Below are 72,089 nucleotides of genomic sequence, written 5' to 3'. Positions count from 1 at the left end.
TAAGTGATTGACAGAAAATGGGAAGATATATCTTGCGATAACCTCAAAATTCTCGACAAGATCTGTATGTCTATACTAACTTATAAAATTGCAGCTGCCACTTATCCACAATTAATGTCATTGCTGATTTAACGAGATTTAACTTGAGTTGTATCATCAGGATCCAGATCTGATGGCAGACCCACCACTTTTCGACCCAGACAGGAGGATGTCAGCTGTCAGCACTGCTAGTGTATTCAGCTGGATTAAGAGATCTTGCTGTTGAGCTATTAAAAAACCAAGCGTGTTCTTCCTTGCATGTGAGCATGCTTCACCTGTACTATCAGCTGGAAACAATCCATCATGTTATCCAGGAGTGGCTTGTTAATCTGGAAAAAACTTGGAGCTACGGGACCTGCACCGCGGTCTCTGTCGCCAAGCACCCTGCATTCTGGGAGTACTCACCTGTTCAGCTGAGTCAAAAGTTAGCCATGTAGATCTTGCTGATTAAATTTCAATGACCTTCTGTTCACCACCCTGTGTTATCCTACTATCCATCAACGAGAAAAATGAAATAAATGATAATATTTAATGGTAAAAACTAAACCCAGCGTTGTGATGCATTTCCAGAAACAAGGGTACATCTCACAGAGCAAGTATGGTACCATTCTCCAGTAATGACTTGGTTCTGATATCATAGTCTATTCCATGCATAGTGTAGAGTTATATGATAGCCCATTGTTGACGTGTGGTAGTTTATTTAAAAATAATAATTTGCGTATCAGACTTCAAATGTTCAGTTTGGTGTTAAGGACATATTTTTCAGCCCATTTCCCCATTGCTGTGTTTGGTGTAAATATCTCAATAAGCCTTACAGTTACCTTTCAGTCACTGACAGAATTATTGTGTGTTGTTGCTGAAATCTCAGCTGCGAAGTCCACGATACAAATCTCTGCGACTGGGTGAAAACTTGGGCATGCTTCCGCAGCGGGAGGAGTAGGCTGGTCTGAGAACATTAACTTGTTTAAAGCCTGATACAGGTAGTTGTGAGGAAAATTCACATTTGAAAAAAATAAAATAAAATAAAAAATATATCAATATGTAAGGCTTTCAGATTTTCTTTGTATTGTAATTGATACGTTAGACCAAAAAATTTGATTTTCCTCATGTTTTCTGCATTTTTATGTAGGGCAAATAAAAATATATCCATTTGTATGTTCTAAACTGTATGTTCCAAAAAATACTGACTTTGTTGAAGAGGTAGAGGTCTCAAAAGAATTTGTATCAAACATGATACGTTTGGAGTTATAAGGTTAGAACGTGCGCATAAAACCAAGGTTTAAATTAATCTTTCAGGGTGAAAGATGTTGGGTTCCATGTAAAACTTTATATATATATTATAGATAAAATGTCTGCTGATGGAGAAAATACTAGCAATAAAAGTGCATTAAAATAAACAAAAACATTGTCGAGCTCCTATTAAGGAAACTGAACGAGCCAAACTGCTCATATATGAGTCAGCCATGATAGGGTTGTATTTCAGTGTGTTACCCACTGGCTACAGGATTTCCACGGGGAATGTCCACGCTAAAATACCCACTCCAGCCACTTTGTACTCGTGGGGTCCGCTGCTGCCGAGTCCATCTGTAACGCAGTAGATAGTCCCATCAAAATGGAGAAGAGTGACATTTCAGCGTGTTGCTTTCTTGTGTTACTTTCACAGAGTGCATGCCCGTATGTGTTTATGTCCATACGAGTGTGCCTGTGAGTGACAAAATTATGCTTGGCCTGCAAACATTGGCAGGGGAAAAAAAAAAATTCTCAGTAAAAGCATGAGTGCCCCTTAGGAGAGAGGAGAAGGAGGCGAAGGACAGAGCTCGACTGTACATTTACAGATGAAAATTTTATGACACTAAATCTAGACAGACTTTTAGTGTCAGTCAGGATTACAGCGGCAGCCCGAATGCTCATGAATTTTTAAACTGGGAGTGAGATCCCTGGCTGCTTGGACCGGGAGCGGATCAGAGAAGGAGCGCGTGAGAAGGGGAACCAGGTTATAGGTAAATAAACAGATCGATACATGCACATGAAAATGAAATCGCTCAGCTTTAAAGTTGACATCCGCCGTCTTAAACTGAAACTTAATGCCGGAGCAGCGGGTCTGAACCCTGGCTCCTGGATGTCAGTGTCTCTTTGTGTCTGCTCAGCTTTCAGTGTAAGAGCTCAGTGTGAAAAGATGAGGAACTTGGGAGCGTTTGTGCTTATAAGCTGGGGGTTGGGGCTGGCAGAGAGACACGCATCTAATACAGAAACCTTTGCCACAGAATGCTGTGGTGCCATGACAACCATCGCAGCGCTAGTTTTCCTGTTTTTATTCGTTTTTTTGCAACTAAAACTGGGTTAAATGTTGGTCTGCCGTAGAGTTTCATTCCACATGATAATGTAATTACCGTAAAAATATGCTTCACGTAAGTTTTTTTTTTTACACATTAAAAAGCAACCTTGATAAAAGGACAGCACTAGACAAAATATATATTCATATTCTCTATTATTTATGTGATAAATAAAAGCCAGAGAAGTTTACAACAAAACTTTATGTTTTTATGCCAAAAAATGTACAGTTACATTTTTTCTCTTTAAAAAAATGTTTTTGAACTTATTTTCTACATGTATCTTATATGAATATGCACAATGATGTACCCTTGCCCAAGTTTGCACAAGGGCTTTCAAACCATTAGTCCATAACGCTTCCTAAACACTAAGTGAGTAACAATTGAGGAGTAAATAAAACAAAGATAAGTAAATTAATATTAATAAATATGTAGCGGTGTAAGGGCTCTGCTATGAACCATAATATTGGTTTCCATCTTGCTTCAAAACTCTCCAGCTTCATTCGTACTCTTGTGTTCGTCCTTTTTTCACAACCTTTTTAAATGTGTCTCTCCTTTGCGTGATACTGGGAGGTTATGGCATAAACTGTGCATTTAAGACCGCTTTCTTCACCATCAAGACACACAATAAGTATTTACTATCCCTGTTCATGAGGTTCTCTGGTACTATTCCCAGAATGTACGGAATTGAGTCCAAATATGTTTTAATCCACAAGATACTCCGTCGTTTTGTACATGTTTCCAAAACGCTACACTTTTAGGACAATCCTAAAATGTGTGCGTAAAGTCATCCACCGCCCCACAGTTTCTCCAACATAAGTGAGAGGTTTAACCAGATTTGGATGTGATGGATGGTGTGTTAAAATAACACATCTTCACTAGCCAAACTCCCTCCATGCCGGGATGTTGGTTAGTTTATGTCTTGACCTGAATGTTTCCTCCAAGTCATCATCTGTTATTATATTTGTTCTAAACTTTTTTTTTTTTTTTTTTTTTTCAGGAAAGCAATAAAAACTATAAAACAAATTTACGTGTTTAGTTTTTGTATGTTTTGGAAAAACCCTGTCCATAAAGTCAGTTTTGCTGAAACTCCTCACTGTTTAACCACAGGTCCTTCCAAATCTGATTCGCAACGCCTGGGCTTTCCCACATTTTGTTTTATTATAACCTAAATCTAATGCGTATTTTTTTGGGTTATTATAGGTTATATACAAGCATACAGTTATGCATATTTAAAAAATATTGAAGTATAATCATGCGTGATTGTCGAAATTATTGAAAACAAAAATCTGAAAAGGCTTGTGTGCATTAGTATTCAAGCTTTTATGCTGTGTTAATTTTCTGCTGCACAGAGCTCTTTGCATCTAGACCAGAAAATTTGAAAGTTTTTATCTCGTTTGACAAGAGCAATTTGTTCCACATTTGTGTTCTGTTCAAGGTTTGAGACAAGCGGCCTGCAGGTCTTTCTATGGCTTCTATCAATGGCTTTCTTGCCCCTCTCCCATAAAAGCTAGATATGTGCAGCGCGCAACCAAACCTGTCTTGTCAACAGCGTTTCTAACCTGCACTGTGGATTTCTCAGGCTACTCACCATGCCTCCCTAAAACACTTCACCCATGGCCCGACTTTAAGACGGTAACCATTTGGTTAAATAAAAACATCACTTATACCACAAACAGCTAGAAAAACACGCTCATTCTGCTTTCTGCCGTCTCTTGCAGTGGCAGCCGTCCCAAACCAGGTGAGATGACACCGCCGTATCTGTCTCACTGTTGGAATGTCAGGGAGTGCACTGTTGACCCAGGCGGAGCTGCCAATCTGTGTGTACACGTGTGTGTGTGTGTGTGTGTGTGTGAGAGTGAGACTGTGTGTTATTGGAACAACAGGGGTGGGATTTTGGTAGGGATTTAACAGGCTTTGCCCCAATGACGCTCCGTCTGCTGTTTCCTTAGTGGCAGATGAACTCCAGCAGAGTGTGGACAGGTGCAGGGTCTGGATTGCTGCTTTGTCGTCCACTGTCTCTACTGTATTTTATTATTCCTCCGCTCATGCTGGTTTTACTTAGGCTGCTTTTTTTTTTAGCACAAACTGTTCATGCCTCACGTGTTGTGCATTTTCAAAAAGAACGCATAACATTGTTATTATAACATTAAACCTAAAAATAAATCACTCGTTTGCTGTTTCGGATACAGGGAAAGAGAAATACTGAAGGTACAGTGCTATGTAAACGATTCATACCCTTCAGGTCTTTCCAGTTTGTCCTAGTGCATCAACAAACTGAAATGTATATTATGTGGATCGGTCGTGGTGACCTAACACAAAGTAACACATCATTTGGAAGTCGATTCAAAAGGAAGCACAATTAAAATTCTTAAGTGTGCTGTGCAAATATATTAAGCCTCCTTTATTCCCTAAATAGTGCCTTCAGAAGTCATCTAATCTGTACAAAGTCCAGCAGTGAGTAATTTAATCATGCTAAAATTGAAGCTTTTCTGTGATGTGAGGCTTGCTGGAGAGACAAAAACAACGTCATGAAGACCAGAAACTAGAGCAGGCATGTTTGATATAAAGTTATGGAGAAGTTTCAAGCAGGTTTAGGACCTAAAACAATATCTCATGCTTTCAACATCTCAAAAAGTTCTATACTATCCATCTGATGGACATATGAACTTCTGCAAACCTGCAGACCACACATGGCTGTCCACCAAAATTGACAGCCTGGACGAGGAAAGCATTAATCAGAAGCAGCTAAGAGGTACCTCTGAAGAAGCTGCAGACATCCACTGGTCAGGTGGGAGACAATGCTGTGTGACTGAAAACCAACACTGCACATAACCCTTAACACACCATCTACATACAATGAAATGGCATAAGTTGTGCTTGTAATGTGCCAAAAGATAAAAAAGGTTCAAGGGGTGAATACCTTTGCAGGACACTGTAGCTAATAGCTGGTATTGTGTGGAAACTGGCTACGTCTCTGATATTTGAGGCCCTTTTACACTTTGACTAGGCCAGGGCTTTGACCGGACATGTGAAGTCACTTTAGTAATGCTTTTGTACAACAGTTAGTTCATGTAGCTGCCTTTAGTTGTCCTTGCATGAGAAAGGGCATCTGCACTTAACCACATTTACCCTCATCAGTATGCAACGTCAGTATCACAAACGACTGCTTAGACTGAAATATATTGTCAAGGATACTATTCCAAGAGCCATGCATTCACAGTCTGCACACAGACATAGTATTTATCCAAGTGGATGGACTCTCACTGAGCATTTCTTGTTTTGATGATGGCAACCAAGAAAAAAAAAATGGGTTAGGGTGAGCCGAGCAGGATACACTCGCCCCATCCTTTAAATGTGGGGAAAAAGTAGGACACTTTTCTGGGCCGCATTTGGAAGAGCCTGAGAATTTGGAATCATGCGTAAAGTGTTGGGAAAAAAGGGGACGAGTGAGAGAGAGTTAAAACCAACAATGTTCAGTCTTTATTTAAAAAGAAAGCATGTATTAATACCATGTATTTTAAATGAAGATTAATTTAAATTGGACCTGTCAAGGTTGTAACCTTCCTCCTTTCTGTGAAATGCAGTGACGGACTCAAGCCGCCAGGCTTCACTGAACTGAACAGCCTGACTCCACTGGAGGGAACAATTTTAAAGCAGCACTAAGTAACATTTTCACCTATATCGTCATGTAAGTCCATGTGATGGCAATCTAAGTGTTTATGAGATGATTGAGGGGTCTGTCATCTCCCCCTACTGTGGCCGGAAAACCACTCTTTCAATTTTCTATGCACCGACTCGGAAGCGGTCTCTGTTCTCCTTTTCGCGATAAGACGGACAGCTTTATGGCAGCCCAATGTAAGGCCATTGGTGTAGCCACACACTCCTCGCTGCGCTACTCACAGCCGATAATGTACAATACTACCCACCGCTTCAGACATTTAGTCGTGATAGATGTCTTCCAGCTTCTTTGACAGCGACAGGGCGCTATAGCTTTGGAGTGCAGGGCACTGTTTATGACTATATAGGGTGCTATTTCCAAATTGTCCTGTAGGGGGAGCTCTGCTCGGAAATTACTTAGTGCTGCTTTGAGCCTATCTTTATAAATGTGATTACTATTGTCATGCGGATAGTTAAAGAAACAAGTCATTCAAATTCAAAGCTCAAACAAATGCTGATGTAAGCGAGTGAAAGGGCTAACCGCGTGTGAGGCTTTGGATTAATTTTCATCCCAAGCAACAGAGCACCAGGTGACACAACTCTCAGAATTAAGTGGCATCTGCCATGCTGATCTTTAGATAAACTGCCAAGCTGGGTTGGGACCCTTAAAGACGCATGTGCCCCTCTTTGTTTGGCCCTCCTCCTCAGGTATTGTTTTGTCTTTGCAGGGCAGATTTTGGATTAGATTCGAGCGCATATTGTTTTGGTTCGCCGCAAGAATCCCCAATAGATCAAGGTCCTCGCCCCTTGTGGCTTGGCATGAAAGGTCAGATGATGCCCATCACTCACATGTATGCAAATGACTCTTTGTTTATATAGCGTGTCTTGCCTTGTGGATTATATGCATCTCTGTGGCACAGTTGGCACCTCCATGATGTCTCATGGCTGAGCACATTACCTTCTATCTGACATGTGTTCAAGGAGCTGCATGTCTTCACACAGAGCTGCAAACGATGTTGAATCACATGTTCGACCCGTGTGTCGCACAAACGAGAGCATGTGCTGAAGAGGGAGTGTAAAATAATAAAGTGCAGAAATAGCACACGTGTTTCGTAACACAATGTAAAAAAAAAGACAGAGGGCAAGTATGGTGGCTGTGATATTTTTAGAGAAAAGCACTAAAACATGAATTTGTTTCTTTACTTCAGTTTAGAGAAAGCAGTTTAATCTGTGGTGGTCCTTCTTCTCTGCCTCAAAGAGCTTCAGTAACTCTTATCCCAGCAAACCCAAACCAAGACTCTCAACAGCTTGAAGATTAGAACATTATCGGTCAACATTTGCACAAAAATCTCAATTGACCAAATAAAAGTAAAGGAATCTAGATGTCAAATATTGCTGAATTTCAGAACAATCTGTGGTAAAAGTATTAATTCAGATTTTTGAGATCTTAATTGTTTCATTTGTAACAAAATTGTAAAATTACCTTCATCCTGTTCCTGTTGTAATTGTTGTAAAAATTACAGGCCACAAATGCCACAACACCGATTTTGGAAGTTCCAAATAATCAAACCATTCATTGATTTAAGGGAGCAGTTGACCACGCTGCAGGACCTGCTCAATAAATCTCTATCTTCCACCCCTAAGGAGAGACTTGGCTTTCAACCCCTGACTGTCAGAGCTATGATAAGATATAAAGAAAGTATTAATGTTGGTGGATGTGATTTCTGAAACCCTTAATATTGGTTAAAAAGAGCTTGTGTGGGCTACTTTTGTAAGGCTCCGATCTGCAGTTCAGATTTATCTAAAATAACTGGCTTTTATTTTGGCTATTTACACAATTTTCTTTTTGGATGAATTGAAATTTCATGCTCATCCCAAAATATTGATAATAAAAATAAAAAAGATTCTTCCATATGAGGGAAGGAGAGCAGTAATCTTCAGTCACATGTAGACAACTTTCTGATATTGTGGTATATATTGAAAAATTGTGAATATATGCAGGACGCTTAAAAAAATACAGAAAGCTGTTCAAAACACTAAAACGATTATTCAGTCCAAATTTTAATGGGCTTTAAAGTGCCAAAATAAATGGTCCTAATGTGTTATTGTATCCTAAGGTGATAATTTTTAGTGTCTGTCTGACCCTGACAGACCAATACTGGATTGCTGTTCCTTGGCCCTTTAGCCAATTAAAGGTCATACTCTGTGACATCACTTCCATTTGTCTTCTCAAACCCGAGGGCAGGCCATGATCTTTGATGGCTGTAGTTGATGCACTGGTCCTAAATGGGCCAATATTTGGTTCTTCATTTTATTGCTTTTTATCAACAGTTTTATCATTATTCTTTTCTTTGTTGCTACCATTGATGGCACATCACTCAAGCTGACTACAATGGTTAAAAAAATTTACTGCTCAAATGAAACATGAGACTGGTAAAAACAATTAAAAAAATTTACACATCACAATATAATCAGCTAATAGTTTAACTATTACAGTATAAAGGCAGCTCTAACCAAATGGGTTTTTTACCCTGATTGAGGCCTGGTGCACATAATGGAAGTTTGGGAAAACTTTTTATGCGTTATGGCCATTCACACTCAGTTTTGCATCATTAAAAACAATTGTGGAGATTTCTAGAAACTTTGTTTTTGTGGGTGCGTGTATACATGGAAATGGAGTTTTAGGGTTTGGCGCACAGTCTGTGATAAATAATGCAGCACAGATGTCACTTGTATGACACAAATTGTCATAGACTTGGCCAGGCAGTGGAAAACTTTGGTTTTCTCATTGACTGTTTACAATATGTGTCTAATTAATGTTAAACTGGACAAATTCCCTACTCTGAATAAATAAAGGACATTTATTAATTTGTTTCCAACTGATGTTATGTTGGTAACCACACAGCATTTCCCGTCTTTACCTTGGTATTGACAATTCTAAGAAACAGCAAACGTGGAACAGTTTAACCACTTACAGTTGCTTCAGATGCTTTTTGCGTGTTTTGTTTTTACGAACCCAGCTGCTGCAATATGTTGAGGTGCAAAGGAGGAAGAGCTCTTGGAGGTCAAGTGTTTTACACCAACTCTCCCTCCAAATACAGAGGCACAATGCTGCGCAATGTCGCCATTGTTTTGTAGGATTCTGATAGGCTCACTTATGTTTTATGCCTTCTATGCATCTGGCATGTTAAAAACAATGCTCAGTAGTGTATTTGTGCAGGTTTGTGTGGATGAAAATGTTTCTGAAAACACTGACGTGTGTACACTGTTATTTTTAAAAATGATATGGGGGAGATATTTGTTTGTATAAAGACCTGGCTACCAGTGTACAAGGCCAGAAATGAACCCAGGGTTTTCAGCCTTTTAGCAGTTTTCTGGGTATGCAAAGTAGACTTGAACCGAAGACCTGAATGGTCTGAAAGGCTGATATGATGACACCAAACCAATAGAAGTATTTTAAAGTCTATTCTCTGAGAGACAGGAAGCCAGAGTAAGGACTTCAGAACTGGGATGATGTGCTCTAGTTTTAGTCTTAGTGAGGATGTGGGTAGCAGCATTCTTGATCAATTGCAGCTGTCTGAATGACTTTTTAGGCAGACCTGTGGAGACACTCTTACTGTAATCAATTTAACCAAAGATAAACACATCGCTGAGTCTTTCAAGATCCTGCTGGGGCATTTACAAAGGCAGTCTTCTAACCCCTAAAAAACATTTACATTAACAGGGTTAATGTCTTTATGGGCCTCCGAAGGTTCAGATCTGAGTCCATCGTTACACCCAGATTTTGGACCTGATCAGTGGCTTTTACCTGTAAAAACTAAAGCTTTGTGTTGACTCTTGATCATTCGTCCAAAAATAATTGCTTCAATTTTGCTTCTATTAAACTGAAGAAAATTATGATTATTTTTTTAAATGGGCTTGTAAATCTGTAATAGCCAGGTGTCCAGGTTGTTCTTTTTCAAGAGTGGTTTGATAATTACTGTCTTTAAAGCCTAGACCTGACAAAAGGGATGAGTTTAATATTTGAGTCAAATCAGACGATTTGGTAGGGAACATTTTTAAAAGCAAGCTGTAGATAAAATACTGAGAACACAGGAGGGGGAGCCTAATTGATGTATAATTTCCTCCAAGCTTTTGTAGTTGGTTGGGTAGAGTTCTGTCATTTTTCTCCAAATGATTTTTGACTAGACTCAACATTGATACTGGAGTTAATACTGACGTATAATTTCCACGACTTGCCATTTCTGTTACACTTTTCTTTTCCACTGAGCTTCCTACTAATATTCCTGGATACAGTAATTTCATTAGGGACAGCTTCTTAAGCAGTTATTATTTGCTACTTACCCCTCTTGTCGAGGGTGTAAATGACTGCTAAACATCTGGGGCCAACTCCCACTCCCAGACTCTGAGAAGGTTAGTACCTTCAACAGTTCAACATTGCTTAATTCTTCGAATAAGCCTTTTAATTCGCACTCTGTGTACGGGTGCATTTTTGGGTCCTCTGAATTTTTACACTATAACAAGTCTTTGATATTAATTTGTTTCACGTTTTATATTTTGCTTAAATGAATTGTTTGACGTTTTTATTTATTGCTATGCCCCTGCATCCTCTGTATTCCTCAAGGTTTTAGTAAGATGGTTTCTTCCACTTGACAGGAGAAAGCTTAGGGCCAGTGGAAGAAGCTGTTTATTTTTTCCTAGTGTCTTTTGATGGAGATGCCAGAATCTCTGACAAGGTGTGAAAGTGTAATGTGGTGAGACTGACCAGGGAGAAGCCAAATGAGGGAGAAGTAAACTACAAGCTGGTTGACAGTCCCAGGGCTTCCCCGTCACTTTACAGCCATGTTCGGAGTTAGCTCAGCTGTGCAGCACCCTGTGGAGCTGCTCTGCTGACAGCAAATGAGAGAGAGGTGTTGTCACCCCTTTAAACAGGGCGAGAAAGAGGCATTAGTGGCCGTGGAGAAGTGTGCTGACCATTCTCTCCATGACAGGAGAAAGAGCAGATAGGGGGTGATAGGAGCTTTTCCTTCAGGACGTCCTCAGGTGGGAGTGAAAGGAGGAAGAGGTTCGGAAATTACATATTACCCAACCAAGCCCAAGGGTGGTTCACTTTGGGTGAAAGCGTGCAAGACAGCTTTCAGCATGGTGAAGCAATGTGAATAAAGTATGCAAAGGGAACAGTGGAGGGATTTGGGGAATTTCACAAGCTCAAAAAGAAGACACAAAGAGAGAGAGGGGGGGGGGGGTGAAGAGGAATAATAGAAGTAAATCAGTGGCAGAATTTAAAAACACTTGAGAAATGGAAAGAAAGTACATGATTGAAGTTTGGAGGACAGATGCAAGACGGCAATAACATTTAAAGACTAAATGCTAGGAACTGTTTGAAAAAGAATAAAGACTAGAAATGACAATTGAGAGAATCAGAGAAGAGAGGGAGACAAGACAAAGGCATCAAAGAAATGACACGACGAAGATGATTGTACAACAAAATGTGAAAATGGAAAAGACAGTGGATTGACATTGTAAGAATATATTAATAACAAGAGAGGACTATAGATTGAATGACATGTAGACACAAAAGAGACCTTGTTACAGAATTTATAACAAATAATGTGCAGTTAACAGATTTTTACTGATCGCTCAAATATTTCAAAAGGAACCCTTCAGGCTTACTGTAGCTTCCTGTTGACCGGAATCTTTGGGACTGGCCACTGCCGAGGTCAGGTCAGCATCAATCACTGAGGTGTGACCACACAGATCGAGTGGCACTCTTTAGACCATTACAATGGGTCCACAATAGGCTGTGGTAAAACCTCTTCTGTCCTAAATGTGGGGGGTTAGGGTCAGAAAATCTGAATGACCAGTGGTCAAAAGGGATCTCATCTTTATAGGTCTGCTATATAATGGACAGTGGGCAGTGACGTGGGGGGTTGTGGGAACCAACTAAGCGGTTAAAGTGATGATTATCAGGATGGATTTATTGACAATGGGTGGAGTAACATATTTTTTTGTATTCCTTTAGGGAAAAAAATATGCAGCTAAACAGACCACATCTCCTACATCTCCCAGATCATCGCAGATTATTCGGCTGGCGTAAGACAAACAGAGATGGGGGCTTGAAAGTAAGACTTGAGTCGCTTCACAGTTGCAAGGACATTTTCAGACTTGATTTAAACTCAAGCTAAGACTTTAGGCTTGACCTAGTTTGAACCCTGAAGCTTGAGTGTCATCAAAAGTTGTTTTGTAATAATCAGGGCTAATAATTGTAGAACATCTGAGTAAATAATTAATGTAAAGTTTACATTGCTGTGACATCTGCCCCCTTACAGACCTGGCACAATCTAAGCAACTAATTAAGTTGGTGTAAGGGATTTTTGCCATTACCCTCTCTAACAAAGACAGTATTCTTGGATCAGTGGTTCTATGTTCTTTTTGTGTCTCGACTCTGTCTTTTCAAACCCCCAGTCAGTCGTAGCATATGGCCATTCACACTAAGCCTTGTTCTGCTGGAGGTTTCTTGAGTTTTCCTCTCCACTGTCACTCCATGCATGATTGGTTTGAGGGGTTGCTCCAAAGTCTACAACACATGTAAGAACTGTTTCCTCGTGATACATGCTCATTCAATGCTATCTGCTGGGTTTCTTTAGATGGAACACTTTTTAACCAATTCCAGTAATAAACAGAATTTGATTGCATTATTTGTTATCTAGGATCAGTTGGAATGGATGTACTAGGAATCTGTGTGTAGGATTCGATTAAATTTACTTTTTTATTGTAAAGTGCCTTAAGTTGACGTGTCATACGAATCAGTGCTACAGAATTAAACTGAATAGAAAATTCATCCAGATTGAAATTATTTACCAATTATCAGTTACATTAAAAGCCTGATGGCATTTGTTGACATCACAGCCTTTACTGGGTTTAGGGGCCAATTACCTTTTCACATGGAACAGAGTTCTGATAGTCTTCTTTCCTTAAGTTTTAATCTTCATTTGAAAACTGCTTAAATAAAGGCCCATGAGTTGAATGCAGTTTAAAATTGATAATTTCAAATCATAACCTGCAGCATAGTTAGACCTAATGGCATACATCACTGTGAAAATGTAAATTGATTGGATACTGGAGACTTGACTTAGATCTAAAAGTATGAGCTGTACACACGTGTGATGACAAAGACCTTACGTTCAGATGTTTATTGTGTGATATTACATTTTATTTGAGATAACATCGGATTTTTCCACCAACTGCATCATTTCCACTTTTTTACACCACACTTTACGTCAAGCCAAAAACTCCCAAATGTAATTTTTTTCTCTGAATAATCTATTAAGCGTTCTTTTTTTTCCCCAATTCATGCTAGTAAAGGTAATAGGAACTGTTCTGAGCTTCCATAATAGGAATGGATGATTTAAAGTTCTGCACTGCACCGTGGTATCAAGTGATAACTTCTCAGGTCAGACACTTATGGAAAGTGCAAACATTCTGTAGCAACCGAGAACATTGAAGCTTTATTGCTCTGTGACTCTATTCATTTATTTATACCTGGAATCCATAATATTGTTTGCTGTGGTTGACTTTCTACTACACTCTATTTGCCACCCCTGACGGGAACACCAACCGATTTGCAAGTCATGCTATTATTCATCCCTCCAGTGTTTCAGATCTCATAATGGATAAATCGCTCGATAAAACCCCCTTGCTCACTCCCTGGGGGCAGACATTTTGGTCTGTGTCAAGTCTTTGTCTGTGTCCTCCATGTTTTTTGAGCTTTCTTTTGGTGATTCCTGTTTTTTTAAACTCAACATCTTATGTATCTTGAAGACAAAACTTAAAATTGTCTGATCCAATTCTATAATGCTCTAATAAAATATAAAAATGGCCCAGTTTATGATGTTGATCTGATTTGTTTTAATTTTTATTGCATTAAACAGACACTGGTGGATCCTAGAGTTGTTTTGCTGCATTGGAAAATGTGCATCAATATGCTGCTGGTGCTCTCTTTGCTTTGTTTTGTATCGTATCACGTGGCACACTTGTTCCATAATCGTATTCTATCGATTCATGTTATGGTCATTGTGCTTCTATGACCATCTCCTGAGGTGGCCTTAACAAGGATGGGACAAGCCTGACCTCCAGTTTCATGTCAGTAGCATCTAGGCGAACTTGCGGCATAACAAACACATTTAGATCCTTGATTGAGAGTTTGATCTGAGAGAGACCATTGACTGTGCATTGTCATTGTAGAGTTATATTGTAGCATATGTTGTGCAACAATAGCTTTGGTGTGGCATATTTTGCAAACAAAAATATTAGCTTCAGTACCGTTAAACCGATGATGAATAAGGAAATTTGGGGAAGTTAACGCTAGCCGCTAACCAACGACTGTCACTTAGTCTGCGTTACACATCTTAAACAAAAAAAAGATGCTGCAATCAAACGTATGGCACATGATGAACGTGCACAGTGCTGCCTGTTTGGGAGGATAGCTGTTTTAGTTCAGGATAAATGACTTTTAAATTTTAACTTTTACATGGCAGTGGAAGCATTTGAGTGAAATAAGGTGTGAGTGTGGGCAGCCAGTGTTGCCAGTTCTTGCAAGAGAAGCAAGCAACCAGCTTTATTTCCTCCCCTTTTCAAATGGTATAAATGAAGAAGCCCAAAGTCGCTTATGATAAGCGGAAGTAGAAACAATGCTGGAAGTCTGGAACACAGTGCTAAGCGTTTCCAGAGGTCCTTTCCCCCTCTGTCATCAGACTCTTTAACAAATGTGTGACAAATCATAACATTTTAGGTTACTTATTGTTGTAACATCAAAAATATCAATATTGTTGTATTTAATGTGCACTATTTTTGAATTGAAAAGCATACATAAAAATCTGTTTCATCATTACTATGTAGAAACATGTTAAATGTCCCTCAAGGACTGCCATAGATTTGTACAGAAGTGTTGTAAGAATAAGAGTCAGGCTTAGTCTAAGACCCAGTTTTGAGTGAAGTCTCCTTCCACCTCATGCAATGCTGGTAACAAACCCAGAAAGCTCAGTTACACTACTTATTAAAGGGTCAGGGCCACACAGCAGCTCCTTGTTTACAGAAAAAGAAAACACGAATACCGGCGGTTCTGTTTATGAGCAATGTGAGCTGACAATATTAGTACCACATTATAACAAGAAGAAGGAAGGCAAAAAGGAAACAGCATAGATATTGCCAATGGTTTTTGTTGAGCCATGGCTGCTACTGTTGTGTGGAGAAGTCTGTGTGGATGTGTATTGTGCAGTGAGAGCCAGAACAGTGACGTAAATGGCGGATGAATATCTTGAACGTGATGTTAGTTGCAAGTATTGAAACACAATAAGGTGGATGCAAACTTATCATAAACAGTAATGCAATTAACGAAAGCTTGGCCCCTTAATTATGTTTGCGGTTTAGCGCCACTGTGCCCATCACTGTTTAGATGTATTCTCATGCTGATGAACTTCTGTTCCTTGCTGCAGATCCAATAGAATTATAGCCACCAATAATTGTACGTATGTTTTTGAGCTTCTTTTAATAAGAAATGGGCCAACTGATGTGTAGTTCTGAGGTCTAAACTCTGTCCATTCCCTCGGTTACCTCTGGCAAACAATGCAGAGTGTAAACCTGCTTTAAAATATATTCTATTGGTAGATGGTGTTGAAGCATGACTCTATAACCAATGATTCCAAACAACCTCAAAAAACATCTACACGGAGGAACATTATGGAGTCACTGGGCTCTGTTACTAAACTTGCATATTAAAGGTACTTTTTTTCATCCAGGCAGCAAGTTAAAATGCTGCCTAAAGCTTCAGGTTCAGGAGGAGTTCAGCTTAAAAGTTCATTCTAAGTGTTGCCTTTATCAAGAAGTTTATTTTTCCTTCGCCGTTCACTTTGATGCATCATCGGCTTATCAACAGTCAGGCCTGTCAGTGCAAATTGTTTGCTTCGCTGTAAAAAAGTCTGTGCAAATTTCCAAACTTTAAGAGAAGGTGAGGCACACTGAAATATTTATGCAGTGGATGCTGTTACTTCTGCATGAGCGGATGTTTCAAGATGAGATGCAGTTAATTTGAGCAGAAAATACATGGCCTATTAATATGTGTACATGATGAATTTTTAAATGCTTTCGCTCACTTGCGTTTTACACAGAGGGGCAGGTGATGTAAGCCTAACAGAATAAATCTGAGTGAGTTAAGGAATCTTCCCTTTGCCTGTGGAACCGGTTTCCCATCTGTTTTGCTTTGACATTTAGCAGATACACTGTACGTTTTGTGTAGCCTAAGCCCAAATCTGCTGGGCATCTCACTAGCAGAAGGCATTTGATTTGGCTAATGTAAAACATACCAGCAGAGCCAAGGGGCCTCCCAGTGAGATTAGAAGACCTCACATATGCCCCCAAATCCTCTTGATTTAAAGGCCAGTTAAAGCACTGTTCATTAACCAGATCCTGTCTAATGAAGCTTTTTTATTTGACAATGGTGATCCTAATTTGTTTATATGCTACTTTACTATAGATGTCTCTTATTAGAAAAAATAAAAAAATAAATAAACCAAAGTGGCTTCAAAATGTGCAATCCTAAATTACAGAATAATTAAAACGGTGCATAAAACTCAGTGTTAGTTTTAGGTTTTGCTGTTGTTGTTCGGCTTTCTTTCTAAAGATGGCAGAGCATGTTTATAATGCACACCGTTCTATTTCAACACCTAGGAAAATGAGATGTACAATTTAATTCTTGTTTTAGAAGTATATTTATCTAAAAGATATGTAAAACCACTTTTCTCCAGTGTACCAGCTGCAAGAGGCAGGTCGGTAACAGCGTTTCAAATCTCAAAGACTAAACTCTTTGCCCATACATTCCAGAATAGCTCAAGCTCAGACAGACTACTTGGAAATTTCTTGCAAGACTTGAACACATCAAAACTTTCCAACTGCATTGTTGTCTGGGTTTTGACTAGGCCATTTTACCAAATTAATTTTCTTTTGATCTAGAAATGTCCTATCTCGGGCTCCTTGTCTAGGATTGCTGACCTTCTGGAAGGCAAATCTCCCCCTCAGTCTCAAGTCTTCTGCAGCATTTAATTGTTTTCTTATTCCTTTAATTCAATATTGAAAACCCACCTGTTTAGCGTTTCCTTCGACCCATAATAACAAGGAACACTGACCATAAAATTTATGTTTTCATGATATAAAGCCCTTTGAACTGCCTTGTTGCTGAAATGTGCTCTACAAATAAACTTCAGTTATATATCAGTTTTGGTCTCATCAGACCATCTGATTGCTTTTAACAACAGAAATAAATGACAGAACCTTGAAGACATGTTTTAAAAAAACAAAGTAATGATCATAATATTTAGGGAAAGAAAATCAGAAAAAAGATTGAAGGATGTTGGTGTTGTCTTTTCTGCCATCTAAAAAACTTCTGTGCTCTTAAACTTCCTATAGCATTGTTTAAACAAAACTTTGTTGTCTTTAAATGTTTTTTATGTATGATGATCATTTGCTGTTTGGTTGAATTTCCCCTGTATTTAAAGCACGTTTGTCTTTGAAAACTGTGGTCATGATGAGGAAAGAATTCAATGTCTTATTATAAATGATCTTGTAACATTTCATATTTTGAAGATCTTATTTCATAGGTAACTTTCTGATGTCATAAATATTCAGAGCCCAAAATATATTAAATTAGCTTAAGATATATATAGTCAAATAAAGTAAATAATTGCAATCTGAGGAAGGTGTGAGTTGTGTAAATTCACTCATTATGTTTACACATATAATTTTTTACTCAAAACAAGTCAATGCCAGTGCTTGTTTTAATGCCTTTTAGGAAATGTATTAACACATTCCACTATCCCTTTGCATTATTATTTTTTACAAATATCTTAAGATAAGTGGCAGCAAATACCTATATCAACAACAGTTGGAGGATTGTATTTTTTTTTATTAAATTTTTACAAAAAGATAAAAAAGTGCTCGTGTTGAACATTTCCCGAATTATATATCTGCTTCTAAATACATGTACAAGGGGAAGTAAAGATGGACAATCATAGTATTCATGGGATGAAGTTAACTGATAAATATGAATCGCCTGATATGCGCGTCTGATCAGTTATAGGGGGATGCTTAACTTTTTTCACAAATCTGTAGTTTTATTACAAAAAAGAAACACAAGTACCATATAATCTGAATTTACTTTGGATTTTGAGACTTATGTTGGAAGCTCCACAGACTTCTTTGATCTTTTTAATCCTTCCAGACTGTCCTTTAATGAACCCCCCCCCCCCCCCCCCCCATAGTCTTTACTCCTCCCAGGGCCTTGAACTGTAAATCAAGTCTTTGAGATTAACATAAAGTAAAGTTATACTTCACTGCACTGTTCCTTTTAACCATTCACAGAAACTTTAATAATGTCTTTATTTTTTCTGCATGCTTTGCTTTTTTTAAAGAACCTTGTTATTTTTATCTTCCTACCTACAGAATCAACACACTTTTCTGTACTTCCATGTTGATTGTTTTACTTTTTCTTCCCTATCTCCTTTTCCCTGCAGTGTCTTTTGAAACTTGATCTAAGGAGCAGTTGTCATCTCCTTTTCTTGGTAAGTAGCGCAGGCCTCTGTCTCCTGTCTGGCAAAGCACCCGCCGCCAGTTGATCCATCCCCGTACTCTTCCAGACACTTACCTCAGCTCCCCCACTTGGGCTGATTACTGATTAGCCCCCAGTTGACGGGATCTGGGGTATGGGGCTTATAGGGACAGACTGTGGTGAGCTTTCTTGTCTGATTACAGAGTTGCTATATAGTGAATAAGAAAAAGGGCTTTGTGTAGATTCACAGAGATTACTCAACAGTCCATTGGTGGTCAGGAGACAGATTGAAAAAAACTTAAATATAATTGTTAATGGGAACAGATGGATTGTATAATGGCCTTACAAGACATGAGTGTACTTACTTTATACTAGGCATTTCAGCTAATGTAATGGTACAATAATGGGTTCTTTTCTTCAGATTGGACCACAATCAATATGTGTCACATGAGACAGATGACAAAAACATGTATTTGTGAATTAAAAACCTTATGTGTCTATCATTATATTATGAATATTGTATTTGATTTTTCTTGTTTCAAATCTGTTTTGTCATAGCATTTTTTTTTGCCCAGTAAAGTGTCAGGATGTTTCTTGTTTAAAAAAAACAGAGTGGTGTTGATCTTTGTCCTCTACTGAGACTGAATAAAGCAAAAAAAAAAAAAAAAAAAGGCGGGGAAAAAAGAAATCTCCCAATTAGATATGGAATTTCAGTACGACCACATCCTATGTTGATCCCTGCCAAAAGTAGAGAAAGGGCGGCAATCTTGTCAGACTTTACAAAAAAAAAAAAATACATTTTTAAATTGCAGGTGATTGGTGAAATTTATTATTCTAAAAGTTTACTAAAGCATTACTAAAAGTTAAAAAATTCAATCACGACAGGTAAATCATTCAAATTAATCATCCAAATAACCTGGCTAACACCAATCCACATTAAGTTTCTCCAATGACACTGAGACTAGCCTGGTTCGACTTATTTCAACTTTTACAAAAAGTATTTTTATGCGCTTTCTAAAGCTGAGACTTTACCTATATTCACGCTCCAAAGACTCAAGGCTTAATGGAGACTCACAATATAAAGATACTTCCCAAGTGTTTAACACACACACTGTACTGTGATGCTCTATATATTCATTGAGCAGAGCGGCTTAGTTACTAACCAAAGTCGTACTTAAACATTTTAACAGATTTTAGAGTACATCGTACTACATAAAATCTGTCAGTGAGCACAACAGTAATCATATATAAGGCACACTGGATTATAAGGCCCAACAATTTTTGAAAAAAAGTTAGGATTTTAAGTGCGCCTTATAGTCCGAAAAATACGGTAGTCAAGATTTGATATAGACTAGACCTTCGAAGACTTAGGAACTAAATTAGACTAACATTCTGGAGAGTCAAAACTTAATCTAGACATGAACTCTAGAGCCAAGGCTTAACATAGATTAATGATTGTTTTAGAAAATTTCACACATCTATGAGAGTTTTTGATACAATAAGTTTCTCAAAACTGTTATTTGTTTGAATGGGTTTTGTACAAAATATCTTGCAAAATGGTGTATTTGTATTTTTTTCAGGTGTTTGATAGATATGATGTAATTGTGTTGAGTTGGAATTTATTTATAGTGATACCTCTTTCCCATTACCTGGATGGTTTTATTTATTTATCTTATCATTTGTACCAGAAGATTTGCAACAATACAGAGAGACAACTCAGTCATCTGGTATTGTTTTTAAGTAAATCATAGTTTTGTTTTATCATCTTGCATTTGTGAAGACAGTTTTTCATTATATCCATAAAAATATTTGATTTTGAGTTTTGTTTGTAGTTTTTAAAGAAGAAAATATAGTGGTTTAAATATTTTTTTTTTAGTCAGAGCGATAGAAAATCTGAAAAATAGAAGTTGGCCACAAAAGTTCTGACTTGTACATTTCTAGTGCTAAATGTCTTCTATGTTTGCACCGTAATTGTTCTATTTTCTATAGGATTGTTTTATTGATACCCTATACATATTAAATATAAACAATTTGCATATCTAAAAACTCACCTTTTGGGATTTAGTTCATGTTTTTTTTTTCTCATTTTTAGCTTTCTTCTTAGTTTTGCAACTGTCAGTAATAGAAGTGATAAAACATAATTTTAGGGGAAAATCTGCCACTAATCTGCTGTTCGAGTTGTTGTGCAGGATAATGAAAGCTTGCTAAAGAAAAACTGGAACACCTGATTGAAGGAGAGAACATGTCAAAAAGCTACATATGCACTCCCCTGAAGGAATCATGGTCGGATGTGAAGGGGAGGTTCTGGAAACGAGGGAAAATCCCAGACTTTGTTCAGCAGGCTGAGCATCCAGAGGTTTTCCTCAGGGGATGTTGAGAACCACCCAACCTGGCATGACGGAAATGATGCTGACATGAAAATTTGTAGATATAATGATACTAATATAGGTTAAAAATGACAGTCATTCCGACATAACCACTCTGCAGGCTGTACATGTTGCCTGATTGCATACGGTCGGATGTAAGTCTGGGCCAGATTGCTCTGCGCTCATCAGAAAATGCTCACCATGAATGACTCCCCGCAGACATCTTAAGTGCCTCACTGTGACCATTAATCAAATTAGCAGGTTTGGAGTATCGTATTATAAAAATGTCTCAATTCCGGGGAGCAATTATCCTCACATGTAACAGGAAGTCATTTCATCAGCCTCTTAAAACTCTTCAGTTTTTGTCTTCTCTCTAAACAAACCCGGATTGAAGTTGGCTCTCCATAAAGATTGAACACATGATAAATGTTTCAGTTTTGAAACATCTGCTTTGTTTTCATCAGCCACTCAATCTCATCAGTCATGTGTCTCTAGCATGTCATTGGCTCATCCTGAGGGAAATTCCCAACATTTAAATGAAATGGAACAGTTTTTTCAGGTGAACGAGGAAACACCTCGAGTACACGTCTTGTACTTCCCCTTTCCATAGCCTAATTGTCTTTTTTTGTTGTTCAATTTGTCATGTTAACTAAAAATATAACTTTTTTTCTTGCCTTTTACAGCTCTTATGTGGATTTTAGACATAAGAGGTACTGCAAAGGTACTGATGTTGGAACAAGTCGGGTAAATCTTCTAAAAGGTGTGGTTTAGTTGTTCGTTCATAGTTTAAACTAGTTTATGGTACATTAAAGATGCACTGAGGAATTGGCTGGTGGCCCTTACCAATGACTGGAAACTCAAAAGTGTTACAGCTGGTCAATCAGTGAGAACACCACACCTAAGTGCTACCAGATTGCACAGAGCACTTCTCACGGGGAAGTTGTTACTGCTGGAAGAAGAATCCAACTTGGCTATTTTCAGTTTCGGCAGAGGAAGCACACGAGGCGTAACAAAGCCTCTAGAAAGGAAACCTCATCTAGGTTGTCTTTAATCTGGGCATGCAGGGAATGCAGATCATTTCATAATTTCTTACCTTTGTAATTTTTTATTTTTTTATTTTCTTGTCTGAGTTTTTCAGATACAAAATGAAACTGTGACTTATAAGATGTTAGTTCTTACCCCGGCAATGTTTTTTGAATTGGCAAGGGCCAATTGATGTGGAGCCAACTTTAGGAAACAGGGATTGCTGAATGTGTTGCAGCAAAGTTGCTGTTTTATCCTTTTAGACCTTCGATGTCTGTCTGTCCTGGAACATGCTACATTTGGAAATCTTACATCTCAAACTAAAATGCTTATTAGGCAAATGATATTATCCATAAAGCAAATGTCCACTTTTTAGTTTTCATCACATGCATTTAAAGTGTAGGTCTAAGATTGATTTTCTTTGAAACTTCTTTACTATTTGGACTTCTCTGTTTTTTTTGTTTTTGTTTTTTTGGTCACTGTGGGACTGGAGGCCAATCCATCACCCCTGTCAGTGGGCAAACGGAACCCTCGCATGAGTTACCACAGACACATCTGCAGAGAATATGCCGTGAAATTGTATGGGGCCATCTGCTCCTTTCCAACTTCTCTCCTGCTGTCCACTGGGGCTCCTCGTCAGTGGGACAGTGGTATCCAGTTGATTAGCTTTTTATGTTTCCAAATTGGTGTAAGCCACAATATTTCCATTCTATGACTTAAAAATCAAGCACCGGTTAGCTAAGATTTTTGATTGTAATATCAAAGCACAAACCTAGGTGTGGCTCCGCAGCTGCAGCTCTTTCAGGACCAATCAGGAGGAGCATTTTGGAGGAATAGATGGCTTGAGACAGAAACCAGATTATTTACTCACACAGTGCGTTAATCAGCTCTACCTTCTATACCTTACTGTTCTTCTCAGTTTCTGTGTATGATCAGTTTTTTGTCCTCCTCGTTAACAAAACCTATCATACCTTTTTTGAGTTATCTGGCTTCAGTGCTCTGTTTCCTCAGTGCTTCGACTACTGGAGATATCCACTCAAGATCCCGCTATTGATCTGCTCGTTGTTCCTCTGGATGTCCACCTGGTTTTATCTGGTCACACAATGACTTACCTCAAGCTCTACTGCCAGTTTAACCCTCCAACACCATATGGTCGGCTGCATGAGACGGTAGCATCAAATTATCTGTGAATCTGCTCACCTTTCCCCGGACGCTGGTGAAGATTCTCAATCATCCAGGTCATGGTCATTCCAAAAAAACCTCTGTTTATACCTTTCTATATGAGCACATGCCTGAGGACTACAGCAATGTATGGCTTGGTAATTGGCTCATACTTGTAAAGCACTTTATCAAGTCTGACGAGCCCAAAGCGGTTTACACTGGTCAGTTATTCACCCATTCACGCACACATTCACACCCTGGTGGTGGTGAGCTACGTTAGTAGCTACAGCTGCCCTCTAGCAGACTGACAGAAGTGAGGCTGCACAATACCACATGCTTGTGCTAAATCTCACTGCAGAAAATTTAAATAATTTAATGGCAATAATATTTGAACTCTGAAAGATGTACATGTCTCTCAGTTCTTCCTTAGCAGGACTCCTTCTCTGACATAAAGCATAATTTACAGCTCTTAAAAAAATCCACGATTTTTGTCTTTTTCATGTAATCGGGCTAAATCAGTTTTATCTAAACTAAGTAATCTAAAAGAAATTATTGCTGTAATTTGATTCTTTTAGTAAGCCATGTAACTTGTTATAATCTCAGGTTTTGGACAGGCGTTATGTAGCCTCAGTGTGCACGTGCGATGTGGCTCACAGATGTCAAGTGAATGCTGAGGGAGTTTGTGTGTATGCTCAGACTAATGGGGGAACATTGGTTACAAATCCATCATTCTGGCTGGTGGAAGTGTTTGTGTTGCACAGGCCAAGCCAAGCTGACCAAAGGCTTTAACCTAGCGGCACAATTTAACACAGTGGGTGACTGCGGAGAAGGGCTTGCTCTCCCGGGTAGCGACACGAAAGTCATGCTGCTGACAGCAGTTTAGCTCGTCAGTTAACCGGATTTTTCAGTTACAAACACACCTTTCTTACATTTGAAAGCATTTAAATGTAAATGTAGCGCAGGTGAGCGCTTCCAGCATTTTTGTATTCCTGTCTGCCTGTCTGCCTCTCGACCTGTTCTGCCTCTGTTTTTTGGAAACCTGCCTGCCCCTTTGGATTTGTCTGCCTGCCTGGGTCCTGCCTGTCAGCCTCAGAGAACTGGACTGCCTCACCGTGTTTCTGACCCCAGTCTGTCCGTGAGTAAAACGAGTTCGCCTGCCCCCTGTTCTGTCTGTGCTTTCTGGATTGAGACCTGGACCTGGACCTGGACGCCCTGTTGGATTCTCCCTTGGAAACCGCTGCCTGAGTTAATGGGATTTTCCCCTGATAAAGACCTGGACTGGACCTGGACAAAGAGCCCTGGATAACCCCCTCTCGGACGCCTTCGTCATAAGGAGTCAGAGTTCTGCCCTCAGCACGTCCAGGTTAGTGACCTCACTTCTCTCTGACTAACCTGTTAATATCTGCTGGTCACTAACCTGCGACTCTGCCTTCAGGAGCGGCCAGTCGCAGAGTGCGAGCCGAGCCAGGGGACCGCGCCGCCAGCGTCAAAATAAAGACTGATAATATAACTTTGTTAGTTAATGAATTGATTTCTGATAATCAGATTGATTTGTTTTGTCTCACAGAAACCTGGCTACAAGAGGACTACGTTAGTATAAATGAGTCAACCCCCTCCAGTTATTCAAATTTCCACATTCCCAGATCTGTGGGAAGAGGAGGAGGAGTGGCAACTATCTTTCAGTCTGATTTATTAATTAGTCCCAGGCCAACTAATAATTACAGTTCTTTTGAACATTTAACCCTCAGTTTCCCTCATCCAAACTGCAAAGCAATAAAACCTCTTCTGTTTGTTGTTTTGTATCGTCCACCAGGCCCTTACACTCAGTTTTTGGATGAGTTGTCAGATTTCTTATCTGATTTGGTGTTAAATACTGATAAGGTTATTATAGTGGGTGATTTTAACATCCATGTTGACACTGAACGTGATAACCTTAGTGTAGCCTTTAAAACTATCCTAGATTCAATTGGTTTTGTTCAAAATGTGCATAAACCGACGCACTCTCGGCTCCATACTTTAGACCTTGTTCTGACATATGGCATTGATTGTGAAGAATTAACAGTATTCTCTCACAACCCTGTCCTGTCTGATCATTTTTTAATAACATTTGAGTTTAATCTAACTGAATTCTCCACCCCCAAAAGAGGGTTCCATTATAGTAGATTTTTATCGGATAATGCTGTATCAAAACTTAAAGAGTCTGTCCCCTTCTTAATATCCTCAGTATTGCAGAAATGCCCTGTAGATGGCAGCATTGCTGTTTCTTCCCATTCACAAATCGATACCTTTGCTAACAATGTGACTTCCTCATTGCGTTCTGCATTAGACAATGTAGCTCCCTTGAAAAAGAAGGTGATTATTCACAGGAAGCTGGCTCCTTGGTTTAATTCAGAGCTGCGTTCCTTGAAGCACAATGTTAGGAAATTGGAGAGAAAATGGCGCTCTACACACCAAGAGGAATCCTACTTAATCTGGAGGGACAGACTATTGTTGTATAACAAGACCCTCCGCAGAGTTAGAGTAGCATATTTTTCATCATTAATTGAAGAGAATAAAAATAATCCTAGATTTCTCTTTAGTACAGTTGCCAAACTTACCCAGAGCCACAGCTCTGTTGATCCATCCATTCCCTTAGCTCTTAGTAGTAATGATTTTATGGGATTCTTCATAAATAAAATTGATGCCATTAAAAATAAAATAATTGGCATCCTCCCAAACATGATTACCTCGTCCTCAGTAAGTGAGGCAGCATTGGAGGAATCTTTAGAATCTGCGCAGTGTTTGAACTGTTTAGAAGCAGTAGAGCTTTCTGAGCTATCTAAAATTTTAGCTTCATCTAAACCTTCTACCTGTATGTTAGACCCAATCCCAACCAAGTTGTTTAAGGACATATTCCCTTTGATCAGTGGCACTATTTTAGACATGATTAATCTATCCTTAGTAAATGGATATGTACCACAGGTTTTGAAAGTAGCTGTTATTAAACCTTTACTTAAGAAACCTTCTCTTGATCAAGATGAGTTAGTAAATTACAGACCTATATCTAATCTTCTTTTCTTATCTAAAATTCTTGAGAAAGTAGTTGCTAATCAACTTTGTGAACATTTACAAAGTAATGACCTACTTGAGGAGTTTCAGTCAGGCTTCAGAGCTCATCATAGCACTGAAACAGCTCTGGTGAAGGTCACTAATGATATTCTCATGGCCTCAGATAATGGACTTGTGTCTATACTTGTCCTGTTAGATCTCAGTGCTGCGTTTGATACAGTTGATCACAATATTCTCCTACAAAGACTTGAACATACTGTAGGGATTAAGGGGAAAGCATTAGGCTGGTTTAAATCTTATCTGTCAGACAGATTCCAATTTGTTCATGTTAATAATAAATCTTCCTCAAACTCTAGGGTCACCTGTGGAGTACCACAGGGTTCAGTCCTTGGACCAATTCTCTTTACTATATATATGCTTCCGATAGGCAAAATTATCAGACAGCATGGGATTAATTTCCACTGTTATGCTGATGATACTCAGCTATATTTATCCATAAATCCTGATGAATCCAATCAATTACTTCGACTGCAGTCATGTCTTGATGACATCAAAAGCTGGATGACTTTAAATTTCCTGCATCTAAATTCTGACAAGACCGAAGTTTTAATCTTTGGGCCAGAGTCCTCAAAAAATAAACTTCTTAACCAATCACTTAATCTGGGTGGCATTAACCTGGCCTCTGGTAATAAAGTAAAAAATCTTGGTGTTATTTTTGACCAAGACATGTCATTTAAATCCCATATTAAACAGGTTTCCAGAGTTTCCTTTTTTCACCTCCGGAATATTGCCAAAATTAGAAACATTCTGTCCAGGAGTGATGCTGAAAAACTGGTCCATGCATTTGTTACTTCAAGGCTGGACTATTGTAATTCTTTACTATCAGGAAGTCCACAAAATGCAGTTCAAAGCCTTCAGCTGATCCAAAATGCTGCAGCAAGAGTTCTGATGAAAATCAACAAGAGGGATCATATTTCTCCAATTTTAGCTTCCCTTCATTGGCTTCCTGTTAAATCAAGAATAGAATTTAAAATTCTTCTTCTAACGTATAAAGCCCTTAATAATCAAGCTCCATCATATATCAGAGCTCTGATTACCCCGTATGTTCCTAACAGAGCACTTCGCTCTCAGACTGCAGGTCTGCTGGTGGTTCCTAGAGTCTCTAAAAGTAGAATGGGAGGCAGATCCTTTAGCTATCAGGCTCCTCTCCTGTGGAACCAACTCCCAGTTTTGGTCCGTGAGGCAGACACCCTGTCTACTTTTAAGACTAGGCTTAAAACTTTTCTTTTTGACAAAAATTATAACTAGTGACTCATGTTACTCTCAGCTACCTTCATAGTTTTACTGCTATAGGCTTAGGTTACTGGAGTATATCAGGATCTAATTTTCTCACTATATTGAGTTCTACTGTTCTTCAATTATGCATTATGTGTTGTCATTTCTGCTTTAACTTTCTGTTCTCTCTCTTTTCTCTTCATAGTAGGTACACCTGGTCTGGCGTTCTGTTAACTGTGACATCATCCAGAGAAGACAGCTCACCTGCTACTACCATCTAATGTAGAACAGATTACTAGATCAATGTGTGCTTCTGTGCTTTTTTGTTTCTCTTGTTGTGTCTCTGTTCTGTCTTCTGTAACCCCAGTCGGTCGAGGCAGATGACCGTTCATACTGAGCCCGGTTCTGCCGGAGGTTTTTTTTTCCCGTTAATGGGTGGTTTTTCTTCCCACTGTCGCTTCATGCTTGCTCAGTATGAGGGATTGCAGCAAAGCCATGTACAATGCAGATGACTCTTCCTGTGGCTCTACGGTTCCCCAGGAGTGAATGCTGCTTGTCGGGACTTTGATGCAATCAACTGGTTTCCTTATATAGGAAATTTTTGACCAATCTGTATAATCTGACCCAATCTGTATAATATGATTGAACTTGACTTTGTAAAGTGCCTTGAGATGACATGTTTCATGATTTGGCGCTATATAAATAAAATTGAATTGAATATTTCGTACTCACTTGTTTTCGGGTATTTCTTGGGTCCTCCTAAATTCTTCACAAAAACAATGAACTTATAGGTAATGTTACAGCGATGTGGTCTCCAGCTTCCATGTTGGTACAGAAGTTTTCTTTTCAATCCATTTGTTCCAAAACCACGACTTGAAACAGTCTTCAGTAAAGTCCCCATAAATAAACTTCAGCCACTCTTCTGTGATTCTCTCGTCCTTCGAGAGTGAGTGGGACATTGATGCATTTTAGACTACCCTCTGACATATCAGCTCCCCTTTTTAGTAACCGCTGTGAAGTTAGTTTGAAGCTGAATGAGGGAAAGTTGCGCTCCCCAGCTTCAGTGGTGACTGTCTCCTGTTCAAGCCAATACTGGGTGGCTGATCTGGGGCTGCCGTCTGCTCGCTCCTCCACCTTCCTCCTCTCAAGTGGAGCAGTCAGACGTGCTAGTGTGACTCATAGCAGGTGCATCAGCAGGTGGGACGCTGTTTGCTTTATAGTGTTCTCTGATTTGGAGAACATGAATATGTAAAAAGAGGGCCTACGTAGAAAGACAACCCGTTTTCTGATTTGACCATTTTTGAGTAAAGTAACAAGGTTGACTGTCCCTGAGCAGGTGCTTTGATATTCAGTTTTGACTTTAACACAGCCTCATCAGTGCACAACAGATCACCTCCCACTCTGACACCCCATTGTTCACACAGAGAAACTAAAGCAAAATAACACATCATGTCATGATGCCATGCAATACAAATTATCAAAGGATAAATCGTCTCAATAGAATACTTTCTTGAATAACTTTTTTTAATTAAATGTATCCATTTTATTGCGTTCAGTTTCTTTTTTGATTCCATATTTGATCTTTTTTATTAGTGTGCCCTGTACTGATAGCTTAGAAAACCAGTATGTTGGGGTTTGTTGCTATAATCTTTCAAATTTAGCCCAAAAAACTGGTGTGTGTATGCACCTGATTTTCTTTTTTGCCACACATCTAAAAAAAAAAAAAGGTGCCAGGATGAACCATTCTCTTTTTAAATACAGAAGTGTGGTACTTGTCAACCTAATGTTTATTGTAACACTAATATTTTTCAGCTCTTCCTTGTTTCTGTTTACAATAAGTGATTGCAAACATGTTAATGGTTGCACAGGTTTTTGATCTGATCACAAATCATTTACACTGTCCTTCAGATGCTAATGTCATTTGCACAAGTTTAGCTAATCTGAGCTGTTTGCTTGTACAGTCATGCATATTGCATAGTATTTCTCTCTCACATCGTTCTGTTTATCGGCTGCTGTCTTCCTCTATTATTAACGAGAATAGTGCATTTCTTTTTTAATTTAATCTATGCAGGTATCACCTGAATATGCTGTATTATGAATTCATTGCACGCTTTTTTTTCTTTTTTCCCCTTTTTGGTAAATTAATTCTCTTATGGTTTAGAACGTAACTTTAAATTAGCTTTTTATTCATATGATTTAATCTAGTATGTTAGTCTGGTGTATCTTGTCTGTATTTTTGCCACTGTCATACTGAATTCCCCCATTGTGTGACAATAAAGGTATTTTTATTCTATTTCTGATGACCTTGCTTTTCCTTTTTGTACTTCTCCAAGTCTGAAAATTTGTTTTGTTAGTTCATTTCAGCATTTTTATTTTCATATACTTCACCGCCTCCACCAAATCTAAAAATATTTTTCCATTGCAGTTTCACCGCTGCAACCAAGAAATCCAGTAAGTTATTAATCTCTAACAATCAATATCACCTAATGTTACCAACCACAGAAGTGTTTTGGTTTAATTTAGGCATTACATGGAAATTTAGAATTTTATTTTGAAGTTAAAACAGGTTCCTTTTTTCCTTCTTTCCTTTGCATTTAGTCATTTTCCAAGAACCATTTGTTCAGCTTGTTTTGCTTTTGACCCACTTGATTCCTATTGTGTGACAAGTTGTGATTTTGTCTCATTTGTAATTTCCTCAAACTTCTGGTGCTGGTAAAGCCCACATATGTGACTTGAACTTGTAAGAGGCAATTGTTAACTTTTGTCATAGGGTCAAACCTTATTAGGTCATCATATGCCCCAATCGGTTTTGCATTCTTCTGAAATATGGACTCCCCACTTGATCCTGGTGCTCATCTTTATCTCGCCGTGAGTGTTGCGCTGCTGCAAATAATAGAAAAAATATGAACAGTTTATGAATTTAGCACATCTGGCTTGAGACTACTCTGTCATCTGTTCAAAGATCCTAAGGCCAAAGTTACCAATTATTCACAAACCAACTGTCCAAACCGATTGGAAGGATAAGGAAATAAAAAACTGCAAAGCACTTTTACTGCCTGTCCATCTGTGGGTGCAGAAGAAAGACAGGCAGCTAGCAGGACTGGAATGAAACACTCCTTCCCTTATGTCAAATCAGATTGAAACATTATTGCCATTTCACAAAGCCTAGTCTATATTATTTGGGAAGTGTAGGAAAAGCAATCTAGTTTTGCTGCAGGCGGTGTGGGGGAAATGATGCAAGCATAACCCTTACCAATTCAATGACTGAATTCCCCTGTGCCTTTGTATGGAGATGTTATGAGAATACTTACTCTTATACTTAACATAGTTAGGCATTTTTATTATTCCTTTTTAAATGGTCCGTGTTTTAGCTGGAACCTGAGAGATCTCCTGGGTGCACACCGCTCGTGCTCAGGTGTCTCAGCTCTCCAGGGCTTTGGCTTCACCCCCACCACCACTAGTTCTCTCTGTCCCACAGCACAAAGAGGTATGTGTGGCTTTGTAACAAGATCAAGACTCCTTGGCCAACCTAAACAATGGGGAAAACCTAAATCCAAATTTACTGTCTGAACAGATAATTCAAATCCTAATTTCTCTCAAGCAGTATATATAAGCTGTTTTCTCCCCATTCATAGTCGACTACTGTTTGCAAACTTTGTGGCAGTATTTCCACCTGATAGTTTAAACTATGGTGTGCTTTGTGTTCTTTTCTTTCATGTTTTTGGAGGCTGTCTGCAGAGAAATGGGATATTGTTAATTTGATTAAACTAGACAGAGGAAATATTTGGCAAGACATACTGTATTAAAGTTAACAAATGAAAATAAAATGTGCTCAGACAATATTTATTTTACAATAACATTGGGTTTCTCTAAGGGGATGTCATTTTTCATGAAGTCAACTTTAAAGTTTGTTTCTAAAGTGATGTTATACCTGCTCCTGTTGTAGCAGAATAAAACCCTTTTTTTTATAATACACATTAAAGACAATGTTACTATCACCAACCAATTCATGTCCTGGCAGTAAATACTGAATACTGAATGCATCTGTTACTACAGCCTATGAGCAGAGCAGTGATTGAACTTACCGATAAAGTCACAAATTGGTTATTGCTAGCATAAGGTCAACTAATACATTTATAAAACTTTGTGAAATATCTATTACAGGTATCATAAGATTACATAAACAAACCATTCTCATACAGCCACTTTTAGGCTACAGAGAGGCATGAAGACAATCATCACGATATACTAAGGTTTTAGCAAGGTTAGGTTTTTTTTTTTCAAACTGTTCCTACAGTTTGGTAATTTTAATGAGAAGGCAGAGCAAATGTATCTAGAGCTTTCTCCAGCTCCATAGAGTGAACCAGAGTTGCATCTTCCTGACCTGTTGCTACACAAGGGTAATTATATTTTAATCATGTAAAGCACTTTGCATTGTTTTTGTACTGAAATTTGTTTTACAAATAAATTTGCCTTGCCTTGCCTTTATCAAATAATATTTAGCCCAAATGTATTCTACAATATCTGTCTTCCAATATTTAGAAGACAGATAAATGTCCCTGCTGCTCCTAAAAACATACTTTAATAATTTGCAGTCAGTGAAGTAATCAGAGCACATTATTGGTCAATAATCGCGAGGGAAAAGATAAATTAGTTGTTTTTTGCCATCTGTCAGCAGCCGTTCAAACTAACTGACAGCGATGATATGTTTGGAATTATTTAGGCCTTCACGAACCACGTGACCTGGTGTCATAACTCTTTATCTATATGCCGCTGACTGTTGGCTGAGGTCTGTAGACCCATATGAATTGCGTGGTGGTCGACGACTCCCCCTAGTGGTCTGGAGTACTTCTGTTATGCAGAGCTAGTTTGCAGCTTTTGTTAAATTGCAGCGGTTTTGCTACTTGCAGCAAAACACATGCAAAACACATTTGCATGTGTTTTGTGTGTTGGTGGGTCAACTAGAGTTGTCAAAAATATTCATACTCTGAAAAGTATCGATACACAAACAATGTATCCAGATACAATACTAATTTTGGATGGTATGAATACTAAATATTTTAGAATACGAGGAAAACGGAGAAGGGAAACCCAAGTATCTTGACAAACCGTGCTTTAAAGTAGTTGCAATGAAATCAAGCAGCACAACAAACTTGGCCAAACATCTCAAGGACCGAAAACCTGGTCTTCATGATGAATTCTTTCTGACAGGTTAGTAAATTAAAGTTTACATTCATAATAATAATATTTAACTAGCATCTGTGATTATGCTGAGAAAGCGTGTTCCATGTTGAAATTGAAAAAGTTTTTTCAGGTTGACAAAATATTTTATGCCTTTAATCATTTGTCATTTTCTATCCCTGTGGTATCGAAAATGGTATCAAGTATCGAATATTTTCCTGAGTATTGATATCAAGTTTGAGATTTTAGTATCGTGACAACCCTAGTGTCAGCATCATTTGTTTTTGCAGCATTGTTGCACTTTGTGTGTCTTATCTCTGTGGCTGCAGCGTTTCTCTCTTGCTGCATTTTTCCTTTGAATGCGTTTTGTTTGGTTTTGTGTCAGCTTAAGTTTTGTGTTTGTAGTACTTTTTGTGTTTGCAGCGCATCTATCTACTTGCGGTGTGTTTGCAGCTCTCGACCACCGTAAATATTTCTGTCATGCTGTTGTAATCTTTAATGCACATCTTCATCTTTAAAAGTGCTTACTTTAATGAAGATTATCACCAAAGAGGAGAGTCATCCTGGACCGATCCTATTCCAACTGTGTGTTTTAAGTCATTTCAAAGAAGAGACATTACATTTAAATATCAAAACAAAAGGCATGTCTTGTAGCACAGTCTTTTTGGGTGAACCATTCTGGGTGAAAAGAGCAGGTTGCCTCTCTCCCACTTTACTGAAGCAAATCATTCTCCTGTGGAATTTGCCTTCCTCTCTCTAATACCCCCTGTTTCGACTGCCTCCCCCGGCTCCATGGCACTAGGTGCGACTATGATTGACATGAATCATGAATGAATCTGATTGGATGAATAACACCAAAAGCTCTGATTGGCAGGTGTAGAAAGCTGTGCTCCAAGGAGAATCTCTACCAGAGACCAGCATGAAGTCACAGGGAAGTTAAAGGTTGTTGAACATACTTACAGTCATCTGGTGTTCCTGTCTGTAGAAACCTTAAAATTAGGCCTACACAGAAAGTTAACCCCAAATAATCCCAAAATGGAATGGAAATTCTAAAAAAGCTCAAAGTCAGACACATTTTATAAGAGGTGATAATTTTTTTTTTGTGATTTATGTTTACAGTCTCTGCAGTTTTTTTCACTGTGACGAAGGCGGTCAATGCCTTTGACCACTGTTACAGATCCCTTTTCAAATCTGACCAGTTTGTCCATTTCATTTAGTGCAGGTAAGTGTTAAATAAAATCATTTAAACTTGTCAATGACGGCCCCTGTGGCAAAGATTTTGGACACCACTAATTTGGAGAAATACTTTAAGAATGAATAATCAAAGATCCCTCTCTCTGTATACCCCAACCTTGTGAAATGTTATGAGAGCAGTGTTGCGCTGACCTGCCAGCACTTTGCCTGACAGACAATGATTAGGGCATAAGAACACCTAGGAGAACAGCTGCCGTAATTTGCAGGTATGTGTGAGAGACTCAGGCTGCAAACTAACTGCAGATAATTGAGGACCCACAGACAAACACTGAAGAGGCAGCCGGTAAGAAATAGGACTGTTATTTAAGATTTCTGCTGCTGCAGTGCTTAACGTGGGATAGTTGCAGTGTGTGGAGTCCTGCTAAATGTGATTTGTGCACTTTGACTTTGAAGGTGACTGCAGTCACAACAAACATGTGTTTAACATTGATGTAAATAATAAGCTTTGGTATATGTGTGTTTATGTTATGGTTATGTATTTGGGCATAGTGCAGTATGATGGTGAATGGGCCAGTGGGCTTTTAGATTTTTAATTGGTGCATAAAAGTGCAAGACATTTTAGTAAACCCCTGCTTATGGACATGGAAATTAGATTAGTTTAATTATAGTTTATGCTATTAAGGGATTTATGTGTTGCAAATATTTGGCATGTACTAATTGTAATATACATTTTTCTAAGGTTTTTACCTGACTGTTGTCCAAGGACTGATCACTGAAAAGAAAAATGAAAACAAATACCCCTTCAAGTGTGGAGTACGGTTAATAAAAACACTTGACAACAATAGGTTGTACTAATTATTAAAAGCATGGGGGCAAATAAGTGATACACAGGATTTCTTGTTCCATACATGGGACATTTTTCCAACCATGTTAATGTTCTCAAATAAAAGACATTTTTTTTAAATATTCAGTGTGAGCTCATGATACCCCAGTACAACCCTTTTTTTTTATTGAGGAGGCTGTTCTATTTCCTTCACAGCTTGCTTTATAAACCAGCACCATCATTGTGCTTTTACAAACAGCAACTTTTACATTTTTTTTTTTTTTTTTTTTTTTTTTTTTTTTTTTTTTTTTTTTTGGACATTTGTCATCTATATCTAATTGTTGGGAATGCAACATGATTTTACATTTAAGTCTCATAAATTAATCTGAATGGCTTGCTGTCTTTTACTTTGAGCAGAAGCCGTGTCAATGCTTTCAACTGCGATTCTGCTACTGCTTGAGATGTAAAAACTAAGGCTCCTCCTACAAAGTGTTGGCGATAGTCCATGGCTGTTTCTCATTTGAGGTGAATTGGGAAAATAAAGAATAGAACATTAAACCCCAAAAAGTTGAACTTTTTTCCCATCTTGAAACAATAAGCACACAAAGTCGTCTCCGCGCCCTTCATGGGTCAGTGGCTTTAACCTGGAAAGGTCCACAAATTTGTCACAGTTTGTCTTGTCTTTGTTGTTTTCCCTCCCTCCTTGGGCCTGCACGCTGCAGCTGAAGTAACTGCAGTCTGCTTGTTGCCACAGTCCTGTCTGCACCTGTCAGTTAAATTCCCAAAGATGTCAAAGTCTCCCTCATCAAAGCCCTGCCCTTTCCCTGCACCTCATACATCATTCTGATGCCCCTTTTTCCCACCTCTACCATTGGGCCTTCACACCTTCCCACTCTCTGACTTGGGGGATCCTCAGGCCTGTGATGTGTGATCCTTAATGTTTTTTTTTTTTGAGCTTGCCTTTTCTGTCAGCGCTTTGTTCTCATATATTCTCAGTGGTCCCTTTTTTAGTCCAGTAATGTTGTTTTCTTTAGTGCTATTCTGTGGGCTTGTTGTAAAAATTCCATTGCATGCCATGGATTTCCCTTTCTTCATGGCACCAAGACACAAACCATAAAAAATGTTCCTTTTACTGGTAGTTTGTAAATTAAACATAGTCACTCTGCAGATGCCTTTAAGAAACCTGGCACCCACTGTGATAAACAACAGAGACGGCGATCCAGAGAAAAGAAACGAAACATTCATTGTAAGTTTAAACATGTGTAATTTCAACCACAGCGCCTATAAACTTGGGAGTGAGCGCTTTTTGTGCAAAGTTTACAGTGAAAAGTCTGGAGAATAAGCTTTCGTGTTCTGTAGCTTTGATATGCAAAAGGATCCACCATTTAGATTTGTTTCTTTTGAACTAAGTATATTCAAACGTCGTGCCCTGCACTGCGCTTGATGCACATTGCTAACCTTGAGCAAATTCAAACCAGAAAGCCACTCAAGTCATGTGTCCTGTTTTGACCAGCCGCCTGAAAATGCGATTGGCAGCAAGGTTGTGCAGCGCCAATGTCAAATGGCCTCCAGTTGTTTTCTGAATGATTTTGTTTTATCTTTGGTGTTACACCAAGAACCACCTAAAATAGAATTTTTGTATTATTCACCATGCATACTCATTTGCTGGTCAAATGAAAACATTACTTTAACTATAAATCTGCCAGGGGTATGCATACTAACGGGCTTAAGTATATGTTTAGGTAAGACGGGCTCTTATTGTGCTTTGTTGCCTCACTTGAGTGGGAACTACCAGTCTTGTATCTGGGTGCAATATGCTGGTGAAGATTCTCAGTCATCCAGGTCATGGTCACACAACTATAGAATTAATTCCAGTCAATCATCACCTCAATTCTCATCCTGATATGAGTGATCAAACATCGCGCCTTTAAGCCAAGCCAATAACAACCCTAACAACTCCTCGTTACAGAGGAGTGGACCAGTTTTGGTCCAATCTGCTGGCTTAATGACTTTAACGACCGCCCATTACTAAGTTGTGAACCTGTTTCGGTTGAATTTGCATGTTATCTAAGCCATTACAAGGCCTTTGTTTGGCAGTAGTATAAAGCTTGGTACTCCACATTACTCCAGACTTTTTGAATTGAGAAAGCTTCCTGGAGAGGAAGCGAAACGTCTTCAACTACGGAAAACAAGTCCAGTTGTTTTGTTTTTTACTTTTTTTGGAAATTGTATCTGGTTATTGATTGTAAATGTACACCAAAACAAATCAAGTTATTATCCTTTGTTTAATATGTCTATTATGTTTGTACATAAGTTTTGTGCAGCAGTAGGATGTTATGCTAAGATGTTTTGCTTGTAACCTGTTTTATGAAATATACTCTGCTGCTCCCTGTTTGAGGTGTTGGGCGCCATCCTCCCTCTGTAAGATACAGGCGCGCCCTCATTGGGCTTAAGTTTTATTTTTTGCCACCAGTATTGGGGAAATTTATAGATCTGTTTAATATTCATTTTTCCCCCCTTTGATATAAGAGCCCTCAGCTCTTTCTTGGAAAACAAAAATATACATTTCATATTTTATAAATTTGCACCCTATGGTTACCTCTCCTGATCTGCTGAGTCGGCTCCATTGCCAAAAAAAAAAAAAAAAGCTTTTTTTTTTTTTTTTTTTTTGCCCTAAAGACTAATAAACTGGATAGGATCACTAATGATGCGCTATCGTACCTACAGTATGCACACACGGTAACTGGTGGGATCCAATCAATGCTGGTACACATATAAATATTCCCAATACTGTGAAATACTGCATTCATTTGAATATCTGATGTTGCATATGCTTTCAGGGAAGTTCCTTCTAGATAATTTCCTCAGAGGAAATACTATGCTGAAACAGTTCAAAGTAAACACTTTGCTCCCCAGTAGTCGTCCATATAACGCCAACATGTGCTACTAGGTGGTTGCTGACCCTGGCTGCAAGTGTAGATAGTGATGGAGGGGGGCTCAGGCAAATAGCCCAGGGCTATAGTGATAGCTGCTGGAGTTGGCATGTTGCTGACGGGCCACACAGTGATGCCCACCTGGCCGACCGGACTCCTGCTCTGGGTGAGGAGGAGATAAGCCCTGAGAGAGGGCCTTTATCCTCTCCGGAGTCCTCAGGGCCTGAGAGCTCCAAGGCTCCCTGGAAAGGAAGCAGAAGGTTTTATCAGCCTGATAAGCTCACACAGGAAGCACAACTGTACAGGAAGAGAGAAGGTCAGCTTGATTAGGAAGTCTGGGTCTGATGTTCTTTAGCAGAAATGGTATTATTTGTGAAGGCTTTGTTAGGTAGCATATTAAAGACCATCATTTTTATGGGACATGCTGCTAAAAGTTAAGATTAAACAATTAAATTTATTTTTTTTCTTCTTTTTTTTTAAATGTTAAACTGTAACTCAAGAGCAGTGTGTATCCAGGCTATAACTGTAAACTTAAAAAACAATATGACACTATCCAGCGCAGAAAATGGATCTTCCCAGTCTATTGATATAATTGACATAAGGATATAAGAGGATACATTTTTAGCAAAGTTAAAGGAAGGAGCATTTCTAACAAATACTAACGAGGTTTGTTTTCTTTTTCTTCTTAATAACCAAAGGACACAAACAGTGATATAGGATTTAACCTTTCTCTTTTTAACCTGGCCCTACACCTAGATTTTGCTTCACATCTTTTCTTTGTTTGATTTTAGAGAAAAAAGAAGTAGTACGGTCATCTGACCCAACAAATTACACCTTTTCAGGGTCATACCTGAAAGAAAGTGTTGTCACTCTAATAAAAAAAGGACACGTATTAAATACTGTTATTGTCATTTCAGCTACTCTGCGTATTTAGCTTCGTGGAAGTCTGGTAAAAACACAAACATAAATGATTCAGTCAGAGTTGATTATGCATGCAGGTGCAGTTGAATAAATCATATAATTATCAACAGTAAATTTGTTTTAGTAACTCAATTTAAAAAAAAAAAATTGATTTATTAAAGCACATATATATTTAAAGCTTTCATTGTTGGAAATTTTGATTACCATTGGTGAACAACAAATGAAGACCCAAATTGCATTTCCTCATGTTGCCTGTGAAAAACTATTTGTAATACAGAAATGTTGGCACACTGAAAAGCCCATGGTCATGCTGAGGTGTTATGAAAGCCCAGGTTGCTTCAACAGCGGACTTCAGCTCGACTTCATTGTTGGCTCTGGTAACTCTCATCATCTTCTTGACAATTCTCCATAGCCTCTGCACCTTTTAGGTTGGGTAGGTTTGTTGGCCAATCTAGCACACTGATGACCCTGATCAATGAAACATGTTTGACTCGGTGGGCAGATCCTAACATCTGCTGGAGGTGCAGATCAGTGTCTCCATTAAACTTATGAGCAGAGTCAAGCATTGCTTGACTCTGCTCAAATGCTCAAATATTTCCTGGAAAACTTCTGCGCTGACTTACAACACCAGCAGATTGCATAGCCAGATGAGGGTCGAAACTTCACACTAGACCTCAAACAACTTGGATTCTGTTACACCGCAATTTTACTCCAGATCGTGACCTTGATTTCCTAATTAATCTTCTTTCACATGAAAAGAGGACAGTATTTACTGAACAAGTCTAGTCCTTTTCCTCTTTAGCCCAGGTAAGATGCTTGTGATGTTACCTCTCATCAAGTAGTGGTTTAACACATGCAATGTGACGGTTGTAAGCCATGTGCATTGCTTTGAAGTACTATCCCGTTTCTTATGCACCTCTTTCTACTACAATTTTTTTCCTTCCACTCAATTTTCATCAATATCCTGCAGCTGTCTGTGAATACCCTTGTTTAAGTTAGTGGTGATGATTCTGCAGACTATAAAATGGCAAAAACATATTTAAAAAATATATTTTTGTTAGTCTAAGATAATACTGTATTTTCTGACTATAAACTATAACGATTATTTGCTGAAAGCCACAATCTTTAAAATCATTAGGAATAAATGCCTGCAATACAGCAGTCCCTAAAATCTCAGTTTAATTTTTAAGTTGAATTATTAAACATGAGGGTCCATTTTATTTAAATACCCTGTAGCTTATTGAAGGACCTCACTAATTTGTGCAGAAATATTTCAACTGCTGCCCCTCCTGACTTTAACCTAATCTCCAAGAGGCCACTCCAATTTGAGAACAGCTTGGAAATTGAGTATAGTTAAAGAAATAGACACCTTGTTGGTTTTTTGTGTCAGTTTCTTTCCTGGATAAAACAAAACAGGCTTTTATAAAAATCAAACATAACAACAGCAACAAACCGTTGTGTAGTGAGGTTTTTATTAATGGTTAAAGAAAGGCTTGTGTCAATGTCAAATGTGTTGCATCATTTCCATAATATTTCTATATGATCTTAAACTAAATGAAGAAGCAAAACAAAATCCTGAGTATTTAATCTACAGTGGCTCATTTCCAACTCCTCTTTGTACTCTTGTTTTTTTTTTTTAAACGCCTAAAATGCCTATGAACATTCTTAAATGAAACGAGTAAAAGTTCCAGGGTATGCTGATGCGACTAGCAGAGCATGAATAAATGCGTCTATAATTCCTGGGAAGAGCCAAACCATCACATATTTGAGGGTTTCCCTCAAGATGATTGAGAGTGATTTTTTTTATTTTTTTATTTTTTTGTCTGCAGTTGTTGTGGATACTTTCAGACTAGGTATTTCCCACAGTGCATGTGTGCACCATTAAAATCATTGCAGTTGATATTAAGGTATGTCTGTGTTTTCATCATGAAAGAGATATAGTAACTGGAGCTGACACTAAAATCCAAGCCAGGCCACTAACGTGTTCCCACAGGCCCAAGCACATATGTTTTGCTGTGATAAATCATCATCTTTGAACTTGTCATGGAGTTAGCATCGCTTTCAGAAGGCATTTATCCCCTTTTTACTTTTCGAATTAGTCAGAAAATGTTGACGGCGTGCCAGGGAAGGGAAACCAAATCAAAAACGTGAGACTGGTGTCCGGAATGGATGTTGAATCAACGCTGAACAGGTGGCTCGTCCTATGAGACAGGATGGCTGAGAAAATTTGCAGAATGAGGGTTCTTCACCCTAAATTGTACCTCAGGATAACAGGAGAAAGTTGAATATATTCTTAGGGGGATTTAAGATGTTGAACTCTCCTTGTTCTGTCGAAATTAATGTACATGGCTTCTACTTTTAGTATCCCCTCTAGCAACTTCCCTTTTTTTGTTTTTAGGATTGCTGTGTGCACAGTTTTAAAATTATTTTTTTCTAAAGGAAAGAAATCAGATTATTCAGTATTTGACCTGCCAAGTATCGGTCAGAACTGATCAAAAAGAAAGCCGACGGATTTCAGTCTCTGGCAGCTAAACCGTTTAAAATTGTTTAAATGTGTGGATTAATGCAAAGTTAAAAAAAGGGAACAAAAAAGACACAACTTAATTAGAAAAATAGAAAGTGATAAGGCACAACACCAAGCTGAACGTATTTTCCATCTTTGTTCTTGGAGGGATAACTTGCAAATTCATTAATTACAGAACAGCCCCTACAGTAATGTTTCTAGTCTAGGAATTCTGCTGTGGATTTCCCTTTCATCCTCAGAAGCCACATCTGGAAATAAATAAATAGAATTCCCTTGGTTATTTCATTATTTTTGTGCACCTCACTTTCTCTTAGCTAAATTTGATTACATGTTCTGTGCATTAATTTATTTAGACATAAGAAAATACTGCAATGTTGTCGCGCTAAAGAGTTTTTTCATTTCCGATTTCCCATGACTGGTCAACAATCAGCACTCGGTAAAGAAAACTGATGTCTTTGTGCAGATTTTCCTTAATAATCCAAAAACGTTTTTCTCACGATGATTTGCGTTATTTCTCTACTTATACGATCCTAGTAAGAGACAGAGTAAGAATCTCTAGATCAGTTTCACTCCAGAATAATTTTTACCTGGAAACTATCAAAACCTGAGAGAGTCTTATGTTCCCTTGAGACATCCCCTTTTAACAAATAGTTTTTAAGGGTTCTTAGTGTGGCATGCTGGCAATTCTGAAACCTTCTATGACAGTACAGAAGAGGAAGAATCAGTTTTAACAAATATTCATAAACTTCTATAGTCAAATTAAAGTCAATTTAAAATGCATTTGAAATATGTTCATACTTCGAAATCATGTTATAATCCATAGGGATTTTTTTTTCTTCTTCTTTCAATTGAAAACATATTAACCACTGTAACGTTGTGTCTAATATCGACAGAGTTTACGGTCTTCTCATTTCTGCTGGAGAGTGTGTTGTTGGTGCTTCTAGTACTTTATCACAGTCATTCCACCTTAATTGTGGGGTTTTAGTGCATTTGGAAATTTCTGGATTCTTATTCAATTTCCTTACCGGCCATGTATTGATTGATTTTTATTTATTTTTTGGTTAAAAAAAGCAGTCTTACCTGCTGATCAACGTATCTTTGTATGAGTGTGCATGTTTTAAATGCAGCTGGGGGGGTCTAGTGTGAAAGAATTGAGAGGTGTCAATGTGTAGAAAAGCGCTGTTTAAGTCCGATCCATTTTCCCACTACGGGTGTAACAGGATCTCATAGCCCAAGTCAAAGTGAGGTCTGTGTCACAATGACCTCTCCAGGTGCTATGAACAGTTTTTCATGTGACTTTATGCGGAGGCGAACGTGTAAACTATGATTACAGACCCCTCTGTTAAAAACTTGGGTTAATTCACCGTAGGAAGCTACTATAATACTCTGACATGTCACTTAAACCCACATAGCTTTATCAAATGTTTCTCCAGATACATACAGCTACACTCGAAGCAGGAAAAAAAAAATCAGCTGAAAACAGAGTTTTTCTGCAGAACAGTTTGCTAAAGTGGCTGGCTAACTTTACCATGAGCAGCCTCTTTTGCTTTGAACGTTATAAAACTCAATGGTTGCTTCAGCTGCACTCTGTGCAACTCTCTTTCCAACCCAGACTAGCTTTCTGCAGATATTGGAATCAAATTCAGCAGGACAGGTGACACAATATGGACAGACTATGAGTCACAGCAGCTTCTCTATCCATGAACATTAGTCACTGTATCAGCTGTTGACAGTTGTTGCTTATATTCAGGGACTCTGATACAGGGACGCTGATCCAATACTTGGGTTTGCTTTACAAGTTCCTTAGCAGATCCCTGATATGAAGTAAGAATAAATCCCGTAAACCCTCCCATCGTATTCTTGACAGCCACATTGCCTTTGTCTTGATAATTCCAGTTCTCTCCCACTGGTATGTGATGACTGTAGGCAAATGAAAGGTCCTCCCATCGCTTTGTTCCAATGACGACAAAGAATAATGGCAATGTGAATCAAAAACACTGCGTTTTTCCGGCAGTGGTGTCTGGTTTTCTCTTGATTATGTATGTACCTCAAACAAGACAGGGATTGGTCCAATGTAACCTTTAACCCCCCCTGATATAGATGCTCTGAGAAACCTGGGAAAAAATCTGGTTTCCTCACATTTCTGCTTTTGGAAAAACACTTTAGTCAAGTCGAAGGATGTGGCATGAGAAAGAAATGTGGTAGTCAGAGTCTTTATGTGGCGACTGATGTAAAGCTTCTTCAAGGATGACCTGAAGGTCTGATTTATAATGGGTTTTGTGGTTAGAACCTGAGTAAAAGGTACTTGAATACAGGCACAGACGGGCAAGATTGACTGTCTGTGTGACCCGTGGCCACTTTGTGACGAAATTCTACAGAGACTAAACTGAAGATTGGTCGTAATTCAGAGTATCAGTTTTTATGGCGATTAAATTTGTGCCAATAATGAAAATAACACCTTACCTATAGTATGATGTTGGAGGTTTTTGAGCAACCCATCAGACCTCAAAAAATAAAAATAATACAATTACTAATAATGTTGCAGTACTTAATACTGATTTAAGCTTTGTTCAGAGCAAGGGTGCAAATGAAAATATTTGAATCCGTAGGAAAAAATCCAAAACTACCAACACAAGGATGGATGGCTGGCTGGCCAGGCACATCGCTTTAAAAACCATCAAACTTTGACAAGTACTAGTTGTGCGGTTGGCACTGAGCTGCGGAGTAAAACATTTGGCTGGATTTTTTCAGCATAACAATATTTGAGTGAAGCTTGGCATGAGAACTGAGCCTATCAGATCTTATTTACGATTATGACCTGACTTGTAGGGTAAAATTACCTTAACCTGATCACAAGCCGAATGGATGCCTCTGTCTCTTTCCAACGTTTTTTTTTTTCTTTTTTTCTCCACCTGATCTTGAAACATAAACAGTTTTCTTTCAAGTCCAGGCTGCTCTGCCAAATAGTCAGACGCTCGCTGTCTGTTGTTTTATTACCGTATACCTTGCTGCCAATATTTGTTGATTTGTAGTGCACACACAACCGCATAAGACGACCCGTTCACATGAACTCTCCGCAGGTAAAGTTTTACTTGGCATGTATTTTCAATACATGGATATAGCAGTCGACCTCAACTTTCGTGCCATTTGGAACCATCTGAGGAGCTGCTGTCTGTTCCCGTGTCTGGCTTAGTCATCAGAGGATGAGTATAAAACCCTGATTGTAACCTAAGAATGCAGCTAAGTGAAGCTTTGTGACAAGCGGTAGCGTGATGAATGGAGTGACATCCTGGGGAGAGGATGAGCAGTACTGGCTGTAGTTGGGGCACTGGTCTAGCGCGAAGGATCCATCAAAATCTGCTTTTTATTTCAAACTTGTTATATAGACTTCTTCTCACCTCCGTTGCCGGTTTGAGCTTCTAAACAGGGCAGCTGTTTAAAGAAATAAAATAACGTCACTATATAACCTGGACACATGACAGAGATCTAAGTCCTCCGTTCTTAAAAGAGGAAAGTGGGACAATTAGCTTTGTGACCCAACGCAGGAGGCCAGAGAACAATGTACAGTATCCCCGTCTGATCTCAGAGATCATTAAGCTTCTGTACTGTGGATGGAGGGAGAGAATGAAAGATGGCCTTAGTTTATAAAGTTAAGTCACTCACCATCATTCTTTCCCGATCATCTGTCCACTTTCTGACTCCTTGAGCATAATTTAAAAGGATTTAAAAAAGATATTTACTTACCCTAAGAAAAAAAAGACTGACCATTAAGGTTTAGAGCATTATTGACTCCTGCAAACACTTACTATTACTGTTAGTTTATCTATTTATTACCTTCCAGAAATTATTAAAAATTGTATTAATATCTATAGTATTGCAAAACCAAACCCCCAGTTAAGTTATTTCAGACTCATATGAACATGATCTGAAACTTTTTGGACACTTTTTTCTCTTAAGTGTTGAATCTAATTTTATATTTATGATTGGATCCAAAAGACAATATATGCTTATCAATTTAATTTGGAGCTAACTGTGTTGTAAAGTGTCTTCATTTGTTGTGGATTGGTGCTGTAAAAATACACAAAATTTAGCTTAATTATAAAACCAACAATATTAATCGATTTGTGAGCATTTAATTTTCATAAAAAGTAGAAAGCAACCACAGATTTTTTTTTTTTAGTAACAGTGTTTATTTTGTGATTAAACACACATGGCTGGCAGCGGCGAAAGGACCATGTAAGCATACAGACAGTAAATAATTTACACACAGATCCGTAATGACAGTTCAAAAGAGAGGTGAACAGGAGTTAATGGAGATAGATGGTATGGTGTCCCCACCCGAGGCTGCTCGTCATCACTGACGCTTCCCAGACTCTGTTCCACTTCTTCATGTCTAAATCACGCTGAAACATGGACAGCTCCTGCCACTGTGGTAGATCTCCTCATCCTGGTACAAACTCCCACACTCCCTCCTCCAGTCCGTGGCTGGTTTGCATTATTTCCTCCTCAAAGCAAAATGTGATCTTTCAATCTGTGCACCAGTTGACTGGCCTGTATCAAAGGCTCTGTATGTCCTAAGCCTAATAGCAGTTAGATCATGTTTTCCCCCCTCTCTCTTCCATTTCCTTAAATGGGGTATTTCTGCTGGGTGGCCCGGGTTGTAATGCGCTTGGATCATTGATTCGGTTACAGTGTAGATTTTAGTGGTGCCAGTAATATATGGTCTACGGTTTTAAAGCGAGAACTGTCATGGCCATGTGTCCAAGAAGCCATTTTTTCATTTAATAGTCACACACTAACCTACTCGCATAGACTCTATTTAACTCGGAGACCAAATAATACTAACGATGGATGAACAAAGGGGGGGAATTTAATGCACCATACTGCTAACATGAGCCATTATGTTTAAGTGTCTTTTTTTGATTTGTCCCTTTGGAGGCTTTTCAGTAATCGGCTTCGCAGCACCGGGTCTGAGCAGGAGCAAATGGAAATTACAGACAGTTTATGGAATCGGGTTTAACCTGTTTGGATGTAAGTGTGCGAGAGAAAGGCCTACTCATTTCATGTTTTGTTCTGGGAAATCAATTCGTTTTACAGTGGTATGATTGAAAGCTTTCATCCGATCTCCCAAATTCATGGACCCTGTGGGAGATCTCTTTCTTTTGTTTGTCAGAGCAGGTTGTAATGTGACAGCAACTCAGCCGCAGTCCTATAATGTTCGACATATGTGTTCTCCGTTCTGAAGTGTGATAAAGGTTTTATTTTCCTATTTTAGGGGAGGAGGGAAAAGAATAAAATTGAACTTTTTTCACCCCATCTGCTCGGTTCTCAGATTCCACCCCCCCCCCCCCCCCCCCCCCCCAAAAAAAAAAAAAAATACCTCTGGACTTTATTTTCCCATCTGACTTTAATGCTTGGAGAACATAAAGAATGGCTACGGGCTTTCTGGTGAATACCAAATGGGAATGCAAACTCTGTTACCGTTTTTTTTGTGGCCCACAGTGCCAATAAGTAAGAATAAACTCCTGTATTTTTTTTATAGAAAATATTCCTTCACTTTTGTGAATGTTTTTCTTTGTTTGGCAGACTGGAAATCTTTATGTACTTAAAGAAGAGTCCGTACAAAACTGTTATCTTTTGTTTTGTTGCGTTCTCAAAGTCTAAGCAGAATAGTTTCCAGCTTTGCAGGGTTACTTGACAGCTGGAATTATATTAAATGTTTAAAAAGGCCAAACTATTATTGGCTAATTGAATTAGGGGTCTATCTGTGGTTTTGTGTTGGGATTTTCCTTCATTTCACTGTGGAGGATCCCCTCGCATGAAAAATGAGCACAGACTTAAATGAGGTGCGAGGTGTCAGTTTTGAGGCAGATCTTCTTCTGAATTGATGTGGTGTGACCCCAAAACTCATTAGAGAAGGATTTTGGATTCTTTCCCACCTTTTGTCATCAGAGTCTCTGAATGTTTTAGATCATCTTGCAGAAAGACTCCATTCACTAACGGATTCACTCGCATTGTTTGACAGTGCAGGTTAGAAAGCCGCTCCCTTAAAGTCACATTGCACATTAATTTTAATGAGTGTATTACAGAAACTTTAGAAAGATGGAAAATGAGTGATAAGAACAAATGCACAACAAATGCAAACACCTAACACCTGGACCGGATCACAGACAACAGGATTGTTCAGAGCAACTACAGCCAACTGAGATCAAAAACACAGTGTGCAGGCACAAACACACCAGTAACTGCTGGTAGCCTAATACACTGCAAAAGGGGAACTAAAAGTAGGTACAATTTTCTTGAAATGAGTGTATTTGTCCTTGATTTGAGCAGCCAAGTTTAAATGATCTGCCAATGGAATAAGATTTTTGCGCTTAAAGGCATACTATGCAACTTTTTTCAGTTAATTAATGTGTTCAATACCGTTTTGGATGATTAAATGAGTCATTTCAGGTCGAACAAAGGTTTTCTCGGCCGCCCTGGTGGTCTGTGGGGGAAATACCGTACTTGCAATTGCAAGAGCCCTCGGTTCGCACCCACAGGCTCAGAAGTCTCGTGCAAGACCGCGAGAGTCGGTCTTGCTTTACGGCGAGAACTCCATGTGTTTTTGCCCTGCCATTCACTATATGCACGCGCGAAAGCTACAACAAAGAACCGCGTGTTAACGTCAAATAAACATGCAAGCATATCGAGTTTTTTTTTTATTATTATTATTTTTATTATTACTTTTTAAATTTTTTTTTTTTTTGAATGTTGGCGAGGCGGTAGCGGCCGCCTCGCCAAGATAGCACTGCGGGAAACCCTGATGTTCATACTTTCACGGTGTTATTCATTGTTTGTACTGCCGTTTTTTCCACTTTTCGTTGCGTTCGCCTGTCTGCTAAGCTCAAAACAACCGCGCCTGGCTTGACGGAGAAACCAGAACAGCTGAGCATCTTTATGACAGTGCACTTTTACTTTCGCCCTCTGGGGGGAGCCTCGCTGGAAAATCAACCCCGGTTGCATAGTATACCTTTAAAACAGGAACAAATCATCTTATTTCAAGCGCATTATATCTACGTATCTTTTTTTAGAGGTCAAAATACTCATTCCATTGGCAGATGATTGTATTTACCTATGCAAATTAAGGGGAAATACACTAATTTTGATAACATTTTACTTCCCTTTTTGCAGTGCAGAAGATGTTTTCATCATTTCTTTTTCTGTTTCCAGAAAGCCAAACTGATGGGGAGAGTTTGCACCTAAAATGTTATTTTTTTTTCTAATTTAGACCATATAATGTTTGGGCAGGATTATTCACACAAACAATATAGTTCTATTATAAAAAGGCTTTGTCTATGTTTTTAAAAAAAAGCCTGTTACCTTCATGTGATGTAAGATAATTTTGAACAACATAATTCTAATCGTCCGCCAACAATATTGGGTGTTGAACACCAGTACTAAATGAAGAAACTTGTAATGGTATGTTATGATGTAGACCTATGAGCAGAAATGTATTGGTCAAAAACTAATCTTTTCTAAAGGGCTTCGACATGTCTTTAGAAAAGCTGAATACTGTAATATCAAATGTACATTAATCAATATTGATTCCTTAACTTTGATTCAATAGAAAATCAACATAACTTTACATCTAGATTTCCATTTAGATGTAGGTTGAATCAACATTGATTCCCAACAGCTCATTCAATACGTGTAGATCCAAATTTAGATGATGGTTGAATCAACATTGATATAGCATCAGTTATGGTTAAAAACCTAATCTTGATTCAACATGTAAGCCACCGACCACTTTATGTATAATTTAAATGTCAGGCTTCAACATGGATTCAATACTTCAGCCTAACCATATTTCAACACTCATATTTTACTATCTGGGACTAGTGCCGAAAAATAAACAGCAGCCTGCTGTCTCTCAAAATAAACAAAAAGCGACTACACGGCCTACTCATTAGGAGTTAATCGCCTTTGACCCTCTTGGCCCTTGTGAAGCAATTTTCTTGCTTTTAGGACACCGGCTTTGTTGACAAAAGGTTTTTTTTGCTTCAAAATGCACCCTCAAGCAGATTCCACAATGAAAAGATAATCAGTGCTACTCTCACTAATGTTATGCTTTTTGGTGTAAAATGATCTTCTTACTATCTCTTAATCAAATCTTCAGCATCAGTATAGGGGATCAAGGGGCCTAATCTGTGGTTGTGGAGTTGTCTTTTATCCAGTCAACATATGTAAAAGCATTGCATGTCTTTGAGATAAGGGTCTATATGACCCTCATGTGCAACTAGTCGCCGCCCAATAGGCACAACGCACAAGTCTTAAATTTCCAGCATAACATAAGCTGCTTTAAAATGATCACGGTTAATTATCACATGCTTTAAAACTTGAGTTGATCCTGGACAAATCATTGTTTGCTCATATTTGTGCACTCAGCTATTGGGGAAAAAATAGACATTCAATAAATATTCAAAATGAAAAGGACCAATGTTAAAATGAATGTGACACCATACCACCAACCACCACACAAATCTCAGAGCACTGTCTTAGAGAAAAAGAAGAAAATGCAGAGACAGATTGGTGAGACATATTTCTATTAAAATCGTAGTCCTCTGAAATGATGCCGTCTCAATATTAATCCTCTTTATATATTGGACAAATAATTCAAATCAATACAGTGTTTCATCACGCCACCTCTACAAGTCTACAAAACCCTAAATTTATAACTTTTTTCCTTTTTAAAATGTTTTATTTCTTTTTTTTATTATATAGATATACAATAAAGATATATTTAATGAAATGGGCATATAAAGTCACACCTACACATGTCCCTTTTAATCTCACCTTGAGAAGTACTTATTAAGTCTCTCAGTGGTCACATGTTTTTGCGATGGAACGAGTGGATGCTGAATGCAGAAGGTTTGCCACTAGTTATAATTAAAGACGCAAACATAGATTACAATAAGCTGAATTATCTTACCACCAGGGCAAAATACATAAAAATCACTTTGCAAATGGATGCATCACTGAAACACTCTGCAGACACAATTTGTCTTCACTATTAGGGGCTACAAGCAGATGCAGCGTCGTAAGTAATAACAGGTTGACAAAAATCTCCATGGGCAAATTAACTCAAGTTTTAAGGACAGGGGAATCATGAGTAAATGAACTTCTACGTTTCCATAAGTAACAGATGTACCCTCAAACTGATATGGTGGCTAAAGAATATTTTCAAAAGGAAAAGACAAACATCGTTTTAGGTTATTTGCATCTCCCGGTTAAGGTATTTAAGACACAGGTGAATGTCCATGTAAAAGAAAATGTATTGGAATACGTTTCTGAAAGATTGTATTCATGATTACTAAACTGACCATAGATAAAGGGCTGGGATATGTGCATGCACAATACTGAGTCAGAGAAGAGGGTGGTGCAGCGGCCAAAGGTGGCCAACGCCTGGTCTGGTACATGTACAACGGCTTAGTTATTTAATCAATGGCTTATATATTAAAATACTCTATTACAAAAGAAAAGATAGCTGCAGCCTTAAAGTGCATTTGACCTCCAACCTCAAGTAAAATATCCACTTGCTAAAACGATAAATCATTTGTTCTTTTGTATATGAAAAGCACAGCATACATGCCCCTAAATGTATGTTTGTTTGTTTAGAGATGTTGTGGGGAGGCCCTAAAGGAGAAGTACACCTTTCTAGTACAGTTGAATGGGAAATCGTGCACAGATTAGGTTTCTTGCCAACAAACATAACAGGAATGCTTCCATGTTTCTTTGGAAGCGGCGCTTTGTGTAATGTATCCCGTTATCTGGAATTCCTTCTGCAATGAAACATAATTAAGTGTCTTGCACTGTTTCACGAAGACCTTTCCATCTGGATGATGGCCATTCAGTGCTTAACTAAAGCATACAAAAGCAAAGGATAGATTTCAACATGCCACAAAAAAAGAAAGGAATCAGGGCCGGTTGGCTGCGTGCAAACTCAGAAAAATTTACACGCTGCCCTGTTGAGACCCTTATTTCATCAATGTTTGACCTGCAGTTACTCATTAGCTCCTTTGAACTTGTTTTCTTGAAGCTTTCTGTTGTCCCTGGAGTTTGTTATGCCACCATCATCATCTCCAAAGCAAGACAAACACTTCTAGCGTTGCTATGCATGGGAAAGGAAAACAACTCGCTGGACGTGAACAAAGACCTGGCATAAGGTCTGCTTGACAAGACATATTTATCTTGCTTTGTGCTTTACTTTTGAGTTGTTTGCCGAGTAAAATAATTTCATTATGTAGAAACGTGTGACCACAGTTTGCCAGGTGGTGAGTTTGGTTCTATTTGCATTGAAACGGTATCAATGGCACATTGATTGTTTCTCTTTGATTTGAAGGAGTTATTTTGTGTATGCACATACTTGTCTTAAGGGTAAATGTCAAATGTGGAAAAAATACATTCCAGTGAAATTTTTACGCTAATTTTGAAAACTATTTTACTGATTTAGGACAGAAAGCCAATGGAAATTGCAGCGTTAGAAAGACTTATCTTCTGTCATCACTTTGATTGCTAGAGTATTCAAACTTCTTGAACCTTTTTATAAGTTAAAATGACCTGCACCTTTTTCTTTGTGATTAAATAACACAGAGTGACGTGTGACCGTGAAGTGACAGGAAAATGATGCATGAACATTGAATCAAATTTTCTACAACATTTGAAGCACCGCTTTTCAACCCCTCATAAGAATAAAAAGAACACAGAACAACTCCAAAACCTGCAAAGACGTGGCCCTTGCAGAAGCAGCCAAGGAATTCAACCGATGGTAACTCTGGAGGAGTTGAAGGTGGCCGAATCTGTCTGCACGACAACCATCAGTACAGCATCCACAGAACTGGCCTTCGTGAAAGAGTGGTGAGTAGAAACAAATCCTGGAGGCTGCAGAAGGCTTGACACTGATTGACGCTGAGGCTCACCGTCCAGCAGGAGCTACAATAGTACGGTTCAGATCAGAGCATATATCCATGTATTAGAACCCATCCTGACCCACTCAAGGTCCACACCTGAGTACAGTTAGGGAGGCTGAATACAAACACGCGTGACACATTATAAAATCTCAATTTGACAAAAACCTTATGAAAATTACACATTATTTTCCTTCCACTTCACATTTATGCACTTTTTTGTTGGTCTTTCATATAAAAATCCCATCTACGATCCGCCAAACCTTGTGGTTGTAACAAGGTTTAAACAGTCTGAATACTTGTTCAAGGTATTGATTTAAAGCACATTGTCGACAGGAGGATCTGCGACTCACTCCATCCCGGCGCTAAACCAAAATATGTGCAGTTTAGCTGGTAGACGGCTTAAAAACTGCAGCTAATGTCTGCTTAGGTTCTGTTTTTGGCCCGAAATGGGCTGGCGTGGCCGAAGATGTTGAAAAGCCCTGAAGTCACACCCTTGCCGAATGATGGATGGAAAGTTAGAACAAAGAAAGCACTTTAAAAAAATGAGGCTTAACCGTGTTTCTGTCTCATGAAGGCTGTATGAGGAAATGCTTCATTTCTGTTTACCTAATAATGAATTAATTAATGAACATATGAATGTCTGAGCCATCTGAAAGCAAACTGAATCCTTCATCTTTAGTTTCTCTGAGGTTCTATATATAAAAAAAAATGTGTGTTTTGTAAAGTCTCTATGTATAATTTAGAAGAAGCTAGTATGGGAGATATGTTTCTTTTTTTTCTTTTTTCTTGGCTAAGGTATCAGGTGCTGTTTGTTGGGCAGAGGGAGAGCATATGGGCTAAATTCTGAGGGGTCTTGGCCCACCTTTATATGGTTGGCATATAAAGGTTGCTGCACCGGAGACGAAGAGGCAATGCCAGGAATCATAAGCCTCATAGTTCTGCCAGCACCTCCAATTGAAATCCTCCCATCCTTCCATTTCACCCCAGGCCATCAACTTTCCTTCAGCCATCATTCTACCCCTTCATCTCATTGCCCTTCTTCAAAGTGTACCCCTCTGGTGATTTAGCCGTTTGAGTAAATAGCCTCTACCAGAGAACTGGATGAGCTCAGCAGCCACACGGGCGCGAGATGCGAGAAAGAAAACTGAGCCGACTTGTTCCAATTTGCTCACATTATACTAAAGCAGGAGTACTTGCTGTTAAAATCCTTAGATGAATGATTCCAGACAAAGCAGACAAAGGCTAGATACCTTTTCCCCTTTTATATACATGTACAAACCAGGCATGGAATGGTCACTTTATGTTAAGTAATAGTTTGACAACCACAGTAAATCTCCACTTGTACAAGTGATTAAGTTTGTGTAGTAAAACGTTTGACCAATCTGACTTAGAATTTAACTCACTCATCTTAAAAAAATGAATTTCTGAACACACAATGTTTTTTTTTTTTTTTGTATCCCCATAAAGTCAGAGTTCCTTCAGCCACAGGGATACTACAGAAGATTGTTTGGATCTTTCATTTACATGAAATATTCATACAAATAAATCGTTGCAAAACTAGAGAGGCCAAGTGAAATGTAGCTGTATTTTGCATAGCTGTCTTTTGTGTCTTTCGGATACAGTAAAAGCACTGGGGGATAACACATAGCTAGTTCAAAAACAATCTGATACTGATAAAACAAAGCAAAAGCCTTAGAAGTCTCACATCCTATTAGATATTTCCACTACACACTTATGTAACTGTCCTAAAAAAAATAAAAAGTAAAAAAAGGAACACCCAAGAATTTTTAGGCAGGCTCCAAAGCCCAGGGGAGTAGTGGGGTTTTGCATGGTGTTTTTCTCTGCTCAGAACACTTACTGTTCCCAAATAGTGGTGTCTGGGCCGATCTGAGCTGGTTCCCATTTGGAGACAGCGGCTGGCTCCAGCCTGTAATTCACAGAGGGGAAAACAAATTGCTCTCTGGTCTCTGTCTCTGCTCAAGGCCAGTTTATTTCATGCTCCTTTTGCTCTGCCATTCTTTTCCTTGCGTGTATCATCCTTCCAACTATTTCAAACACTTTCGAGGGTCATTACCGTGGGCCTCTTAGGAGTGGTAAAGGGTGGAGTTGGCCTGCTGCTTGCTGGTTGGTTGCAACCATGTGCCACGAAACCTACATACCATAACTTCTGTACTACCAGACACCTTTATGTTGGCAGATCGTTTGTTTTAGCACCCATCAGAAGATTAATCTTTAACTTCTCAGCAGTTAAAGAATGTACAGCACCATTATTAATAATTTTATTGCTTCTCTCAGAGGAAACAAAAAACCCGGAGAACAGAGACATCACTAACAGATTTTATTTTTTCAGTCTAGGCCAGTCTTTTATTTTTTTTGCCCTCTTCCCAGCAAGTTAATAAGCAATAGGCGTGGTACACCCCAAACAGGTAACCAGTCCATCAAAGGGCAACACAGACCCACAACTGGACACTCGCACACTTGCATGCTGGTGAAGATTCTCAGTCATCCAGGTCATGGTCATTCCAAAAAAAAAGTAAAACAAAGCATCTGGACCAACTACGAAAAACAAGTCCAGTTGCTTTGTTTTACTTTTTTTGGAATCGCACACTTGCATGTAAATGCAGTTTAGTGTCACCAATTAACCTAACGTGTGTTTTTAGATGCAGCAGTAACGAGGTGTAGATACCGAATTCTGTACTTTAATAGGTTCGGACCGAATTCCGTTGATAGTACGAGTACCTGTTCACGTAAGATAAAACGGTACCATGTTTTGGTACCTAAACTCATAATTTTCCCCTTTTCCAGTAGTTCCAATTCAGGGTGGTTTGCTTTGGGGCGTGTCACTTTTTAGGCCTTCCCACTAGTAACAGTGACGTGGAGCCGTTGCCATTTCTAGTACCAATTTCACTGGGGTTCCAACCACAGCTAGTCAACTTGGAGATGTATTTTCAGAAGGCCGTCTGTCTCTGGCTAAAGGGTGGAGTCACTGTTTCCGTAACAACAGTGACTCCAGAATTAGTCAGAACTGCCATATTTGGGGAAAAAAAAGACACACAGTCGCAGCAGATATTGAGTATATTAATAGATACGGAACAAAGATGGAAGCTCTCAGATCAATACCATGGCCCAGTGTTCCCAAAAAAATTAGAAGGTATTAATGGATGTCCGTACTGATGACCGCAGAGGGCTGCCAGCAAGCAGTACAATAACACCACTGGGTGCAGATGAAGATAATGAAGATTGATGACCTGTCCAAGACTGCAACAGTCGGAGCGACGCAACCTGAAAGAAATGGAAGTGGTTTGTCCAAATGGACTCGACTGACAAGCAATGGGAGGTAGAGTCTCCTCATGGCCACCGCGGTTTTGGATTCTTGAATGGCGGTAAGTGTTTATTTTACTGTAGAACTTATCTGCTGTTACCCGTCACCGTCGCCGGTGAGCAAATTTTTGTGTGAACAACAACTAATCAGATGCCAGGGAGCACTGAAGATTTGTTTTGCTTATTTGTCTCATTCCAGAAGCTTTTTCGTATAACTAACTCTACGGGGTCACCTTTACAACACCACTCTTCAGTGTGGACGTTGTTACTGGGAAAACAATACTGAAATTTAGCTATTTTAGGGTGTTCAAATTAAGTCAGTCATGGCGAAAGAGCTGTGGTAATTTCTTAGTCTCTGTGTGCTAGCCTGGCTGGCCAGACTGACTTATGCTGCGTATTCGAGACACAGCTTATCAGTTTGTACATGCTCAGATTCTCCAGTCTAAAACTTACCAGACCAATCACATCGTGGGAGATGAGAGATTATAATACGTCAACAGTCAAAATGGCGGCTGCTATGGAGCAATGTTTTATTGATGCCCTGTATTATGTGTTGATTGAGCTGGATATATGTTTAAAAAATCAAAAACTGGCTGCTCTAAGAACTAAAACACAACGTTTGCTTGGAGTTTGCGTCACATCTGTAGTTATCGGTTTGGTTCTACCCTGTTTCCACTGACCCTGTTAGTCCCGCCTTTGAAATCGGGCTCTACCGGCGGCTGGTAAACACATCTTATGTTTACTGTGTAAGTCAGTCGGGCTTGCCAAGCTCTGTGCAGCAGAAAGGCAGTTCAGCTTTATGAGGATCTATATTGATTATTTAATTTTGGTGCATCTCCCTTTGTTTTAAAGTTGAATAGGTTACATAAGGATATTGCCTGAGGACTTGCGCTCCAAACCTTTGAACTATCATGTTAAACTGAAGTTTTTTTTATTTATTTTTTTTGTTTATGGGTGGGAGATGGAGCAAAGACAAGCAGATAAGCTGCAACATTGAACTCTTCATATAGTTACTGAACCACACGAATCACATTGATTTATTTAACATCATCAAAACAATTTTCAGCTTATGTGCTTCAACAGAATCAAGATTTTATTAAAGAGGAACATCATGGTGGGTTAACTAGTGTGAGGCGCTATTAAGTTACACCTGCATGGCACCATCACTATACAGGTACAGGCCATTTATGGCTATAAAATGACCTTCGAAATATGCACTGAGCTTTTTTCCAAAGAAACTTTAACTTTCAATGGTTGCCAGTTATTCAGTATTACTATGGGTTTTTGACAGTGCAAAAAACAAACAAAACCTCAATTCGAATCCTGTCTGAACTAACTATAACAGGTAATAAGAGGGTTAAAAATAACCACAGTTATAAAAGTAGTCTAAACTGAGCACTTAACAGTCACAATTTCAAGTTCCTTTTCTGTTGATCATGTTATATAAATATTTGAATGAAAGCAGCTGTTTTGGAAATCAAGCCCTTAGGGTTTATAAAATGTGGTTTATATGAGTAAAGACAACAGGAGAGAATTAAAATGGATGATAATAAGTTAGATAAACCATATGCTTATTTCTGAATGACATCAAGGCCTATAGTTTTATTTTATTTTATTTAAATATGATAGAATAAGCACTTGTTCCAGCTGGATCTGTGGATTTGTTTTGAAATATTTAGGTGGTGAATAAATTCATTTTCATCTGACTGAACTGAGATTAAAACTGGTTCTTGTTAAAGATCAACTGGCACAACACTGTATAAGGAGAGAACAGACGATGTTTTCACATGTAGATCAAAACTAGTTCTTGCTAGAAATAACTTACACTGACTTCATGAACTTTAAAAAAAAAAAATCTAACTTTTGTAACACCACTTTCATCCCTTTTTAATACATCTACAAACAAAAAACAAAATTTTTCTCTTGACTGATACATTTAATAATAAGGTTCTGTTGATCTTTTGTGTCCTCTCTGTAAACTGTAGCTTAAACTAAAATACGCAAATAAGCAAATATCAGGAAAATTTTGCTTAGCTTAAAGGGACACTGTTGGTGAAAACCAATTATTGCTTTTATAGATGCATATTCTGGCAAAGTCTAACAACCTCAAATCAAAAATAAAAAAGTTCACAAAACTTACAATTAGTAGCTTATAAATACATAAGTGCTGGTGCCCCCACTGGGAGGGGCCATGTTGTGAAATTTTTTATTTCACTAGCCGAAAGTGGCCAAGCTTGTCAGCCATACGGGTTTCCTATCTGTCTTCTATATGAAGACGTGCTGTCAGTGGAGGAGTGGAAAACAAGATGAAATGACCATAGTTCATTCTATTTGCCACTTTCTGTTGAAATGGAGGACCATCCATACTCTTTGCCCAGCTAGAGGGAAAAAAAATTAACCAAGAAAGGAAAACGATGTAATAACCGGGAAGAAATGAGAGTCTATATCAGTTATTACCAGGTGGAGATAATTCATGAGGGAAAGGGGATTTACAACAGATGTGGGGGTTGCAGGATTTCTGCTGGACAAAAGTTAATTCATTATAAACGTGAAGTTTACTTTTTGGCGTTATGTTAGAAACAGGGCAGTGTAGTTCAGCATCTACTCTGTCCTCCCGTTAGAGCCAGCTCGTTTGTCCGTCTCCCTCTCCCTCAAAGGGAGTGTGTACGCAGATGAACGGAGGGATATTCACTGTCTGTTGTGCAGCAGCAAGATCAGGTTTCTTTACTTGTATTTATAGTCATTTTTTAGATCCCAAATAAGCGACTGCATGTTCAGAAACGAGCCCAAAAAAATCACGACTTGCGGAATTTAAAAGTGACTTTATAAAAAAAAATAAGCAGACCGTTTCACACAATAACTTTAGCTTTTAGCTAAAACATGGAGGACATGGTTACATTGTCACATCTATGATACCCCGTGGCTTGTGCAGTAGTTATTATGTGCTTAACGGCGAGGTCATTTGTAATTCATTTAGTGCACCACTAGATTGTGCTTTAATTTGATTTGATCACATTTCAGATGTTACCTTCAGGAGACTGAATCATAAGATACTCTATCTATCTATCTATCTATCTATCTATCTATCTATCTATCTATCTATCTATCTATCTATCTATCTATCTATCTATCTATCTATTAGGGTGTGTTGTCTGAGTTGTTAAAATATTTTCTAATATGTTTCTATAATAAGTATGACAACTTTTGACGACCATTCTATTTCAGCCACCTTTTATATTAGTGTAGACTGAATTATATAACCTTTGCCCCAAAAATAAAGGGGTCTAATGGTAAGACTGAGGCTGTTCAGACACATGCATTATGACTGCATCAGCCTTCCTGCTTAAAAATAGTTGCATTATTACAAAATGCACTAATCCACACGTGGTCTTCATGTGCAGCATCTGGTTTGTGTTTATTTAGATGCCCCTGGCTGTCTACCCCCCATCCTTACATCCCACCTTTTCAGTGTGCGTGTGCCATTCCTCTAACCCATTTTTTTCTCCTTTGGCTACGTGTGCAGAGTGATTTCTTGGACTCATTGCATCCTGTTGGCCTGAGGGAGTGGGGAGCCTCTGGCTGATTAGAGGAAGCCCCATATCCGATTCCACCCCCCTCCTCCCCCAGCCTCTACGATGGTGCTACCCAGGTTTGTTAGATTTATACCACAGCCTCGTGATCCCAGATCTCACCTATAAATGTGTTTGCTGGTCGCTGTCTTACCAAGGAAAGCCCTGAGCTCTCGGGTTAGCATCAAAGTTGTACCCTAGATTGGAGAAGCGCTATAAATTTGAGGGCAAATTCTTAGTATTTAAAAAAAGAATTCTTGATAGTTTTTACATTTTGGTGATTTCCAGTAATTCATTGTGTACAAAGATGATGTTTTTATCCTCCAAATATGTTAACCTGCTATATACAATGTTTAGCAAGACATGAGACTGTCAAGACGTGATTGGTGAGACACATTTTCTAGTTTAGAACAGTTTATGGAATATATCCCTGCCATAAAAAGTGAAATATGACATGAATCATAAAAATAAATTCATATGCATTCATTGATGGTTTTTTGTAAGTTGCTATTTCAAATTAGAATTGCATATAGCCATTTTTTCAATATAGTTTTAAGGTCTAAACTAATTGCAGTAACTTCATTCAGGTTCTAATCATAATTTTAATTTGACACATTGTGAAATCACACCTAATTTCTTTTTTCACTTTTTTGTTTTCTGTGCTAAAATACATCATATTCTATGTGCTAACTACTTCTGTGACTCACAAAATACACCTTAACATCTGACTGGTTAAACCTGCACAACAACTCGGCTGCAGACGGCCCTAGAAATCAAAAGCCCCCTGACATTATTATATAAATTAGTGTTAGCCCCTCCAACTGAAGGCAGAGAGATACAATGAATTCATGATATATGCAGCACATAACCATAAACTAAAATTATTATTATTAGAATTTTAAATCAAAAATACTTTTAAATATATCTAAGGTTAAGAAAGATTATTTCATTTGAGGAATGGATCTGTAGGTTTTTTTTTTTTGTTTGTTTGGTTGTTTGTTTACTTTTTGTGTGTGCGTGTGTGTGTTGCTCCATTAGTCTTTATTTGACAGTTGTCAGACAGGAAAGGGGTGATGAAAAAAGGGGAATGACATGTGGCAAATGTCTCCAGATCAGGACATTAACCCGATACAACCGAGTCCTGGACCCCCTGTTCCACTGCTGTGTATGGATCTTTTATTAAAAATGTCATGTGCGTAAAGACCAATATTGGAACATTTAAAATTATTGAATGGTGGCATCTTTGGATGCAGTTAAGGCTCTATAGAAGTATCTTCAGTATATCCATGGCCGTTCGCCTCCTGCCACAAATCTGCTCTGCAGGTGCAGCTGTGGTGATGCGCCTGTTAGTAATATTCATCTGGGGTACATAAATGGTTACCAGCATCCAAACAATATATATATATATATATATATATATATATATATATATATATATATATATATATATATATATATATATATATATATATCTCTATCTATCTATATCGGACCTTTTCTAATTATAACTTCCTTAAGCAAAAATACACAACATGTCTGACGGAAACAGAGTTTATCAGTACCATTAGACTGAAGGACAGAGAGATGAGAAATTTTGCTCAATATTCCTATTTGTGAGCTGAACCTGATTGTTGGAGGGCTCAGTTCACGGCCCGCTCCTCTGCCACTGGCCTGGGACAACTAACCCGGAACATCTCGCAGAGCTCTGTTCAATCAATCATCTGAAAAAGTAAAACTAGGGCTGGGCAAGTTAACCCGTTAATTTCGCGTTAATTCATTAGACTATTAACTGCGTTATTTATTTTATCGCGCATTAACGCATGTTGCTCACATGCTTTCAGTCAGTGTCAGTCAGCACGAGCGCTGACTGCAGCGCGCTGTGTCACGTGCGGCAGCACTCTGGTGCTCCCCCTCCCCTCTCGTACATGGCTCAGCGGCGCCAGCCAATCAGCACGCAGGCTCAGCCTGGCCCGCCCACTCAGCTCTCACACAAACTTGACAAACAAACAGCTGAGAGAGACCGCAGCAGCGAAAAAACATGAACAGGGGAAGTAGCACCGTTTGGCTTTATTTTAATACCGTAAATGAAATCAAGCTGTATGTTTTGTAAAAAGCCGGTTCATTTCAGTAGAAACACAACAAATTTATCTAAGCGCGTGAACAAACATGAAAACGTCGAGCCCCAGAAATGGAGAGAGGAGACGAAACTTCTCTCACTGCCCCGACAGACCCACAGACGTCTCTGACTGAGGTGTTTCAGTCCTCCATGGAACATCCAGGTAGATCAGTGTTCATCTTCAGCAGCAGTTCATGTTAACTTTCAAAGTAGATATTATCTATCATATGTTAGCCCACACATAACATGTAATTAAGACCTTGAAAGAACCCAGTACATATATTAAAAAGTGTTATTTAAGATAAGATAACATTAGCTAATCCTTTTTTTATCCCACGACGGGGAAATTTATAGGATTAAAGCAACAGGCAGGTGCACACAACACAGACAAAATTACATAAGGATTGAAATATATAAGAGGTGGATTAGCGAAAAAACACTGAACATAACATTATTGTTATTATTATTATTATTATTTAATTGTAATAATAAAATAAAAACCACAAAACCCAAAAGGTCAACAGTTTCATGATACATCAAGCTTAGGGATTGGGTTAAAATACAGTAGGTCAAAAAAGGCCATATTTTGGCTGCAGTGCTTGCTGTTCTCTTATGAAGAAAAGATCAACTAGTGCACTAAATTCAATAGATGGGTTGAAAATATCTAGTAAGATAAGTGCTACAAATGTTACAACACTTTTGTTCATATGGCAGCAGAACATTAAAATAAAAATGCTCTTTACACTACTTTTGAATTCATTCTTGGAGTTTGCGCATACAATGCGATTAATCATGATTAATCGGGCAAATTATGCGATTAATCGCGATTAAAAATTTTAATCGTTGCCCAGCCCTAAGTAAAACATAACTAAATCTACAAAGACATGGACATGATCCAGCTAAACTAGCTGAGGAGGCAAGGAGCTCATCAGTAAGTGAAGCAGGCAAGTTGACCACGAAAACTCAGAAGGTGCTCCACAGCTCAGGTGGGACAATCTGTCAACGGTACAACAATGAGCCATGCACAAATCTGCCCTTAATGAAACAAACGTCCAAATAAATCTACACGCATCTGTTTATTTCTCCAAACTAGCAATTCGCATCTGAATGGAGCTACATTCAAGACAATCCAGAAAGAGAACAGACACATCAGGAGTTTTAAAACTAATGTGGAGGTTCGCCTTCTAGCAGGATAACAGACTTAAACATTCAGCCAGAGGTGCACTGGGATGGTTTGGATCAAAGTATTTTCATACTTATGTGAAATAGTCAGAAACGACCAGAAACAACAATCAGGTAAAGGCTGACCTCTCTGAAGGTACACAAGAATGGCAAACGTCCCTGCCCGTGTTTAACCTTTAAGGACTAGCGCAGAAAACTGATTTCACCAAAAAAATTCCTCAGCTATTTTTCATCTTTTTTTTTATTAGTCAAAGGATATGACAGCAACAGCTTTGGGTCTCAGATAGATTTTTTTTCTTATTTTTCAGATCTCAATCATCAATGCATCTAAAGCAAAGCAACGCTCTAACGTTTTTCATGCTTATCAACAAGAGCTAGAAGATCTCTGAGACTGACTTTCTCCTGATGATTTTTATATATATATATATATATTTTTTTTTTTTTTGGGGGGGGGCTATGCTTAGTGGCAGCCCCTTTTTATGCATCTCTAATTAAATCCTCTCATGTGGTTTGGTCTCTGCATTGAAGAGCTCAGACATGATGCTGGGAATCCACAAGAACAGCAGAGCCCACACCATCCGGGAAAGTATTAAATACAACCCAACGTTTGTATGAGGCTGCCTCCATTTATCATGAGCACACAGGGAATGGTGTTAATTTGTCATTTTGGAAACATTGTGCAGAAAAAAAGAAAAAAAAAAGAAAAAGAAAAGTCAACAGATAAATCTCAGGTGGTATACGAGAATCCTGCATGTTTAAATGAATGCTTAAAAACCTTAAGGGTGAGAAAAGAGTGAGGGAAAAAAAAGAAGCCTTTAAGTTACTGCAATGTCAGCGTTCCTCAGTTTACCACTTTCCTGCCAGATAGCTAGGAGCTTCACGCAATTAAACAATTATGTGTAAAGTGTATTTGTCTCTCCTTTACGCTCCATTCTGCTTTGTTTTTGTTTGTTTTTTAATCCTTGGGCATTTAAAAGAGTTGAGACTTAGCTTAATGGCGACCAAAGCTGAAGCGTTTTGCTCCATTTGCTGTGAAATAAATGGAGGCACGCTGAGCCAAAGTGGGTGTCAGCCCACAGCACGGAGGAGCATGCGGGCGTGGAGCATGTGATTGGAATATATGGCCCAGGCGGTGAGCCGGATGTTGGAGGTTTCATCAGGCTTGTGTAAATGTTTACCCTACACACTGTTTCCATTTCAGCTGGCAGCAAAGCGTCACCTTACCACTTAGTGGTTTGTACAGTTCAGTTCTGTCAACGCTGCCATCTCGCAGCTGCTCCACACTGTACGGACACCGAGGGACCCTGAAGCCGGTGGCGTCGCCGGCTATTCACGTCTTCAGGCTGCCGTTTACCTTGTCGCGCCACATTACCTCATTTATGAATGATTGGCTGAGTGCACACGTATTACAGAGTCTTCAGATAATTAACAGAGACAAGTACGGTCCAAATTATTCGCGTGCAGTTTTTAGGGAGCGCTGGTGTCAGAGAGAGAGAAGGATTTTCTTGACACGTTTTCCTGGAAAAATGACGTGCAGGCCATGCATCACCTAAAGTGTTAACGTCGGAAACGCCGTTTCTTCTATCTGAGTCGGTTCTTTTTTTGTTTGAAAAACACTTTTAAATGTTCTTTAGGAATCCTGAAAACTATAATGGTTGTTACAGTAGGCCACAGAACACGATTGTCGCCAGATGAGTGAGATAAACTGTGCTAATAAAGACTAAAACCTGAAAGAAATTAGACATACAAAGCTGCCCTATTGTTTATTGCGTGATCAAGAAAGATTTGTGCTGAAGATCACGTAAAAGCCAAAAAAAGAAAATTGAATTTTAATGTTTTTTTCCCGAAGACGACTTTTGTATTAGACCCGCTCTGTTCTCCCTCAGCTCCACATGTGGATTTGAAAAAGGCAGAGCTCGGTACATCGGTCTGGTCTCCCAACACACGTAAATCATAAAGCTTCAGAGGCGAGATCAGCAATCTGTGATCCCTCAACCACAGCTAAGGGGCTTTGCTTCAAATGATTCATCACATGATGATTAGCTGCGGCGGAGCTGGTAGCCTTTTCCTTTTAACCCAGGTCCTGTAACGGAGCTATTTTAGACGTAAGCGGCCAGTGCCGCTAACCGAAAGCTTCAGATGTGGACTGAAGATGAGTGTTGCGTCTCTTAACAATCTGACAAACCTGGAAACCAGATGAGCTGTCTTGGTGTGCATGTTTGAGAGCAAAGAAAGGGAGGAAAGGGTGGCAGTAGATGTTTTTTTTTTTAAAGTGAATTGTTTTCCGAAGTCCCTTTTCCGTACAGTGCTCTATTTCTACATCATGGTAACATTAAATCTAACCCAACTGCGTTTCCTCTTAAATGTGTTTGGAGCTCCTTCATAACTTTTTAGAGCTTCCCCCGCCTGTATTTTATAGCTGATTTCTAAGTAAAGCTTCTTTGTAAAGGTGTGACCCGTGGATAACATTTTCGGTACATTCAGATTTCTCTTGAAGAACAACAATATGAGAGGAAACACAAACAGTTTTCAGATTTATTTGTTTTCCAGTCTTTCTAGCTAATCAGTTAATATAAATAGGCACTCCCTAGCCACAATATCAACAACAAAAAAGTGTGTAGGTGTTCCTTATTTAAATTTTTGAGATTCGGAAACCCTATTATGTGTTCTCCAGAGGAGGGGAACTTTGTCTGAAATTACCTCGGAAATTTGCGCACAGACCTTCCAGATCTTCAATGTTCTGTGACGGAGGCTGAAAGCTCAGGATAAACCAAAGCCGCTTTGCTGTTCTTTGTTCGACATCTCCTTTTACGTCTCCTTTTCTTGCTGCATGATTAAACCCCAATTTTTTGTTGTTGTTGTTGACATGCCCTTAAATAAATTAATACATTTTTAAAATGTTTGTTGCATTTTGTGCTTCCTCTTACTTAATTCAGCATCTTTAACACCTCAGTTACACTGGAAAAAGCAAACATTGAGTTGTCTTTACTCTGTAAACCAACTTCCACGCAGGGAATTATTGTAGCCACGACCTGGTCGTGCGTGCAAATTATGCAATAACTGATCGGGAAAAGGCCGGTCTGGGCCAATCAGGCAGGACGTCTTCTAATCCTGGTCAACAATTTCTCAGTGGATGTCTCTAACTTTTGTGGTCTGTCGTATTAATTGACATGTTCGATGATCTTTGGTATTGGAGCCCTGTCTTATTTGTTCCGACTGTTGGGTTTTAAGTGGCTTAGCTCCAACAGTGAGGTAAATGTTCTCCTGTCAGGAACGCATGTAAAAATACACCAGCTGAGCAATGGGATGCGGTGTATTTGGGATAGAGTGGGAGATCTGCTTCTTGTGTGGCAGCCTCTCCGTCTTGGGGATTTTCTGCCCAGTTTTAAGAGCCTCCTTCTTTTAAACTGCTTCCCCGGAGCAAACATAGGGTGCCGCTGTGAATGTCCATGTTTAATTAATGATGTTTTGCCGCTTATTTATCCTTTCAAAATTTGCTGAAGGCTGGGTGGGGGGGGGGCATATTATAATCTAAACGTCTGGCTTTTTAACATCAAGCTACTGCTGTGAAGGTGGAAAAAAGTTGGCGTCTAGTAGGTTTAGAGGTGCAGAACTCAAAAAAAAAAAAAAAATGAATTTTGAAAGTTGTTTTTGCTCAGACTAATCTAAAGCAGGAAAGTGAGCGCAGGGCTGACATACATTTACAAGACCACCAAAGGCTGTGGTCTAGGAGAGCAAAAGATGTGGAAATATTTTGTAGAGTATCCCGTAGACATCTTGGATCTCACCCTAGCAAAACAAGAGAAAGATACCAATATAGGTGTAGTGTATAAGTGTTAAACGCCCAGGAGGAAAGGTAAAACCATGCCAGAAGAGAACAGCTTTATATGACTGAATTAAAAGTGGTTGTTGCTGTTTAGTGCGCGCTGTTTGTGTAGCAACGTGTAATCGGACACGAGGAGCTGCAATAAAAGGAGCTCCAGCTGCCCTATGCATCAGCGACGAAGAAGCCTCTCCACCTTGTACCGTCTTTTGTCGTCCTCACTTTCTCTTCATTTCTTTATCATCTTACCTTCTCACAGTCTCCTTGACTTTATTCCCACTACCATGATCCATCTCCTCTCATGTGATGTTTCGCTCCCTCTTTCACTCTTCCTATATGGGTTTATGTTTTGTGTCTCCTTTTTTGCAGACATGCATTCCAGTGCTTTTATCACTACTTCCCCATCTCCTTTGTCTCACCTGGTCCGTGTATCTTTCTCGACCATCCTCATATATGAAAGCCAACAGATAAAAGAAAAATAAACCCACATAAGTACCATCTTAGGTCATCTAATCAGCCAAATTGCAGTGGGATGCTCTGCCTGAAGGAACCTTTTTTTTCTTTGCTGGGAAACATTACTTAATGGCACCAAATCAACCACAAAGAGCATGCCGTTCTCTCCTTGCTACTGGCTTAAGATCAGTAGTAAGACTTTCAGTCTAGCCTGCAAATGTTTTCCTACAAGAGAAGCTAGTTTTATGTAATATGTTGTGACCAAGTGTGGGACGATAGAAGATTCTCATGGCGTGACAACCTGGGTTTACAATTACAGAGTTTTATTTTTTATTTTTTTTCCAAAATAATTGCATTCCACAATCTAATTGATTTAAATGAACATTCTATATCACATCTATTCCTAAAGCTAGAAAAATAAAATTACATATTAATTATTGCAAGTTATAATCATAAAATCATCTAGGGAGGACTAATTGGTGGTCGGAAACAAACATCAGATCTTTTTCCGATCAGTGAACGCACCTTACAAACTGGTAACTGGAAATCAACCACACAGTCTCTGGTCATTAGTAATGTTCTCTTTGACATTTAGTTGCTCTTATTTTGACACAAATAACATACATGAGCAAAAATATATGATAAACGACAGCAACATCTACATCTGTTAAAAAAGGCAAAAAGACTTTAAACTGTAGGAATCGTATAAACAAATGTTCTAGTCTTATGCACTGCTAAAAATATAAAGGAACACTTTTTAATTAGAGTGTAATATCCAAGCGTAAAGTCAGTTAAACTTCTGACATATCAGGTCAATTCAGCAGTTGAGGGGGTTGTCAATCAGTGTTGGCTGTTTTGGTGTTCATGAAATTAACAACAGATACACTGACGGGGCACCAATGAGATGGCCCAAAAAACAGGCCTGGCTCTCCATGTGGACCCCATCTCATTCATTTTGGACAGCTTTTTAGTAGTTGACCACGGTCATTGTCACCACTGTGAGCGTGAGGCAATACCTGGACCCCTTAGTTTGCACAGGCAGTCCAACTCCACCGGGATGGCACATCAATATGTGTCAGGAGACAGGCAGTTACTCTAGCACAGCTGGACAGGGCTGTCAGTACTTTGAATCGTCTTGTTCGTGAAAAGTGCTTTATAAATAAACTTGCCTTTTAAGAGGTCTGCTTCGGTAGAATCAGTATCTGATGATTACTGCCAAAGCCCTACAAAATGACCCAGAGGCCCTATGCTCACTACCCGGCACCATTGAGCTTGCCAGGCATTTGCCAGAGAACACCAGAGTATGAAGGTTTGGCACTGGCACCCTGTTCTTTGCACAGATGAGAGCAGGTTTACCACGAGCCCATCTGACAGACAGGAAGGTCTACAGAACATTATGCTGGCTGCAACATTGTTCAGCATAATCTGTTTAGTAGTGGGTCAGTGTTGGTCTGAGGAGGCATCTCCATGTAGGGCCACATAGACTTGTACAGGACGACCAATGGCACCCTGACTGCTATTAGGTATTAGGATAAATTCTGCAGACCCGTTGTTAGACCCTTCATTGATGCAGTGGGTCTTTGCTTGATCCTGGGGCATGATAATGCCTGCCACCATGTGGCAAGAGTATGCAGGCAGTTCCTGGAAGATGAATGAACTGGTACCATTGACTGGCCTTTACGTCCCCCTGAACTAAATTCAACAGAACATCTCTGGGACATCATGACACCACCAGGTTCCACCTCAGACAGCCCAGGAACTCAGTTATGCCCTGATCAGGATCTGGGAGGAGATGCCCCACGTCATCCGTGATCTCATAGGAACCATGGTCAGACGTTCATACAAGCCGTGCCAACTAGTGTGTAACATGTTGAGTTGCTGCAATGACATTTCAGCAAATTAGACCCACCTGCAGCATCAGTTCTTCAGTTTCACTTTCTCTGTGACTTCAGATTAAGCCCTCTCTGTGTTGATCATTTTTGTTTTCATCAAATAATGTGTCATCCTTTCGTTCCTAACACATCACCCATTCCCTATCAGTATAGATATCCTGAATTATTATTTTTTTTTCCATTTGAGATCCATTTTTTAAGCAGCACATTTTAACTGCTCTCTTGTTCTCCAAATCCAGTTCTTTATCATTTAACCCAAAATTAAATTCCAGTAAAACCAGTCTGAATAAAAATGATGAAATAAAAGCTGTTCCAAAAATATAGTAGCAGGAACTCTCTGCTTATTAACTCCTCTCCAAACAGGGCACTTTATATTAGCAAAACGGTCACTGAGCTTTTATCTTTGATTGTGTTTCTTTTTTTCCCTCTTCTCTCCGAACACCAGGACAATGTTAGGTCATTGTACTGCAACACAGCCTTTGTGATGGAGCGGGAACCGGCCAAGGTTACACAACAGCAGGGCTTTATCAGAGAGGCTGATATCCTCCGGTTTATAACCTTGGCTCACATCCGCTTCTGTTTCCCGCTAACTGAATTGGCACAGATGTAGGGAGTTTATGTGATGGGATCTGTTTGCAGGGAGAATAACTGCAACAAATTAAGAAAAAAGTGCTGATAAAGCAAACAATAAATTATTTTACACCGATCTAGTGTCCAGTTTACCCTACCGAATCATGCTTTGTAAAGCATTTGGTTTTCCTTTTTTTCTATAGTTGTGTGTAAGTATTGCAGCCAAGTGAAAACAGATTCCATCTTAATCCCAGGTTTCCTAACTTCATTGTCTGACAAAGATCTTAATTCACTGGAAAATCACTTAATTGCTTTGGCCTTTCCTCATGTCTGCCATTGGGAGTGCAGTCTTGTCTTCCGCCCTTAAACCGCGGGTGTAGAGTTATTTTGTTATTAGCCTGTGTTGGCAATCAATCCTGGCGATCCCAGATTCTCCAAATGAGAAAAGCTCTGGTCAAGGTCTAAGCCATGCAGACAATTAGGAAGGAAAGCCATGGGAGACAGCACACAAGGCAGCTGTAAATCTTGACCACAGCCAAGTTTATGACAGCGGGCGGATAATGCATGTCTGGAATGGGGGTGAGGGGATTCATTTGGCTGTTTCTTGTAACTGTAGGGGCCTTAGACCAGGCAGTCATTTCTCACCCACTGCCTCCCTCTGCCATGGCCTTGAGATTCTCCGCTAGTGAGGGTAGAAAGAATGGAAGCCCCGTTAATGGGTGACTCATTATTTGGAGTTTGGCCTCACATGGAGCTTTAATGAAGACTGGGTGATTATCCACTCAGGAATTCTTAGGTTGTCTTCAGAATCCGTCAACCTTAATGCCACTCTGAGTATTTTTCCCCACTGCCAAATAAAACATACGACAATTTATGGGAGAATAAAAAAAAACAAAAAAACAAAGCACCAACAGGTGTTTTCACTTACAAACTCTTTATTCACATTTACAAAGTCTAGATAGGAAGTTTAGAGAGGTGTTCTGAAGGGGTAGTGCTGTTTTGTCCTTTTTACCACCCTTTGTGATTACTTGGTTGGTTTTATGTGCTAAAATAACCTAATTTGATTTGCATAAGGCTATAGGGTAAAAATCAGTTTCTCCTTGCCAATTTAAATTGAATTCAGAACTTCAGGCAATGGCCATGGTTGCTAAAACTCTCTTGGTATTACCTCTATCAAATGTATACAACATCAAATCCCTTAAAAAATTATATTGTGTTTTGCAAGGCTATAGATTGATCTCTGGATAGAAAGATTAATTACAAATGGCATTAAAGAAAATAGCTGCAACTTTAACTCCTCCATGCCATTAGGTGGCGGACTCGCGCTCGCCTGCTACTATTCAATCCTTCAACTGTGCTGTTTACAAGCCTTATATTAGTGCAGCCAATGTAGAGCCCCCCAGTCGTGCTGTCTCCAGTCCTTTAACCAACAGCTTTTCTTTTTGTTATGTATTTTCTCTGTTAAAATCTATCCACAAACTATCGCCATTGTTCTTCCTCGTTGTCCATGTTTATTTACTCTGAACTCACGTTTGATCTTGAAAGGATTCACAAAATTTCCCGTCTAATATCTAAATGATCCTGAAGGAAATCTGTTTGCGTGTGGTCTGTTGTGATCACCGCCTGACCGGACACCACACGATGTACGAGCAAACATGTTTTATCTACGACTTTAGTTTTTATCGCTACGTTTGGTGCCTCTCAGGCTTTGAAAATTGGCCGACTATTTTAAGATCCTGTCGGCAGGATTTTTTTAGTGAACAACCGATGTGCACCCTCTTTTTTGCTCCTCTTGAATCTGAGACGTAATGCTGAGAAGAAGCCATTTCTCATGGCTACCGTGGAGCTACTACGATCTTGCAATAACTGAGCTCCTTCTCACATGACTTCAACCTACTATTCCTGTTGGTGTGAAATCCTTCTGTATCGACGTTGGCATCGTAACCAGAAGTAAATATTTATGTATTTTGGACCGGTCAAAATTTATAAAACAATCTTTTTATACTATATATTCATTTTACAGTAAAATTAATTATTATAATTAATTATAAGACATTGCATTCTTGACTTTCAAGACATTGGGACTTCTGTGCCTTTTACTTTTCTGTCTAGCACTTTCTAAACTCCAACATTGATTTTCTTTTTCTTTTTTTGGCGGGCACTACAACATTTATTGAAAAATGAGGGTATCATAATGATGTATCATTTTTTTTAAATGCACAGTACTGATTCGAGCATGGAGTATGTTGTACTCAACCTAATCTGCTTAGCATGTAAAATAAAACTGGTAATTACAGGAGAAAAATAGAGTTTGAGCCATAAAGCTCTGATGACTTGAAGCAGCTTGATGTGTCAAAGCTGTGGGGGATCACGTAAATGTTGTTAAAATGTAGCTATTGTGATGTAAATCGGATTCAATAACTAATTTCATGTCCACAGCTCTGGTCTTTTGTTAGTGCTTTATCATTTAAAGGGATACGATGCCAGATTCATAGGCGCCTCTGATGAACACCTCTGACAAAAGAATCTCTTTAATGTTACTTTCCCTTGACTGCTTCAGTTTACGTCTCAGTGCAGATCTTGGTTCCACCTCAAGGCTATGCTGGTGAAAATGCCAGTGATTAACCTCTTCGATTGGTTCACCCCGATTCGCATGTGGATTACCTTGATTGTCTTGAGTCTCAGCCTCACTGCTGCTGCCCTGAAGGTTATTGACCTTTCCTCTGAAACCTACAAATCCCAGTCCATCGGTCCAAATCCATACTCCTTGTCTTTATATACCGCACATCCGCAGCCACCGCTGTTGCTACAAGCACACAGGTTGGTTTGAGGAGCGTAGGGTTTTAGGAGGAAGGAAATAAATCACGGTGATGAAATGCATTTAAACATCCCTCCGGGTCCCAAGGGTAAACACAAATAAGTGTCCCCACCACTCAGCCTTCGTCTCTCACCTTCCTCTGAGCTTTGATTAGGAACCATAACCCTATGCTTCACTGTCAGACTGTGTCCACATCCATTCAGCACGGGGGAACTAAATGACCTGTTTGCTAAACTAAAATTTAGCTAACCCCTCGTAACCCTCAGCTAGAGGAAAGTGGGCACTTTTGTGATCAATCGTCTTTGCAGACTGATTATAGA

The 72,089-nt window shown here is 38.9% G+C and overlaps 1 long non-coding RNA gene across 2 annotated transcripts; it reads left to right on the top strand.

Moving 5' to 3' along the window:
- Positions 1 to 34,154: 34,154 nt before the first annotated feature.
- LOC110369087 lies at positions 34,155 to 62,603 on the top strand. 2 transcript variants are annotated; one of them, XR_004931797.1, is made up of 4 exons: positions 51,766 to 51,972; positions 55,209 to 55,408; positions 58,870 to 58,995; positions 62,522 to 62,603. It is a non-coding gene; the product is annotated as an uncharacterized LOC110369087 (long non-coding RNA). The 2 variants fall into 2 exon arrangements; XR_002428691.2 differs by lacking the exons at positions 51,766 to 51,972; positions 55,209 to 55,408 and adding an exon at positions 34,155 to 34,218.
- The last annotated feature ends 9,486 nt before the right edge of the window (positions 62,604 to 72,089 follow it).

Source organism: Fundulus heteroclitus, chromosome 10 (genome assembly GCF_011125445.2).
Source record: "Fundulus heteroclitus isolate FHET01 chromosome 10, MU-UCD_Fhet_4.1, whole genome shotgun sequence".
NCBI classification, from domain to species: Eukaryota; Metazoa; Chordata; class Actinopteri; order Cyprinodontiformes; family Fundulidae; genus Fundulus; species Fundulus heteroclitus.
Note: the sequence above shows the minus strand (reverse complement) of the source record. Positions and strands in the feature narration are given on the sequence as shown.